We start from the raw sequence: 72,089 nt of genomic DNA, 5'->3' as shown, positions 1-72,089 counted from the left end.
ACCCATTTTGCAAGTTTCTCTGCTCAGTCACCTCTCAGAAATGCAATAGGTCCGCTCTCATCATTTACAGAACAAGGGATTCCTAATAAATCTCTCTTGATTCTAAAAGGTTTTTGATATCTAACTAAAGCATGACCCCATAACCTCCAAGTACAGTTTTCATTGAGATTACTCCAATGAATGCAGATCTCACATCTGTTTCAGTATTCACTTAGAGCAGTGGTTCTCAACCTGGGATTTGGGACCTCTTTGAGGGTCAAATGACCGTTTCACAGGGGTTGCTTAAGACCATGGGGGAAAAAAGAAATTTCCTATACTGTTAGGAACTAAAGCTTCTATTCTGGCACCTTGGAACATATTTTTACAATCCAACCAATCAGGCATTTATAGCAGGGGTGTCTCTCTAACCTTCCTGCCAATCTGCTTAAAGCTCTGTTGGGAAAATTGGCACTAGACTTATGGTTGGGGGACACCACAACATGAGGAGCTGTATTAAGGGGTCGCGGCATTAGAAAGGTTGAGAACCACTGATTTAGAGCAATGGTTCTCAACCTGGGGGTTAGGACTGCTTTGGGGGTCGAACGACTGTTTCACAGGGGTTGCCTAAGACCAGTGTTCCCTCTAATTTTTTCCCAGGGTGAGCGGAAAAGTATGGTGTCTGAGCAGCAGTCCCTTTGGGACTGGGCGGCATATAAGTATAAATAAATAAATAAATAAATAAATAAATAAATAAATGAATGAATGAATGAATGAATGAATGAATGAATGAATGAATGAAAGAAAGAAAGAAAGAAAGAAAGAAAGAAAGAAAGTGTGGGAATGCGCTATCACACATGAGCGAGTTCTTGTATCCATAATTCTATCCTTTCTATGTCTCCCTCCCTCTTTCCTCCCTCCCTCTTTCCTTTCTATCCCTCCCTCCCTCCCTCTTTCCTCCCTCCCTCTTTCCTTTCTATCTCTCCCTCCCTCTTTCCTTTCTATCTTTCTCTCCCCCTGCCTTTCTCCAAGCCCTTCCTTTTCCCTCTCCCTATCCTACTGGCTACTACCCCCCTCTCCCTCCTTTCTATCTCTCCCCCCCTCTTTCCTCCCTCCCTCTTTCCTTTCTATCTCTCCCTCCCTCTTTCCTCCCTCCCTTTCCTTTCTATCTCTCCCTCCCTTTCCTCCCTCCCTCTTTCCTTTCTATCTCTCCCTCCCTCTTTCCTTTGTATCTCTCCCTCCCTCTTTCTTCCATCCCTCTTTCCTTTGTATCTCTCCCTCCCTTTCCTCCCTCCCTCCTTTCTATCTTTCTCTCCCCCTGCCTTTCTCCAAGCCCTTCCTTTTCCCTCTCCCTATCTAACTACCCCCTCTCCCTCCTTTCTTTCTATCTCTCCCTCCCCCTTTCTCTCTCTCTCCCTTCCTTCATCTTTCTTTCCCTCTCTCTGTCCATCCCTCTTCCTTTCTCTCTCCCTCCTTCCCTCCCTCTATGTCTTTCCCGCTCCCTCCTTCCCCCCTCTCTTTCTCTCTCTCTTGCTTTCTTTCCCTCTCTTTCTCTCTTTCTCTCTTTCTTTCTTTCTCTCTCATTCTCTCTCCCCTCCTTTTTCTCTCTCTCTCTTTCTCTCTCATTCACCACGCCGGCAACAGAGACAAAGAGAGAGAGAGACGGAGAGAGAGCGGAGGGCACCGTTCTCTTCGCCTCCGCCCAGCTCTGCAGCTAAGAGGCAGCAACCATCAACCCCCTCGCCCTCCCAGGCGTCCCCAGCACCCGGGACTGTGTGGCTTTGCGCCATGAAGAAGAAACGGCTCCGGCAGCAGGGAAAAGTCGGCCGGGCTTCGGGAACGCCTGCCCTGCCTCTACTGCAGCCCCCTTGCTGGAAGTCTGGGACAAAAGTGCTCCCAGCGAAGGGGCTGCGAGAGGGGCGGGGTGGGGCTGCGAGAGAGGACTTTCTCCATCCGTTTTGGGAATGCCCGCCCTGCCCCTCTCGCAGTCCCCTGGTGGGGAGCGCTTTCATCCCGAGGAGCTGAAGCTGCAGCCTCAGCTGCAGCCGCTGCGAAAGAAGTCACGCCCCAAGGCAGGGGGCGGAGGAGGAGGAGAGGGGGCGGATCGGGCGGGCAGGGGGCAGGGCCAAGAGGCCAGGAGCGGAGGGGGCTGGAGGCACCATGGAGAGGCAGGGGCGGCCACTGCTCCCTTCTACTGCCCGCGCCTCCCTGCCCGCCCCCCCCCACGGGCTGGCAGGGGGATGGGGAGTGCGCGACCGAGGAAAAGGGTGCGCGTGGGGGTATTTTGGAACGTGCGAGTGCTCACGCACACAGCTTACGGGGAACGGTGCCTAAGACAATGAGAAAAGACAAATTTCTCAGGGTGTTAGGAACTAAAGCTTCTATTCTGATGCCTTGGAACATAATTTTACAATCCAACCAATCAGGCTTAAAGCTCTGTCGTGAGAATTGGCGCTAGACTTGTGGTTGGGGGTCACCACAACATGAGGAACTGTATTACGGGGTTGCGGCATTAGAAAGGTTGAGAACCACTGACTTAGAGAAACCTTTTCCTTGAATGGTGGATCTGAAACTAGCCTAGGAAATCACCATTGTAGAATTTAATTTCTTCATATGAATGGCCCCGACTGAAGACCAGCAGAATAAACTGGTAGTAGGTTAGGAAGATCTGTCCTGATGCTTGCATTAAAACTCTGCGAAGAGACTAATTTTTATAGGAAAAAATGGCTTCTGGACATGCAGGGGACCAAAGATAGGAGGGAAAAAAATGTGTTTGGAAATACAAATGAAGTTAATCATCTTGAGGAATTTTGTCCTCCCAGCTTTTCTCCTTGATTTTAGGGAACTATCAGCCAGGCTGCACTGTGCATATAATACTCTGTATACAAGGATGGGCTACTGCCTGCATGGGGTGGAACACAGTGTGGTAGCGAAAATGGAGCTCCACCCCAGAGCACCCAATTTGCACTGAAAGATGTTGAAAGAAAATGCATAAGCCATGCCCATAGTGTGCTAGTAAATATTTTGGTAGCCTTTCACTGTCTGTAAGCCATATAGAGATTGGCATCGGACCAGAATACCTTCGGGACCATCTTCTGCCACACAAATCCCAGCAACCGATAAGGTCCCACAGAGTTGGCCTTCTCTGGGTCCCGTCGACTAAACAATGTCGTCTGGGGGGCCCCAGGGGAAGCGCCTTCTCTGTGGTGGCCCCGGCCCTCTGGAATCAACTCCCCCCGGAGATTAGAACCGCCCCCACCCTCCTTGCCTTTCGTAAGTTACTAAAGACCCACTTATGTCGCCAGGCATGGGGGAACTGAGATACCCCCCAGGCTTATACAGTTTACGCATGGTATGATTGTGTTGTATGGTTCCAATGTTGGTTTTAGAATGTTTTTAATATTAAATTTGCTACACTGTTACTATTTTGTTGTGAGCCGCCCCGAGTTTGCGGAGAGGGGTGGCATACAAATCTAATAAATAGTGATGGGTGAACCCAACAGTGTTCGGGTTCGGCAAGTTCGGCCGAATTTTACGCAAAATTCAGCCGAACCCTAACTGAACCCGAACTCGAACCTGAATGGGGAATCCCTCCCATGAAGAGATTCCGGGGGCGGAGTTTTGACATCACCGGAAGGTTGCTAAGGACGCCAAGGTGATCACTTCCTAGCAACCTGCCAGTGACATCAAAGCTCCGAGCACCGAACACAACCCCGAACTTTGCCCGAACTTTGGAAAAATTTCATGTACAGACCCGAATTGTGCGGGTTCAGTTCGCCCATCACTACTAATAAATTAAAATTAAATTAAATTAAATGACTCCTGAAGTTAATGTCTAAGATGCAGCTTTTCAACAACCAAATGAGGTGTGATCATTTAACCTCCACATGTCTTACACGCCAGACTGTGTCCAGCATAGCCAAATTTTTTAAAATCCCAATTAAATAGATTGACATTCTAGGGAGGTAGGGGAACGCAGGACAGGCTCTTTAGGGGAATCCCATTAGCTGTATAAACATTTATGACGCTGGTTTGTACATTACGTACAATAAACTAGTCTTTTGTTCAGATATTTTTGATGCATACATAATATTTAATCATAAACCTCATTAGCACAGCTTCTTTATCCTGGCAAGGGAACAGATGGTTTATATCACAATAAAACCTCAGTCTTGCTACCAGCTCACTGGTGAAACATAGGGAAGCTAGATCAAGGCAACAGGGCAGGAAAATGGTGTTTTCCACAGGGGGGGAAACTACAGCAGTTGTCTAGGAAATAAGTAACTAATATCTTGGTATCAACATTAAATAATAAAATATGCCTATAATTAGTGTAAAACAGGAATTTTACTTAATTTTGAAATCAACCTTATAATAGCTGCATAAAACAGCCAAAAAAACTCTCCACAGCCAGAGCTGAACCACTAAGCATAATCTTTGAAAAATCCTTCAGGAACAGTTCCCTACCAAACCTATGGTCACTAGCTGTTATGTCCTAAAAGAAATAATCAGTAAATTCGCTGATTGGTTAAAACACGGCTTGAATTAAAAGAACCGCCAAAAATAAACTGCTGTCTGAGAATGTTCCCGCCTAATAGAAATGTATAATTAGGGCAACGGATTAGCCGTTGCCCTTGTTGGGAGTTGGTTATTGTAGAGAGCGTTTCCGTATGACTATGAGACCTGTTGGATTGAATCACTATAGTGTTGGATTTAACACTAGCCATCTTCAAAAAAGGAGATCCCAGTCTAGTAGAAAACTACAGACCAATCTCTCTATGCTGCGTCACATGCAAAGTCATGGAATCAATCATAATTCATTGCCCTCTACCTAGAAGCTAACAACCTACTCTCTAACAAACAAAAGTGCCAAATGGGAATCTAGTAGTTAATGCCCACTGGGGAGGGGAGGGAGAGAATTCTTATTTTTTTGAAGATCTGGAAAAAATCAGGGAACAGCTTTAACCTACAGGAATTTCCACTGCAATTGTTGAATGCGTCTCCATCCATTTCATAAGATTTCGATTGTTCTATACACCTGGAAAGAAGCTTGCTTGATCTTAATAGCTAAAGAAATTTTACTTGTAAAATTTTTTAATCAGCTGAAAGTGCCCTCCAGAACCCCATCAAGTTGCCATCTCAGCATCTGAGTCTCTGCATTATTTTTTAAAAAAGTTTAGCAACTTTTGCACTTAGTTAGATTGGTGCACTAAGCCTTTATATGACATGTGTTGCTTGATTTGAAAAGCAGCCAGCCTAAAATTCTGATAAATGTGTGTATGGCAAGGTTGGTATCTTAGGCTAAGACTTAATGGTGGTTTGTTAGGTTTGGGCTCATCATGCTATTTTATTTCTGTTGTGTTTGTTTAAAAGAAAATATAGAAAATTACTGATTGGGTAAGACGCGGCTAAGTTTAGATTGCCGCCAAAAAACAAACGGTTGTCAGGAAAAGTCCACGCATAAAAAAAGGTATAAATAGGGCAACGGATTAGCCGTTGCCCTTGTTGGGAGTTGTTCATGTTAGGAGCTGTTACTTGTTTTACTCTGTAAATAAATACTGTTTGAATGAAGATAAGTCTCCGGTGCAGTGATTTAACAGTGGCGACGAGGAGGTCGAACTGCCGCTTAAGCAACCATGAGCTCGATCATGGCTCCACCACCGCCCTTCTTCAATCAAGACACAGAATCCTGGACATCTTACATGTCCAAATTCTGAATTTTCTTACAAGCCAGTAACCTGCAAGACGCTGAAGACGACAGGAAACGAGCTATATTTTTAAGCTATTGCGGACCAACAATTTATAGCTTAGCCTCCACTCTGGTCGACCCAGATACCTTGGAAACCGTTGCTTGGTCCACGCTACAAACCAAGCTTGCCGCACATTTCCAGCCAACAACTCCAGTTCGAGTCTACCGCCACCAATTTGCCCAAATGCGCCAATCTGAAGGCGAATCGACCAACGACTTTGCCACTCGCCTGCGCTCCGTCTTGGCACAATGCAAGTTCAAGGATCCAGAAGAACAATTGGTTGACCGCTTAATTTTCGGAATGAACAACATTACCCTTCAAAAGAAATACCTCGTTGACGAGAACGCCTCCCTACAGGACGTCCTGAAATCTGCCAAGGCTTCCGAAATTTTTAACAATTTCCATCTATTGCCTGTTGACCAACTTACTAGAGCTAAAACAGATCGTGGCTTGGCACCTTTCTCTGAAGGAGAAGCAAATCCCATAAATAAAACCCAGCCAATTCTAGCTGCTTCCTGTGCCTTGTTTTGCCACATACACTTTGCAGCACACTTCAAATCTCTTCCTCAATTGTTTTCACAAAACAGGAGCAAACAAAGCAATGAACAGAGGATCATTTGTACACCTGTTTCCTGTTGAACTTCCAACACCGTCTCTGGTAAGGTCAGGTCTACCAACGGAGCAAAATGATTTGCCTCAAGGGGCAGTTGCTAAGAAGCAGTAGAGACACTAGCCGCTGCCTTAGAAACAATAGAGAAGGCTTCAACGGCTTATCCTGCCAAATTTTGCACATGGGAAGAGTAACAGGGCCTTCCTGGTTTGGATAGCAAAATGTGCTTCGATTCTCCTTAAACCTTTTACTCTCAGGACCCCTTCTCTCTTTTAAAAATTACAGAGGACTGTAATTTGGGATGGGTTGTGTTTATTGACAATTATTGTAATAAAATGATAATTGATGCATTTCATAGAACATTTATTTATTGAACCATGTAAAAATAAGAAACTTATTGCCTATTTACATAAACACTTCTCAGTGAAAAACCATTTTTGACAAATATAAATAATAATAAATAAAGAATGAGGAAAGTGGTATGGATGGAAGTGGATTGCTAGAATCAGGAAATTAAATAACGCAAATCGAGGCTGTCAAGAACGTAAGAAGCAAGCCATTAACAAAGTGACAATACGCAAATATTTTGTTGTGAAAGCAGCCTCAAAAATCCAAATAATATTTGATTTTAAGGCTATGCCTGCTGGAGGAAAGACATAAGGCCAAAAAAGAGACATGCCCTTATTTTGTTGACCTCTGGTAACCCTATTCAGGACTCCAGCATTTTTCTTAAGCGAAAGGGAGCAAACTATTACCTCTGAGGGTTTCATTTATATAATGGAAAGCTCTCATGGGATTATGTGAAGAGCAACAGGGGTAAATAATCTCACTTAGAAATGGCATTTTATATAGAATGAACAACAAAAGTAATGGAATGATTATAAGGATGATAGCTGTGTCGGTAACAGGAATGAGAGGACTATGCCTCTTGAAACTGGACTGTGCCCTCGTAGTGATGGCTCACATAACACTGCCAGGCGAGAGCAGCACCTGGAGACTAAAGCTACTTCTCTTTTTTAAGTTCCTGTTGTGAGGTTTCATCACGTAAAGCATCAAAGGTGCAGTGGGAAATCAAGATGGCAACATAGGTAACCGTGCCATCCTGAATCTTAATTCGTAACTTTCGAAAAATCAAGTAGCCTCTTATTTTGGAGGTTCACCCACATCTTTTAGCCAGAGACCAAGCAGCATGAGTCAAAGTGATGGTACCGGTCCTCAGTTTCAGTGTTCATGTGTAAACTGTGCATGAATAAGGGCAACTACCAGTATATGCTTAAGAAATAGGGTTGAAGAGCTGCCTTGCTTCAAAGAAAAAATGGATGATTCAGAACACGTGTGGACAGCCACACAATCCATACAAATCCAATAAATAGATAGATAGATAGATAGATAGATAGATAGATAGATAGATAGATAGATAGATAGATAGATAGATAGATAAATAAATTCTTGTTACAAGTCCTTGTACAAGAAACTGAATCTTTTCCAACATTTGCAGGGAGTTGGACTAGAAGACCTCCAAGGTCCCTTTTGTTCTGAATTAATCTGCATGGTTGGTTTCACTGAATTCCAATAAATGTTTGGTTTAAAGGGGAGGCTTGCAGTAGATGTATGGGCTCTGATTACCTCTTGCCCTTAAAATCCAGGGCTCTAGGCAGCTCTGATATGAAGTAGTTTTATTATTTTATAGTTATTTAATCAACATCTAGCAAAATCTATGGTAGTTGAAGGAAGCCACTGAAGGTGAAAGGCTTACTGAATTCCATATGGCTGGCTGCCAAAGTAACCCAAGGCATTATATGCGGTTCAGGGCTGCCCTCTAGTGTTTATGGAAATATTAGGGTCTCAGTCATCTTAGGTCTCAAGCACACTATAGTAGTCGAAGTACAGTTGTGGGAAAGCACTTCCCTAACAATTTAATTCCCCTCTGTTTCATTGAACTACAAGTAGTCCTCAACCTATGACCACAACTGAGCCCAGAATCCCTGTTATTCAGTGAGATATTTGTTAAGTGGGTTTTGCCCTATTTTATGTCTTTTCTTGCCACTTTTGTTTTTTTTAAATAAATGTTATTAATTTTTAATAATAACAAATACACACTACATAACAATACACACTACAGTGATGTGTGTCCCCAACACCCAACATCATTCATTCAGACCCCTCCACCAAAACGAGGATGTACTTTTTAATGTTATTTTAAACCAAGAACATTACCATATTTACAAATGACAGTGATTCCAGTTTATTCTTTATAATAATAATAATTTAATAATAATTTATTAGATTTGTATGTAGTGTGTATATTTGTATACACACTACATAACAATACACACTACAGTGATGTGTGTCCCCAACACCCAACATCATTCATTCGGACCCCTCCACCAAAACGAGGATGTACTTTTTAATGTTATTTTAAACCAAGAACATTACCATATTTACAAATGACAGTGATTCCAGATTATTCTTTATAATAATAATAATTTAATAATAATTTATTAGATTTGTATGCAGCCCCTCTCCAAAGACTTTATACCTTGGTCTCGAATTCTACTAACCATAAAACCTCTAAACCTGTCTCATCGTCCTACCAGTTCTTTCATTTTATTTTCATTAATCATATTCATCTTTGTATCCATCGTTTTAAACTGAATGTGTTCCACTGCGTACTGGTACCAATTTTGTATTGTCCATTTTGTTGCATCCTTTCAACCTAAAACTATTACCGCTTGGGCACTTTCTATAGCTGCTTCTTCAATTTCTCTGAATTCTCCCATATCACTCCTTATTACCAATACTGCCATCTCCTTTGTAATCACCCATTTTATGTTTAACATCCTATTAATTTCCTCTTGCACCTCTTTCCAGAATTTCTGCACTCCCAAACACTCCCAAAACATGTGCATGAACACCCCTCTCTCCTGGCATCCATGTCAACAGGCACCCTTAACATTCTGATAAATATACGCAAGTTCTGCAGGTTTTTCTTACCACTTTTGTTAAGTGAATATTAGGGTCTATGTCACAAAGGTGTTGGATCAAGGTGGTGCCGTGGATATTGCCTACCTGGACTTCAGCAAAGCCTTTGATACGGTTCCACATAAAGAGCTGATAGATAAATTAGTGAAGATTGGACTTAATCCCTGGATAGTTCAATGGATTTGCAGCTGGCTGAAGGGTAGACACCAGAGTTATTGTTAATGGTGAGTATTCTGAGCAGAGTCAGGTTACAAGCGGTGTGCCACAAGGGTCTGTTCTGGGTCCTATTCTTTTTAATATGTTTGTGAGTGACATAGGGGAAGGTTTGGTAGGGAAGGTTTGCCTATTTGCCGATGACTCTAAAGTGTGCAATAGGGTTGATATTCCTGGAGGCGTCTGTAATATGGTAAATGATTTAGCTTTACTAGATAAATGGTCAAAGCAATGGAAATTGCAGTTTAATGTTTCCAAATGTAAAATAATGCACTTGGAGAAAAGGAATCCTCAATCTGAGTATTGTATTGGCAGTTCTGTGTTAGCAAAAACTTCAGAAGAAAAGGATTTAGGGGTAGTGATTTCTGACAGTCTCAAAATGGGTGAACAGTGCAGTCAGGCGGTAGGGAAAGCAAGTAGGATGCTTGGCTACATAGCTAGAGGTATAACAAGCAGGAAAAGGGAGATTGTGATCCCACTATATAGAGTGCTGGTGAGACCACATTTGGAATACTGTATTCAGTTCTGGAGACCTCACCTACAAAAAGATATTGACAAAATTGAACGGGTCGAAAGATGGGCTACAAGAATGGTGGAAGGTCTTAAGCATAAAACGTATCAGGAAAGACTTAATGAACTCAATCTGTATAGTCTGGAGGACAGAAGGAAAAGAGTGGACATGATCTAAACATTTAAATATGTTAAAGGGTTAAATAAGGTCCATGAGGGAAGTGTTTTTAATAGGAAAGTGAACACAAGAACAAGGGGACACAATCTGAGGTTAGTTGGGGGAAAGATCAGAAGCAACGTGAGAAAATATTATTTTACTGAAAGAGTAGTAGATCCTTGGAACAAACTTCCAGCAGACATGGTAGATAAATCCACAGTAACTGAATTTAAACATGCCTGGAATAAACATATATCCCTCCTAAGATAAAATACTGAAAATAGTATAAGGGCAGACTAGATGGACCATGAGGTCTTTTTCTGCCGTCTGTCTTCTATGTTTCTATGTTTCTATGAATCACTGCAGTTACTGATAAGTCAGTCACTCGGTTGTTAAATGAACCTGGCTTCCCTATTGACTTTACATGTGAGAAGGTCGCAAAAGGGGATCGCATGATCTTGGGAACACAGCAACGGTCATAAATATGAACCACTTGCCAAGCATCTGAATTTTGATCACGTGACCTTGGGAATGTTTGCAATGATCATGTGAAAAACACTCACAAGTCACTTTTTTCAGTGCCGGTCACTAAATGAACTGTTGTACAAGGAGGACTATCTGTACTATTCTAGACAGTTTCCTTCTGCTGCTATCCTATAGTTTGGGCTCTGGGATATGCCAAATGCCTATCCAGTGCTCTGAATTTCAAGCTCCTTATGTGGTCATCTGATTTAGTAGTTTTAATAGCCTTATCATGCATCAGTCTGAATAATCACCATTCAGTATAATCTACACCTATGGACATCATCACACCTTGTCATAATTTCCACAATTAAATTCTGCATGAAGATGAACTTTAATACCTCTCTTCAGCTAAATGAAGGAGGCTTCCACCTGGCTACCGCTTAACTAGGAGACCACCAGGGAATCATTAGGCTTCTGTGGAAAGTTCCAAAAGGAAAAAAGACAAAACATTTCCATCTGGTTGCCAAGAAAACTGTCAAGATACTTTAAAGTAATCAGAAATCAAACTTGGGTAGAACAAGGTTTTACGCTTAGCTGATTTTTGTTTGCCTTGTTCTAAATTTAAAAACCCAGGTTTTTAGAAACATAGAAGATTGACGGCAGAAAAAGATCTTATGGTCCACCTAGTCTGCCCTTATACTATTTCCTGTATTTTATCTTAGGATGGATATATGTTTATTCCAGGCATATTTAAATTCAGTTACTGTGGATTTACCAACCACGTCTGCTGGAAGTTTGTTCCAAGGATCTACTACTCTTTCAGTCAAATAATATTTTCTCACATTGCTTCAGATCTTTCCCCCAACTTTTCTTTCTTTATTCTTTTTTCCAACTCTACAATATCCTTTCTGAAATTATATTCAGTAACCGATGTGATAGAAAGCATTGTAATAATATAACAATTTGTGTAATATCATCAGGACAAGTGTCAGTTTTGTGAATGGCAAATTGAAGTAACAAAATGTGTATCACATCTTTGGAATGCAGCTGCACTCCTTAGACACCGCTGTGCAAAGTCACAATACAAATACGAAAGAAAAGGTGTGTCATGAGGTCACAACCCATGTTTGATCGTTTTAGCATCGTCATGGCTGGATGCAGAGGCCTACATTCATAGCTGCTGCATATTGAATCAAGATGGATACGGAATGTTCCAAATTCTCTATCATGATAGGTAACGATCTATTCTAAGATCCCACCTCTGGACCCTTCAGGCTGAAAGTGGTTGCTGCGGTGACTGAAGGCACCACCCCTGCTTCACGTGAGCCCTTGGAGTTTTTACTCTTTTCCTCTATTTAATTCCTGTCATTTCAATTGTTTCCATATTTACGTCTCTATCTGATTGCACCAAAATAATATTTATTAAAAAATAAAATAAAATAAAATAAAATAAATAAATAAATAAATAAATAAAAAATAAAATAAATAAAATAAAATAATTAAAATAAATAAAATAATTAATATAAAATATAGCACACCTGTACACATACATACATACACACATACAGTACATACATACAATTGATACAAGATGTCTATCACAGTGGATATAATATGTTCTAATGTCTCTTTCCTGGTTAGTTAATAAACATTCAGATCTCCATGGGTGCATACGGTATGTACAATTGGGAATTATTTGGTCCTAATGCAAATTGACTCTCGCTTTATAGCCCGTTTGAAGGCAAAAAGCCATACATAGAGAGAGAGCTTGCTCTCTATTTTAAAGAATAACTTTTCTGTTGTTCTTATTCCTAAGGAAGTCATGGATGAAATGAAAGAATATACAGTACAGGCAATGAAAATTATAATGTGATTATTAATGCTTGTAATTTACTCACTAAATACATATGTATCCACCACACAGAGACAATATTTGATCATTGTGATGAACTCCATATATCTGGCTATAAAGTAACAAAAGTTTATTTGTCAAACTCTGACGTCTGGAGTTTGCCATAATGGGGTGGGATGGGCGGCACTGGTAAAGGGGGAGAGTCAGAACCGTAGTGATGGACACAATGGAGCACTGGTGATGGGGGGTGTCAGGAAGGCTGCAGTGGCAACAGAGGCAACAGTGGAACTCAGCTGCAAAGTGGGGAGGCATGGCGATGTGAGGAAAACCACCAGCAGGGATCGGAAGCTCCAGGAAATGACCAGCTGTTCCGGCCCAACAATCAGCTGTTCCAGGTCAAGGAATAGCTGGGTGGAGCCCGCCAGCCAGGCTACCGCATGATTGATGACAGGGCGAGGCCAGCCAGGGAGGAGGAGGTATGGCTCACCTCAATAAAGCGGGCTGAAAGATGGAAGCTCCCAGTCCTGACTTCGTACTCTTACAGACTGCTATTTTGCTGCTGCTAGAACTCAATGTGTGCCAGACTCTGGCTGAATAAAGCCAGTTAAACCTACAAGCATGCGGTGTTTTCATCCTGATTGAGGTCTGGAGTTTGGACCACTGAGAGGAAGTCAGTGCTGGGAGCTTCCGTAAAGGAGGGGGATGAATGGAAGACTGCTTTCAACTGTCCCCTGGGCAGTTTCCAATTCCGGGTGACGTCTTTCTGCCTGCAGGGGACTCTAGCTGTATCAATGAGTGTTACACAACCACCTGTATCAAGGGGTGGCTGTGTATCTTGACAACCTCCTCATTTACACTCAGACTATGGATGAGCACACCCAGCTGGTTTGGAAGGTATTGAAGAAGCTGTTGGCCTCCAACCTATACTTAAATTGTCAAAGTGTGATTTCCACCAAACCTGGTTGGATTATCTGGGAGTACCACATATCCAGCACTGGTGTGGAGATGGATCCAACCAAAGTCCAGGCATTTCTGGGCAGGCAGGCACCAACGATGCGCAAACAGTTGCAGTGTTTCCTGGATTTTGTGAATTTTTATAGACAATTCATCCCATCATTCACTAAGATGGCCCTGCCTTTAACAGACCTCCTGAAGACAAAGCACATAGAGACAAAACCCTGACCAGGTCAATTGCTTTAATGGACGGTGGAATGCCAGTGGGCATTTGAAATCCTGAAGGTCTTGTTCACCAAGCAGCCGGTACTGAAACATCTGGACCTCGAATAGGCCTTTGTAGTCCAAGTGGACGGCAGTGTTGTAGCAGCAGCTGTTGTTCTTCTCCAGTTAGGTGCATTACAACTGTGTGAGTATACCTCCTGTAAACTCACGGAGGTGGACTATCTGGGAAAAGGAGGCATGGTGCCATCTCCTGGACAGTAGTAAAGTGCCATTTGAGGTATGGACAGACGATAAAAACCTCTAGGTACTCCAAACCGCACAGCAGTTGTCACCCACACAGGTGCATTGGGTGCAGTACTCCCAACATTTTTGGTTTAGGTATTTTTGTTATGTCTAGGATGCCGCAGTACCAGTTGCAGGGAGGAAGTGGTACAATCCACTATTGCCCCCTCACCCTAACAAGCTGCATGGCTTTCCACCCAGCGACCAGTTGTAAGTGCAGAGGAATTGATCCTTCACTTACAAACTGAACTCATAACAGGCCCTTGGTTCCTGGAGCACCAGAGCATGCTTACCCACCAGGACAGGGTGGCATGGGAAGGCAATAAATTCTATGTACCCAGCTCCCCGAAGCCAAAAGTGTTACAGAGGTGCCACAATGCAAAACAGGCTGGACATTTCGGATTCCTAAAAACTCTACATTTAACCAAAAGCCAATTAACCAAAATGCCACAACATAGAAAACTACATAAAAACCTTCCTGCGTGACCACAAAACCTTGTACAGTATAGGGAAACCCCATGGCCTCACCCAGGCCGACCTCACCCAGGGGAGCAGTGAAAATAGCCCTGCAAAAACCTGCAGAAACCCAGAAGGGGCAAGCAGATAAAAGAACAAGTTCCACAAAAGCTGTTCCAGGTGGAGGAGAAGGTGTATTTGTCAATCAAGCATTTAAAACTAAAGGTCCCCTGTCGAAAACTGGGGCTGAAGTTCCTGGACCCATTCCCCATCGTACAGGTTATTAATCCTGTAAGTGGAGCTCAAATTACTCCAGTTGCTGGGTAAAGTGCACCCAATATTTCACAGCAGTTTGCTGAAGCCGGCAAGGGAAGCCCGCACTCAGCCACTACCTGAACCAGTGGAGGGAGGGAGGAGACCCATTACAAGATAGACAAGGTGTTAGATTCCCCACTACATTGGGGTTGGTTGCAGTATCTGGTTCAGTAGAAGGGGTATCCCCTCACAGTGGCCTCGTGGATGGTGAGTAGGACTAGGCAGGCAGACAGGCTGGTTACCAAGTTTTATTTATTATTTATTTATAAGATTTGTATGCCGCCCCTCTCCGTAGACTCGGGGCGGCTAACAACAATAATAAGACAATATAAACAAATCTAATATTGGAGTTAATTTAAAAACCCCAATTTAAGAAATCAATCATACATACAGACATACCATGCATAAATTTTATAAGCCATGGGGGAAGGGAAAGTCTCAATTCCCCCATGCCTGACAACAGACGTGGGTTTTAAGGAGCTTACGAAAGGCAAGGAGGGTGGGAGCAACTCTGATATCTGGGGGGAGTTGGTTCCAAAGGGTCGGGGCCGCCACAGAGAAGGCTCTTCCCCTGGGTCCCGCCAAATGACATTGTTTAGTTGACGGGATCCGGAGAAGGCCAACTCTGTGAGACCTAACTGGTCACTGGGATTCGTGTGGCAGAAGGCAGTCCCGGAGATATTCTGGTCCGATGCCATGAAGGGCTTTGTAGGTCATAACCAACACTTTGAATTGTGAAGTTCCATAAGAAGCATCCCCACAAACCGGGTGGGGAAGGTGCACATAAGTGCACTGATGTGCCTATCGTCCCCTGTCCAATTGTCTTTCCTTATCTCATATATCATATATATTCTCTCTCTCTCTCTCTCTCTCTCTCTCTCTCTCTATATATATATATATATATATATATATATATATATATATATATTATATATCATATATATTCTCTCCTTATCTCTTATATCATATATATTCTCTCCCGCCCCTCTACTTCTCTTCTTACTTTCTATTGTTATATATATTACTTAATGTCTATTCTCTTCCATATGTATTGTATATTGGACAAAGAATAAAATAAATAAATAAATAAATAAATAAATAAATAAATAAATAAATAAATAATGTCATAACTCACTGATTGTCAGCATTCTAAATAGCATCTGAGAAATAAACCAAGTCCCAGTCCAATTCTCTCAATCAGAGCTTGATTTATTAACAGAACCATGTTAGCTACGCCATTGCCATTCCGATTCTGATCCTTCCCAGAATCCCACCTAGGTTAAAGTTCATCTTACACCCCTCACACCCACACGTTCATCACGAGAGCCAGTCTGTGTGCCGGGGCTTATCAACTTCCTCTCCTCTTCAGTTGAGGCAGAACAAACGGTGGCCTTGGCTTGGAGAAAGGAATCTTTGGTTGTGTCTAGTAACTTTCCCCTCTGACTACTCACTACCCCTCCCATCCCCCCTTGCATTGTGTCAGGCTGAACTGTCTAACTCCACATGAAGATTTCGGCCTGACACTGATTCTGCTTGCTGTCTTCCAGGTGCAGTCTTGGTGCAGGGAGCCATCTGTTAAACCCTGATGTCTGGGGTTTGCCATAACAGGGCTGGGCAGGCAGCGCTGGTGAAGGGAGGGTTCAGAACTGTAGTGAGAGACACAATGGAGCACCAGTGATGGGGGTGTCAGGAAGGCTGCAGCAGCCACAGAGGCAGTGACAGGGCTCAGCTGCAAAGGAGGGAGGCATAGCGAGGTGAGGGAAACCGCCAGCAGGGATCGGAAGTTCCAGGCGACAGCCAGCTGTTCCAACCTGACAATCAGCTGTTCTGGGTCAAGGAACAACCGTGCAGAAACCACCAATCAGGCTACCACATGACAGGTGACGAGGTGAGGCCAGCCAGGGAGGCAGAAACTCTCAGTGCTGATTTTGCATACTTTACAGACTGCTATTTTGCTGCTGCTAGAACTCAACGTGCGTCAGAGTCCAGCTGAATAAAGCTTGTTATTCAACTGGACAAGTAGGCTCACTTGTTAAACCTACAAGCATGTGGCGTCTTCATCCTGGTTTAGGTCCGGAGCTTGGGCCACTGAGAGACCCACCCTAATGCTGGGGTTCCCAACCCCTGACCTGTGGACCACCACTGGCTGCAGCATGCCAGAACCAGATCACACAATCAAGGAGCGAACCGACAGTGAAGAAAACCAGAAGAACTCACCCCTGATCCCCATGGTCGCATGATCAAAATGTGAACTCTTGGCAACTGTTATGTAAAAGTTGTGCGGTTTGTGAGAGCCATCTCAGTAGGTTCAAGGTTGACTCAGCTTTTCGTCCTTCCGAGGTGGGTAAAATGAGGACCCAGATTGTTGGGGACAATATGCTGACTCTCTGTAAACTGCTTAGAGTGGCCGGTAAAATTCCGTAAATCGGTATACCTGTATGTCTAAATGCTATTGCTTTTTGATTGTTAGGTGAACACAGCTCCCACCATAAACTTTGCTTGTTGGAAGTTATCTGGGAAGGTTACATGGCCCAGGGACAGTGCAACTATCAAAGATACATGCCAGTTGCCAAGTGCCTGAATTTTGATCCCACGACCCTGGGGACAGACACTGCGATGGTTGTGTGGAAAATAATCATAAGCCATTTTATATGCCATTGTAACTGTAAATTGACGGCTACCCATAATATAAACTACTGTGTTTTGATGCGTATTATCTTGGTTGCTGTCCAAAAGTAATCAGTAAGTTGGACAAAATTGAGAAAGGGACACAGATAAATATTCCTCATGGGTAAAAGTCTGTCCAGTCAAAATCACCCTGGCATTCCCAAAGGGGAGGAAGCAACTTTGCTTTCTTTTGTAGGAAAGGAAAATATATACATGTATCACACACACACACACACATGCCACGTTTTTGCTGAATTTGAAAATTAAGGGAGACTAGGATAGATCTATTTCTGCCTTGTTTTGGCCTCATCAGCTAGCCATATCCTCACTGGGATTTGAACTTGCAGCCTTTGCCTTGTAAGGCAGAGAATTGACCTCTAAGGCTACAGTATCTAATCCCTTCAGTTTTGTATCAGGGAAGGGTTATATGTTTTTTCTGTCAAAATTTATCCTTCAAATATACACATACATACATGCATACATGCATACATACATACATACATATAGTGGTACCTCTACCTAAGAACGCCTCTACTTAAGAACTTTTCTAGATAATAACAGAGTGTTCAAGATTTTTTTGCCTCTTCTTAAGAACCATTTTCTACTTAAGAAACCAAGCCCGGAAAAATTTCCAAGAAAATTTGAGAGTGGCACAAAGGCCCAGCCAGTTTCCTGCCATTCTCCCTTTAATCCCAGCCATCTCCAGCTTTTCTGGGCTGCCAGAGGAGCCTTTCCTTGGTGCTTAAGGAGTCCAGAGCGAATGAAACATTTTCCTTTCTCTGGGCGTTTGGAGAGAGAATAAACCACTTTGTTGTGGTTACTCCCTCACTCTGCCTCCCATACATGAGGTTGCCTCCTGGAGCGTCTGGGCACAGAAAGGCAAAAGGGGTGCTTCGCCCTGACCGGATCAACTCAGCTTCAGCCAAACCAAGGAGTCACCACAGTGAAGGAAAGGCGCTGGCTACAAAGCGAGCGAACGAGAGGAGAGGGGAGCCATTCAGCATGGGAAGGAAGAGGAAGCAGGCAGCAGCAGCCGCCTTTCGGTCAAAAGAGCAGGAGGTTCCTCCCTCTTGCCCGCCTGGGTTTCTCTCTCTGATACAGTAAATGGGGGCAGCCTGGTGCCGGGTGTATGAGAGACAGGTGCTTCTCCTCACCACCTCAGAATCCCTCTTTTTTTTTTAAGCCTTAAAGTTTTGGATCTTTTTTTCCCCCTCCCCTCACCTTCTTCCTTCGGCAGCAACTGTCCTCCTCCTCTTCTTCCTCCTCCTCCTCCCATCTAATTTCCGAGCTTTTCTTTCCTAATGAGCTTGCACGCATTATTTGCTTTTACATTGATTCCTATACTTTTCTACTTAAGAACCTGGTCACGGAACAAATTATGTATGTATGTATGTATGTATGTATGTATGTATATACATACATATACAGATATATATTTGTTTTCGTAGATTTTCACGGGTATATGTACATAGATTGTTGTGAGTTCGGGTTTTTCCCCATGTAATATTTTGAGTGTCTTTGTGACGTTTCGGTGAAATTGCATTCGCCATCATCAGGCTGGAGTTATGGGCTTCGTGCTACTTTGAATATACAGTACATAGATATATTGCTCAAAAAAATAAAGGGAACACTCAAATAACACAACCTAGATCTGAATGAATGAAATACTGTATTCTCATTCTTTGTTTTGTACAAAGTTGAATGTGCTGACAACAAAATGAAATTGATTGTCAATCAGTGTTGCTTCCTAAGTGGATAGTTTGATTTCACAGAAGTTTGATTTACTTGGAGTTATATTGTGTTGTTTAAGTGTTCCCTTTATTTTTTGAGCAGTGTATGTATGTATGTACGGTATGTATGTATGTATGCCCCAGGTTGGGGAAAAAATGGGGAGAGAACAGGCGAGAAACCAAAGAGGTGAATTGGCTAAATTAAGTTCCACGTCACCGCTAGACAGTAAAGATTTGTTTTGAAGGAAATTTTCTTATCCTGTTCCCGCGCGCTCAGATCTCACCCAGCGCTCTGGGGTTATGAACCGCAAAGCCAATCCAACCCTTTTTGTTTATCGCCTGCTCCCTCCCCATTTTTCCTTTTTTTCTTTTTGCCTCCGCCCTTCTGAGAAGAGAAGGGGAGGTGGTGCCGCCTTCGCTATAATCACGTGACGGGCGCATCCGGGCCTTTTTGCCTTCTCTCGCTCATCCCAACATGGCGGCCTCAGGTGAGCGGTGCTCCGCGGGACGCGGGCCTTCGCTTTAAGACAGGCCGGCAGCGTCCGGCTCGATCTCATTCCAACGCCGGGTTGCAGGGGAGAGGCGCGCCGCGAAGCGTCCGCGGGCCCTCGGCCTCTCTTTTAGGCCTGCTGGGCGCCGGCGGGGGTGGGGGGAGTGGGGTGGGGGTGGGGGTGAGTGGAAGGCTAAAAAGCCCGAATCGGCGCGCGCCATGGGGTTCCCAAACACGACAAGCGGCCCTTCGGCTTCGGGCACGCGGGCGGCGGAAGCGGCACTCGCGCGACCGAATTAAGTGACCAGCAATCTACACGTGGGGCGGGGGCGGTAGGGGAAGAGAAGGGAAAGGCGGCGCGGGGGGGGGGGGAAGAAAAGCGAGCAGATGGAACCTTCGGCCGCCTTCCCAGTGCGCAGTCGCAAGCGGCGGGCCCCGGTTGAAGTGGGGAGGGGATAGAAGGGCCTGGGCGGCACCCACGTGGGTGCCGCTCCTGATGGCTCCCCTCAGAAGAGTCGGACTCGCGGGTGTCCTTTATCGGCGCGCGCGAGAGAGGGATACGAGCTGCCCGTTGTCCCTTCCCTCCTTTAAAAAAAAATTAAACCACGCTTTCTGTCAGAGCTCCTCTTCTCCTTGCCCCCCCCCAAATCTTTTATCTTCCTTCTGAGGAAAAGACTGTTAATAGTTTAAAAAAAAACACCTCAGGAAATCTTCCTGTGGGGAAATATGTGTGGTGTCTCCTGAGGGGTCACGAGCCCATGAGGTGGCATTGGGAGCCCTCGGCCATTTGCTTACCCTTGCCGTGAAGAACCTCGCTCGCAATGACGTCAGGAGATCCGGCCTGCCTTGGAGGCTGCTCTTACTTAGAAAAGGGTTGCTGAAACGAAGGTTGAAAACAACAACAAACACTGCGAAAGGGTCCGAGAGGGGTTTAATGTTAGATCGTTGTTGTCATCCTCTCTTAAGAAATGGGAGGAGTCACGGCCCCTTTTTTTTCTCCCTCAGAAATGCGGGATTGGGGGGGAAGGGCACTCCTTAGTCCATGGATGGATTCTGTACCGGGCAGTAAAATCTGCACGAGGTGACTTTTCCCTTACCTGCCCTTCCGTACCTTGTCACTTAAACAATTGCATTTAGATTTAGCAATAACATTTATACTTATATACCACTTCATAGTGCTTTTACAGCCCTCTCTAAGTGGTTTACAGAATCAGCATATTGCCCCCAACAATCTGGGTCCTCTTTTACCCACCTCGGAAGGATGGAAGGCTGAGTCAACCTTGAGCCGGTTGTGAGATTTGAACTGCTGAACTACAGTTAGCAGTTAGCTGAAGTGGCCTGCAGTGCTGCACCCTAACCACTGCACCACCCTGGCTCCTCAAACTGTACAATGGGTAAGTCCTGAACTTAACAACCGTAATGGAGCCCAGGATTTATATTCCTTAAATGAGAGGTTTATGAGAAGAAATGTCATCAAATGGTTACTCCCCGTTTTATGACTCTTCTTGCCATGTTCCTTAAGTGGATTGTTAAAACAAGTAACATAGTTATTAAGTGAATCTGATTTGCCCATTTTCTTGGCATGCCAAAAGGTCACAGGAAGGTGATTGCGTGACCTTGGGGGGGGGGAGACACAGCAACGGTTGTTAAGTGTGAAACAGTTGCCCAAGAGTCTGAATTTTGATCACATGATCCCGGGACGCTGCAACTTTCTTAAATACAAACCAGTTGCCAAGCATCTAAATGTAGATCACATGACCGTGAGGTTGCTGCAGCGATCAAAAATGTGAAAAGTGGTCATCAGATACTTTACAACGCCACGTGGACTACCTGCATTTCTAAAAAATGATGTTTTTATTCATGGTCTTCCTAGAATAGTTCTATGTGCTGACTGTTACCTTTGTAATATTTGCCATAATGCATTCGTGTCCATTATAGAGAGCTTTATACACATACCACCACTACAATTTGGGGTGGAAGTGTGGCATATTGATATATGTGGTAAAATGAACTTTTTATAAGCCCAGCCTATAGAATAGGCTTTTAAAACAGGTTTTTGTTATTCAGTCGCCAAGTCAGACTCTTCATGATCCCATGGACCAGAGCATTCCAGGCTCCCCTGCCTTCCACTGTGACCCTGCTACTGTCCTAAGTTAAAACAGCAATTTTCTTTTTATAAATTAGAAAGCCAGTCAATCTTAAAGCAGATTGGCGCAGGGCTTCCACATTTATGTTCTCCTATTTTTGTGGGTGGGTGTTTACTATTGGGAAACATTCATGAATGACGGAGGTATACTTGGGCTTGTAATGTACTAATCATAATCCTTGAATAGAATTTTGTTTTTCAGTTTTGAGGCTTTTAATATGTGCAGTTTTTCTTAATGTAGAATGTTATTATGTGCAAAGAAACTACTATAGATCATAGAGTGACCTCTCTTTACTGTTAAAGCCTTAGTTAATTTCTAATTGCATATATACTTCCTATTTCTAATTATTTTCCCTTATCTGCCATTACTGTCTCAAATACACTATTTTCCCAAAAGGCATTTTTTGGGAGGGGAAAAAAAAGATAGATCTGGGCAGGGGTCGACAAAGTTGTTCAGAATCTAGGAGCCAGCCAAAAAATTTAGGAGCCAGAATTTTTTTTAAGCAAACTTGGTTTTTTGCCGAGTCTCCACCTGACATCGCTTTCACCCCCTCCCCCCCGGCGCAGGCCTGGCTCCGCCGAGCCGGCTCTGCTGTACTCCCGTCGGGATCCGAAAAATATACTGTATACCAGTGATTTTCAACCTTTTTTGAGCCGCGGCACATTTTTTACATTTACAAAATCCTGGGGCACACCACCAACCAAAATGACACAAATCTAATAAATAAATAAATAATAAATAAATACATACATACATACATACATACATACATACATACATACATACATACATACATAAATAACCCCCTCATATATACAATCCCATGTAACATCCCCTTATAAATACAGTCAATCATCAATCATCCCTCCTGAAATTTATACCACTGTCTCATTTCTGGGTACTTCTCCTGTCTTTCCCCCTTTTCTCTCTCGTGTTTCTCATTTCTCTCTCTTCCTCCCTTTTTCCCTCATTCCTTCTCCCTCTCACTTCTCCTCTTTTTCCATCCCTGTCTCTCTCCCCCCCTTATGTGTGTGTATGTATACACACTCCAACCATTTCCAAAACCAGTTGAGGGCTGGGGTTTTTTTCTCTTTTATCCTTTTCAAAAACAGGTGTGGGCTGGGGGGGGTTTCTTATTATTTGGGTGCTTTTTACCATATGCTTCAAGAATCACCTCTCTCTCTCTTTTGTTTCACTCTCTCCTCTCATTCTCTGCCTCAATCATTTTCTCATTTCTCCTTTTTTCTCCCCTTTTTGTTCTCATTTCTCTCACTCTCCTTTCCTCTCCCTATCTGTCTTGCTTTCTCTCTCTCTTGCTATCTTTTTCTCTCTCTTGTTCTCTTATTTTCTCTCTCTCTCTTGTTCTTTCTCTCTCTCATGCTTTCTCTCTCTTGTTCTTTCTCTCTCTGTTGCTCTCTCTCTCTTATTTTCTCTCTCTCTCTCTCTTTCCTTTCTCTCATTCCCTCTTTCTCTCTATCCTTTCTATCTCTCACTCTTTCCTTCTCTCCCTCCCTTTCTCTCTCTTTCCATTCCCTCTTTCTCTCTATCCTTTCTATCTCTCACTCTTTCCTTCTCCCCCTCTCTTTCTCTCTCTTTCCTTTCTCTCATTCCCTTTCTCTCTATCCTTTCTATCTCTCACTTTTTCTTTCTCTCCCTCCCTTTCTCTCTCTTTCCTTTCTCTCATTCCATCTTTGTCTCCTGGGGCTGACTGCGCCTGCCCTGCACCCCCCACCACGGAGGGAAAGCATTTGGCATCGGCACCGCCAAACCCCCCCCCCCCCCCACGAGCAGCAAAGCATCGGAGTCAAAAGGCAAAAAGCGCGCCCCGTCGCTTAGGCTTTTGCTGCTCCTGGAAGGGGGGGGGATCGGCGCCCACCCCTCCAGAAGCAGCAAAAGCCTAAGCGGCGGGGCGCGCCGTTTGCCTTTCCGCGGAAGAGGAGAGGCAGCGGATCGGGCGGGCGGGGGCACCGCCAACCCCCCCCCCCCCCACGAGCAGCAAAGCATCGGAGTCAAAAGGCAAAAAGCGCGCCCCGTCGCTTAGGCTTTTGCTGCTCCTGGAAGGGGGGGGGATCGGCGCCCACCCCTCCAGAAGCAGCAAAAGCCTAAGCGGCGGGGCACGCCCTTTGCCTTTCCGCGGAAGAGGAGAGGCAGCGGATCGGGCGGGCGGGGGCACCGCCAACCCCCCCCCCCCCACGAGCAGCAAAGCATCGGAGTCAAAAGGCAGCTTCCGCGCGTTTCTTTCAGCGGAAGAGGAGGAGAGGGAGCGGATCGGGCGGGCGGGGGCTGCGCCTTCTACTGCCGGCGCCTCCCCGCCCCCGCCCCCCCCCCCCAGGCAGGCAGGGGAATGGGGACTGCGCGCCCATGGAAAAGGGCACGCAGGGGGGGTATTTTGGGGTGCGCGGGTAGCGGCGGCGGCGGGCAATAGCCGGGGGGCGGCTTCTGCAAGTGGGAGCTCCAGGGCTGAAGCCTCAGCCCTGGAGCTCCCACTTGCAGGAGCCACCTCGTGAAAAACACTGCTGTATACATACAGTACAGCAGGCAACATTTTCTAGGCGCCAGACAACATTTTCTAGGCGCCACTGGCGACCAGGCGCCTGGGTTTGTCGATCCTTGGATCTGGGACAGATTTAATAGGATTACCAGATAGCAGGATCGTTCTTACAGGAGATTGATTGACGAAACATATTAGAAGAATATGTGTACATCAAAAATGTTATGCCGATTAGTACCGACAGAAAGTTTCTTTACAAAGCAGCTTTTTGGGGTTCCAATAATTTCATCTTCATCTTTATTTTATGTAGGAAGTTCTATTTGTTTTAGGGTGTGCTCTCAGTTTAAGGAATATGGCAAAAAAGATTTAGATGTGATATCCCCCAAAGATGACAAATTGAAGCATGATAATTAAAAACATTTACTTGGGGATCTTAATCCCCTTTCCCAACTGGATGCATAGAATGCACTTTTTTTAAAAAAAAAGTGCATATAATTACAACATATAATTGCAATAGAAATTGGTTACCAGCAGTATACTATAGATATATTTGTAGAAGTATTCTAAAGTATACCTTGATTGCACTACTCACTATGCTAGAAATCCAGTAGATAAAAACTACTGTGTAAATACAGTACTATGGGTTTTTTTTCCTTTTCCATTCAATGATGTCCTTAGAGGCTGCCTGGAGAAGTCCCTGCAGTTTTCTTGGCAAGTGGCTTGCCATTTCCTCCTTCTTAGAACTGAAGAGAAAATGACTAGTCCAAGTTCAGTCACTCAGCTGTTTTTTGTGCTGTCTTTCAGTTTCTAGCTGTTGCCTTAACCACTGAAACCAAACTAGCTCTATAGTAATCTAAACCTTTTAGGAATAGCACCATGCAAAAGGCTAAGATTCATTTAAACTATGTTACGCAATTCCCTGAATATGACTGATCCTTTGTGTTAAACAGAAGTCCTGTTGCAAGGTTGCCCACACTGACCAACACCCAGTTGTTAGCACATGAAACTGATCAACAGTTGAAACTTGGGGTTTTCCCAGAACTTAGGCATATTGCCCCAGGCCCCAGTGCCTGTATGTGCCTTCAAGTCAGTTTTGATTCAAAATACTTGCCTTTGAATGTCTGTTGATCAGTTTTACCTTTTGGTGTTTGCCTGCAGAAATTGTTGCAATGTTCTTGGCAAAATTTCAAATGGTTTGCCCTTGCCTACTTCCCAAGGCTGAGAATGACAGGCCCATAGTCACCTCACTTTTCATGCTTAAAGCTGGACTAGAAACATACTTTCCCTACTTTGTAGCTTAATGTTTTAAACTCTATACAGTGGTACCTCTACGTACGAACTTAATTCATTCTGTGACCTGGTTCTTAAGTAGAAAAGTTTGTAAGAAGCAATTTTCCACCTAAGAATCAATGTAAAAGCAAATAATGTGTGCGATTGGGGAAACCACAGGGAGGGTGGAGGCCCTGTTTCCTCCCAGGAGATTCCTAGACAGGCCCCCACAGAGGCTTCTCCCTGCCTTTTCCAGTTACAGTTTCAGAGGCTTGGGCTTGTAAAAAATGGTTCTTGAGAAGAGACAAAAAAATCTTGAACACCCAGTTCTTATCTAGAAAAGTTCATAAGTTCTTAGGTAGAGGTACCACTGTACCAACATGGTTCACAATATTTCCCCCGAAGCTGTCTGGAAATTCATTATCAGATGCATAAATATCGGGACAATTTGCTTCATGATGGAATTCTGAAAATTCTATTCTTTAAGGTTTATTCATGACTTTAAAAACTTTATCTTTTTATATCAGACCTATTTTGTTTTTTAATTTAGTGCTAACAGTAGTTTTATCCCCTCCAGGTGGATACTCTTTCCCCAAAGAGGCACCTAGAATCTTTTCTTCATTTACTTTCTAGTATATATAGTTTAGGACAATAATGTCTGTGAATTAATGAGTCTATAAAAGTGGAAATATAGGTGACAAGACAAGAAAACCCAGATGTTTCTCCCTTATTTTCCAGTATTGTTGTGTCCCACATTTTTGATTTTCAGACAGATGAAAATTAATAATAGCATAATGTAAATTATGTTAATGTAAATTTATATTAATAATATAAATGTACATTTGATCTGGTAACTGATGATCTGACTGTGACAAAGTTAGATTTGATTTATATATCAGGATGCTTCTTGGCAATTTACTTAACATAAAATATTTGGAATTTTGTTCTTTATTCCGTTTTTTGTTAAAGAATACTTATGTAGCCAAATAATTACTAAGCAAAGAGAAATCTATGCAATTAATAGCAATATTTTTGACATGTGCTGTTAGTTAGCAGTTGCACTAGATTTTTCTTTCTGAAAAGCAGCAAGAGAATTTTGAAACAATTGGCTTAAATTTTCTTATTTCATTGATTCTGGCACATCTTCACTGCTGAAAGATTTTGTTATTTTATATTTTTCATTTGATCTGTTCCAGGGCAATCTAGAGAATATATTTGTAGGAAGATGTACAAAAACATGTAATAATCTTTAGATATAGGGAGGGACATTATATATCTTAAATATTCACATTTCAAACAAAATGTGAAACATTCCCAAGCAAAGAGACAGTATTTGTGGCATAACTTTTTCTCATTGTGCTAGAACCATTAGAATTCATTCCCTTCTTAGCATGTCAGTTAACAAAATATGGTTCTATTTTATATTTCATTACTGAAACATTTCTGCCCAAATGCTTCTCATCTTTGCCAGGAAAAATGAAGTGGCACTCTGTTATTTTCCAAATTTTGGTGATATACCAAATAAGATCGGAAGAGTTTGGCTGCCATAGTTTTTTAAATACATCTGCTATGAGTATAAGAAAAAAGATTGGATAAAGGTTAGATTTATCCAAGGTCTTTAGGGGTTTTTCTCCCTTTGTTTGCAAAGTTTTGAAACACTGGTTTTGCACAACAGTGAATCTCTTTATGATGCAAAAATAGTGGGGGGGCCTCTACCTTTGTTGAAAGGAAGAAGGAAAACAGATTAAAAGTTGTACATGTATGTATATTGTTACAAAATCAAACTGTACCACATAAAATATATATTTCAATTTCAATATATTTGGTGATGATTCCAGCAAACATTTTATTTGCATTTTAAAATGGAAAAATAATCTTTTGCTCCTTTCCAAGATTTGATGCATGTTTTTTATATTGCATAAAGATCTCTGAGTAAGTGCATTATAACTTTAGATTTGTTTTAGCCAAAGTTACTAATCAAGAAACTGTTCAAAGCATTGTAATGAGTTTTATAGCTCTTTAAAACTTGGATTTTTATTATGAATGTTTTTCCCCTGACTGAAATTATGGTTTAGATTAAAAAATAAGCATTTTTGGCTTCAGGTAATAGCGGCACAGAGCTGTTTCTTTATAAAACAAGTGTATAGTATTCAAGTGTGTAGTGGCAGTTATATGTGTTGAAATAGCTAACTTGTATTAAGTTGAAGGTATAGTATATCGGGATGTCATTAGGATGTCAATTAGGATGAGGATAATTTCTAAAAGGTTAATTTGCAATGGGATGTTTTCCATTTTAAGGTTTAATATAAATGCTTCATTGATTATGGACTAAAATTGGCTTTTGACAAATGCTTCATATTGTTTATGTAGAAAACTTGAATGGAGTAGAAGCTTTTCAGGAACCATGGATTTTTAGCATTGTGGGGTATAAAAGTGAAAGTCAAGAAAAAAATTGACAAGGCTACTATGATGCTAAATGGAGATTTATGCTATTGGGTATATCATGTTGACATGGTAGATGGAAATTATTTGTATATCTTTGTTTTGGTTTCCACTTTTTTAAAGCACTGAAAGCAAACTGCTGAATGAACACAACCCAAGGATAGTGTGATTATAGAATTAAGCCTTGTTTTTATATCTTTATCCCAAGAATGATATGAAATGAACAACAGTGGAATTCAGAACCGTGTTTTCATTGGGTACTACGAACATACATTTTAGCCACACATTCGTGGAGGTCATCTATAACTGTAGATAGGATGGGCCTGTAAAACAGGAGTAATTAGGGGACCTTAAACTATAGTGTCCATCCTTCTCCTAAAGTAATGCAGAATAAAAGCACCCTGCTTTCCAATAAGCTTGAAAATGATTTTCACAATAATGTTTTACTTCTGTGCTTCTTCCTACAGCTCACTATAGTTCCAAAACTTGCCAAAGCCGATTTTGAGGTTATGTGAGAGGCTGAAAATGGACTTCCCTTCCAGTTGTATTAGCGGAAAAAATTATAATTCCATTTAATAAAGTTGAAAGAATATATTGAGATAAAAAAACTAACTTACATAGTATTAAGCTATTGTTTCTTTAAAGAAGACATTTTTAGTTTGGCTCATGTAACATTCTAAGTCCAAACCAAAGAAACCTTATTGTTTAGTAACAGTAAATCAGCTTTTCATATATTTTATTAAAGCTAAAATCCTGCTTTATAAATTACGGCGTTCATATATACACTAGGGTGAAATGGAAAAAAAACCCAATATTATTCAGTGTTGTTCAAGAAATTGTTTTGATCTCAAAAGACATCTATATGAAAATTTTACATTTTTAATTGGAATCTGAAAGCGAATGTATTTACTATGACTAGTTTTGGTATTTCCAGAGTCTTAATCTGGTTGTTGATACCAGTGATTAAACCTGGAGACTTGCATTTACAGCATGTATTATTTACCAGTGTGTCTCCTGTATGATTGTAAAATCTTTAAGGCAATCTTGGTTTATCATGATTTTATAGATTCATCCATATAATTTTCTTGGTAACATGGAAGCAGTTTATTATTGCTTTCTTCTCAGAAATGGTTTATCCTTGAATCTAGCCTGTAGTTCGGTGATTCTGTTAATTTTATTCTATAAAATATAGAATCTAATTGTCCTCAAAGATTCCAGCCCTCTCTGGATATGCAGTGCTTGTTTGTGGAGCTTCTTATATCTAGAAAGTATATATAATTATACAAATAAGGCAACATTTCATGGACTTAAAGGCACATCTTTTGCTAGCCTTGCCATGAAGTCATAATGTGATGACGTAATTGAAATTATCACAATGTGGAGGCATGATGGAGGCAAAAAAAAATGTCTCTCTAAGTTGTCTGTAGGGTTTACACTCTTAATAAGAGAGTGGAGGTGGCAAATAGTTTAAAACCATGCCGTTTATCTTTGGTCAGGGACTGACCAATTACTATGCAGGTTGCAGAAGAAAGTAAGTAATGTGAACCAAGAGCAGCAGCTGAATCATTAAATATTGTAAAGCATTGCCAATCCATTTTATATATTGGCTTAATGCCTTACCCTTCGTGCAGAAATTTTTAGGGTGCAATTGTAGAGAAGATAAAACCCTACCAGAATCTGCAGGCATCCTGAAATATTAGTAAAGGTGTTGTACAATGAACTCTTATTAGCATTGGATTGTTATTCTTTTAATGTTGCTTCCTTTTTAGTTTTTCTTGGTAATTGCAGAGACAATATCTGCATTGTTTATCTGCAATAACAGTAGCCTATGTATCCACATTGCCCTTTAAAAATAATGCAAATATAAAGGAAATCTTAGCACACTGTAGAATGTCTTTCTGATATGAGCTTTTGGAGAAGGGCATCCATCCATATCTTGAGCTGGTATTATATTTGTTTGCTGCAGAACAAGTTTGAAGCAGCAACTAGTTTATTGCTAGGAATTGAAAAGCAAGAGTGGTTTTACAATAGTAGCATTATTTAGCATGTATTGAAATGGGAATAGCGATTTCCCCCCAATACTTTATACTGGATGTGTCAAACGTGATCACATCACGGGCCGTATAGGGATTGTGTTTGCCCTTGCAGAGCTGGGGTGGGTGTGGCCTGCACAGGTTTTATCCACACGGCGGACAGCATGTTTAATCCCCCTGCTCTATACCACTCTCTTTTTATATTTGCTTTTCTCATCATTATATCCCCTTAATTTTTTAACTCTTCATTGGGGGATTTATTTTTTAGCTCACCCTGATTTGTATAACTTTTTACCGCTTTTAATTCTGTTTTCATTTAGTTATAATTACTGCTTCAGGATTTTTCAATAAGCAGCATATCCATGTTTTCAATGTATTCAATATTCTGGAGTATGATTAGTTACCATTTGAACAAATAGTGACATTTGAATCTTTAAATTAAATTAGTTCTTAAATTAAGAGAACTTTATGGTTGACTACTGAATTCTATTAATCAATCTGCAGACAGTTATTATAGACCCAGATCCTTCCCTTATCTGAATTTTGAGACCTCTCATCTTTTAAAAAGTATATTAATATGGGAATTTTACAAATTGAGAATTTTCAATCTTGAGGACAAACTTGGTTAGAATATCCTGGTTTTCTGCACATATTATGATAAACTATACTATAGTTGGAGTTTGCTTTAGTAGACTTGACTAACTATAAGGTTGTTTGAGGTTAATACGGAGAGTAATAGAGCTATGTTTATTTGACATTTCAATAATAAGTTGCCGATCCTGTTGTGAGGATACATGAGTACTGATCAACTTTGCAAAAACTGGAATTTATTAATATAGAAACCATCCATTGCTGTAGATTTGTTTGTTTTTAATATTTTTAAGAAGTACAGGCCAGATTCAGATTTTTTTTGGTCTTATTTCTTGGAAATCAACAGTCAGTTCAAATGTCTTATGAACACAGTGTGCTGAACAAAGACTGCAATATGTACAGAAATTGCACATCCCTAAGAATATATGTACACCGTTTCCCCCAAAATAAGTCATCCTCTGATAATAAACCCAATTGGCTTTTTGAGTGCATAGCATAGTAGTCTTATTTCAGAGTCTTATTTTTAGGGAAACACAGTAGCTATTCTTGTTTGGTGAATTGTGTTATAACTGTAGAAAGCTCTGTTGTTAAAAGGCTGTAGTTTATAAATTATAAGTAGTCTTTTGCAAATACATTTTATCGACAAGCAAGTTTCTTTTTTAAATAAAAATTGTATTAAGAACTTTAATTAGAATAGTAAAAAACAAATAAACTAAAAAAGAAAGAAGATAATAGGAAAAAAGGAAAAAAGATGTGAGCAAAAATAATTATTTTAACCTTGATTAAAGAAGTTAACTGCAATCCTTCTTTTTACTTCTGACACTTAATTTTTAATCTACTCTCTTTCTCTTTCATTCTTTTTTATACAATTGCACAATCCTCTTTTATTGAACAAGCCTCTTTTATAGATACAATAAGAAGGCATTTTTCATGACTTCTCTTGGTTTATGATTTCTATTTCCTTTTTAATTTTAAATCATAAGCCCATTATTTTGTGTAAGTCCAGTAAAGTATCCCTTTCCAAATCATTATCTTGGTATTTAGTTTGTAGTTCAGCTTTTGATACATTTTCTGTCTTGTCAGATAAAATTTATTCCATGCCTGTTGTTGCTTCAGTAACATCTTTCAGTCTTAGTGTATCCATAGAATCAGGCATGATTACTGACAGTGTTGATATTAGAGTTACTAATTTCTACTCCATTCTTCAAAGATCTCTAATATTTCTGACATTTTACTATTTTGTATTGTATTGTAAATCCCAGTACTGGTGTCATTTTTTCTTATTTTAAGATCTTTATTCCCCTCTAATGTCCAATTTCTAAAACTGTTAGTTACCTTTGTTATGACTTACAATAATCAATATAGCCAAAAATAATCAGATTAGAAACTTGACAAAGAAGCTGTTTATTTTTATAATTAATTTCAAAAATCTTAAAGTAAATGCCAATATTCCAGATTTATTTGGATCCTCATTCCTTTTATAACTTCCTTAGGTCAAAATCTTAGTTGCCAGTAGTTTTCAAGTTCTTTAAAAAATTTAAATTTGTTAAGGGTTGTTTTGGTTCAGAATTGAAAATAAACTCACACAATGAGTTTTGAAGGCTTCTAATAACTTCAGGAAGGTTACTAAGCAATTTCTGAAAATGATTAGAGGTGAACTGTTTTTGAACTTAAGTGTCCTTTACAAAGTCTCCCTGTAGTTGCAAACATCTTCCAGCATTCAAACATAGGCAAAATCTCTGTCTTGAAGTCTCCTTGCAAGGAGCAGCTTCCCCAAGCACACATGGGTGATCTCTCACCCTCTCCTTTTCTCTGACAGTTCCTTCCTTTTTGCCATGATTGTTGGCTCTGCATCTTCATTTCACCATAATCTCCTTTGGATGTGAACATTTTTTTTAACTTGCCTAAAGAAAAGGGGTGGGGGGACTTCCATTGTTGCGTAGATAAGAATATAACTTTGGACAGGCTCCTCACAGCTACCACTTATATGGAGTTGAAAAGGCAGAGAAGGGAAAAGGAAAGTATGTTCGCTTGAAGGCTGATATTCTAGGCAAAGCTTATTGGAAGCATAGATAAGGCATAGTAGCTATCAACTATTCAAAACTTTTTTAAAAATCCATTTTCCAAAACTGCATTTAGGATTTATCCTTCTTGTTTTAAAAATGAAACTACCTTTACCTAACTCTATTGTGCAGGAATGTCAATCTCAAGGCCCAGGAGCTGGATCCAACCCCTGGGATACTTAGATCTGGCCTGCAGTACTGCCCTGGAAAACAGTAGACCGACCTGTGGTGCACACAGCCCTCCCAAGCTCTGTTTTCACTGGCACAGTAGCTGAAAACAGAGCTTAGGAGCCATTTTCACTGGCAGAGCTCTCGGGCCACCACATGCGCCCTCCCCCCACACAAGTGACATCAAGCTGACCACACCCACCCCAGTCACCTGAGGTCAAACACAACTCTGATGGGGGCCTCAATGAAATCAAGTTGGATACCCCTGCTATGGTGATATATTTACAACCCTTTTACTTCAGTTTCAAAATAGCATCTTAATGGAATATGTTTTTTATTACGATAGAAGTGATCAGCTTTGGAGTATCCTCCTCAATACGTCTTACAGAAAAGCAGTTCAGTTTCAGATATTTTGAGGAAAGCATATTTAGATTGTGACCTTGCCTCTGTTTTTTTACAGCTAAGAAGAAGAACAAGAAGGGGAAGACCCTGACTCTGACGGATTTTCTGGCAGAGGATGGTAGTGGTGGTGGTGGTGGTGGTGGTGGCGGCGGTGGTGGTGGTGCTCCCACCTATATTCCAAAACCAGTCAGCTGGGCAGATGAAACAGACGACCTGGAAGGAGATGGTAAGGAGGAAATTAACTCTCCCAACCCTGTATTCAAAACTTTTTTTTCCTATAGTAATGTTTTACTTCAATAGGCAAGGGTCACTAAGAAATATCCAGTTAATATTTTTGGCAAGGTGGTTGGTTTATTCCCCTTAAATTTCTTGCGGGATTTTTATCAGCTATGTGAATAAGCAGCTATTAATGGAATAGAAAACATTTCAAATGGGGGAAGGAATTATCTTGAGTTCAAAACAGCTGGTTCGAAATGTTTTGACTCTTCTGGTAGTATTTTGAGCTTGAAATACTCAGACACATTTTGTTTTCAAGTCAAAATAGCATGTTTCAAAGTGAAACAACTGCTTTGAACTTGAAATTTGCAGTTTCAGATTGGAAACCACTCATACCCCTCTAGTAACTAAATAAAGTGAAATAGATACCAGGAGTTTCTACATTTGCAGAAATTGTTAATCTTAGTAGCCCAAGCCTATATTCAAGAACAGATGTCAGATAACTACAGTAGGCTGAGCTTTAAGGGTGGCTGGAACATTTCTGGAGACAGCATTACTGTGGAGGCAAGTTTGCACCATCCTAATATTTCAAACTAACCTGGTAAACCTGGCATTTATCTGTGCCCTTTTTTGCTAGCTTTGATTTACTGTGTAAACATATGAAATGGGAACATTTTCTGAGAAGGATTCTCCCTGAGAAATAACTCAAACTGTAATTTGCTGAATAGAAAGAGAAGGAATTTGCCTTTGTATAGGGGCATTTTAATACATTTTTGCTGGGTAGGAAAAATGGATTTTTTTGAAAAAATAACCCTACATTTGAATTTCAAAAATAGTGGAGTCATTGGTGCTCTCTGAGCTTGGTTATTTGCTTGCAGACCCATCTTAAGTAATATCTTTAATACTAGCAGGTGTGGGGTTTATTCCCTGTTTATATACAGTAGCTTGCCCTGCCATTCTCTGTAAGGATGCTGCTTTTTCCCTTTGATGGTTCCTTGATTAGGGCATTATTTTCTTCTTGTTTGTCTGTTGTTAACCCCTTCTTATCTGGGTGTTGGTTGCTGGAGTGGATGTACTGTTAATCTTGTTAGTTTTTCATTGTCTCTTGAATGGTGTGCAAATGTGTTTATCTCTATAGACACATAGAAAACCAGAAAGAAAACCACACCCTCACCAAACTTGGCAGGGCAAGTTACGGTATCTGCAAGGAAACAGCCAAGCTCAGAGAACACCAAGGACTCCAAAGTTCAACCCTGAGCGACATAAGTTCTCTTTTCCTGCTTTCAAGAATAGTTTTTTTCCCTACTTTATAATTATCCCCGTAATAGCAATTGTCTTAGATTACTTCTGGTTTCATATATTGTCTTATGGTGTTTTTGATAAAAGAAATTTGGAGGAGATGTATTTGCAATGTACTGTGATTTGCACATAACACTGTTGAAAATAAACAGAAATAATCGCTCTTTACCAGGTATTCTCTCCATCGCTAGAAACATAATAATTGATGTGCAACTGCAAACTACTATAGTATTTACTTGTAAAACCATTGGGTTTGTTAATGTGCAAAAATGTTCTTTTAGTTTCCACCACCTGGCATAGCAATGATGATGATGTGTACCGAGCCCCTCCAATTGACCGTTCCATCCTGCCTACTGCACCTCGGGCAGCTCGGGAGCCCAATATTGACAGAAGCCGTCTCCCAAAATCACCCCCCTACACTGCCTTTCTGGGAAATTTGCCCTATGATGTAACAGAAGAATCCATTAAGGATTTCTTCAGAGGACTTAATGTGAGTATATGAGATAACTTGAGTTTCCCTGCAGGTCACATGTTTATTTCTTCTTAGTGCTATGTGGAATAAGGTGGGAAAATGTTTAATTTAATTGAGATACTAGACCAGGGGTCCCCAAACTTGGCAACTTTAAGATGTGTGGACTATGCTGGCTGGAGAATTTTAGCAGTTGAGGTACACAAGTCTTAAAGTTGCCAGATTTGAAGACCGTTGTACTCTTTGAGTGGAGATTACACCTTGCATAACAGCCCTGTGTACTCAAGTGTTGTCTAAGTATCTGTACTCTGGGGAGTTTGCTTTTTGTAGAAACACTAAAAAGGCCTACCATGATTATTTGTGCTATCACAAAACTAGTGAAGCTCTTCAATTTTTTGCAATCATATCTCAGTGTGTAAAGCTTCCAAGAACCTAGGGGGGGAATCTGAACTTTTTAAATGAGTTTGTTCTTTTTAAGACTAAAACTCAGAAGTCCTAAACAATCTCAGCTGTTTTGAGATTGTATTCAAGTCACTATTCTGACTCTGCTGGAGTCTGAGATTAGGCAGTTTATTGGAGTTTACTAAGAATGAGATGAGTATCTAATCAAATTTTGGGTAGCAAAATCCACCCATCTAAATTTGGTTTGAAGAGCATTGAGCTGAAAAGAGGCACTCGACAGCTTTTTCTGTGAGCAGCTGCACTGGGCTTACAGTAGCAGTTATTTTCATAGAACTAGCAGTTCTCTTGTGGCATATCATTTGGGGATTGCTGTTCTAATCACTCTGCACTGATTACAGATCACAACAGTAATACCTCTTGTTTGGAAATGCTGGCCATGGCAGGCTGATGAAGCTGCCTTTAAAGTGTTACATTTCTTTTCAATACTAAGGATCTTCTGTAACTACCATGTTTTCCCAAAAATAAGCCCTCCCCAAAAATGAGCCCTTCCCCTGAAAATAAGTCCTTCCCCCCAAAATACTATTTCCTCCACTTAAGATTAGTGAGACAGAGCTGGAAATCAGCTAAGGATCCCTGCCTTGCTCCATTTGCCCCCAAATAATAAGACTTCCCTGAAAATAAGTCTCAGCACTTATTTCGGGGTTTAAAAAATATAAGATAGGGTCTTATTTTCGGGGAAACACGGTATCTTAAAATAAATTTATAGGAAGAATTGTGTGATTAAAAAAGCTATGAAATCTCTTCTGGCCTCTAACATTGCAAATACTAGGCAATCTTTCAAATCACTATAAACTGAAATATTTGTCATGTCCAGAATTTGTCCAAATTCTGATAATTGCAAAGGGGGGGGGGTCTATAATATTCAGATAATATTCAGTTCTATCTTTAATAAGTTAAGCTAGACAAAATCTATCATTTGCATCCATTACTGACTCTCTTTCAAGTGATTCACTCTGCCTGTTACTAATAATGATTTTTATTTTTTAATTGGTTGCAATTTTGTAATAATATTAATTTATCAAATTTGTATGCCGATCATTCTCAACAACGTTAGGCAGCTCACAGCAATTATAAAGAAATAACAGTAAAATCCATAAAAAATAAAGATGACAAGAGAGAGCATTGAAGTAAGAAGGTCCCATTCTCCCTCGTCCTCACTCTCTAATGGACCTTCTAAATAAGAGCAAAGCGGGGACAATAAATTATTTTTAACTGCCTTTTTTTTGCAATTGTGACTTGAATTGTAATTCTATTATTACCTTAGTTTTATACAAAGTGACTACTGAAAATCTCTTCCTTTCACATTCCACATTTAGCTGCAGATAAGTGCTGTTCGTTTGCCCCGAGAGCCTAGTAACCCCGAGAGGTTGAAAGGATTTGGATATGCTGAGTTTGAAGACTTAGACTCCTTGCTCCGTGCCTTGAGCTTCAATGAAGAGGTGAGTTGAAACTTGTCAAATGCAAGCCAAGTCCATTACTGCTAAGAACAGTTGATAATTAAATCACTTCATTTAAGTAGTGGGTAGAATTTTAAAGAAAATACTTCATTTTGAAGACATAATCCAGTCTAGATTGACAAGGGAAGAACTCAGTCAAAAAGATACTCATTAATACAAGGTCTAGATGTCCCTCTCAAGTAAATGGAATAGATGAAAACATCTGTCTGTCTGTCTAGTAGCAATTGAAAACATTTTGATGGCCCCAAGTCAATTAATCATAAAAAGGCACTTAAATCCCCTTTGGTCTTCATTTCTAGGTTCCATGTAGAATAGTATAATTAGTCATGCATGATATGCTTACATGTTTATTTTTATTCTGTTATACTGTCTCATCTAATGAGTTTATATTAGTGCTTTATAGTTTGGGGTTGCTCTTTATTTTTTAGTTGTTTGAGGCAGGATATATATCTGCTTATATTATTTAGTAGTATGAAGCATCTTTTTCTGAACCCAAGAATAGTCAGCTACCTCAATACTCTGTTTACTCTGTTATATGCAGTTTCTTCCATTGTCCTTCTCTTTCCAGCAACATAAAGGCTACTACTAGTCAGGGAGTGGGGTGCAGTATAATGAAACAGTGATGGCAAATATTCTTACTCAGTAGACGGTTCTTTATACATAATACTTGTAAGCCTCGTTGTTTGATAATGAGCTGTTTAGCCTCCAAATACATATGTTAGCATGGAACTGAAGAAAGAATCAATAAGGTTAGATACATTTTAAGGGAATATTTTAAGGCCATAAGATTATTAGGTTTTCTCTGTCCAGGATATCACATAGAGATTTGACATAACATGTCCTTTCTGTCTTGACTATTTAAATTCTATATAATCTAATCTACCTTTTTAAAAAGGAGACCATCAAATCCACTTTTAGTTTAAAGTAACTTGCTAATTTAATATTTTGGGAACTCCAGATTCCAAGAGAGAATATGTGCTAGTTTTAATTTGATGTTTGATATTTCCTATTTCTGTAGTGATACTGAATATAGCTGCATCAATGAAAGTTCATAATTATAGTAGAGAACATGAGACAAATTTCAGTAATCATGCATGTTTATTGCAGAAAAATAATGAAATGTCATGTGACACTTTGAATATTGTGGATTAAAATAATAAAATAAATGTATTTGCTATTAGGGTGCTACATAAATGTGTTTCTTTTAATCAAATGATTACAGTGGTACCTCTACTTAAGAACGCCTCTACTTAAGAACGTTTCTAGATAAGAACCAGGTGTTCAAGATTTTTTTGCCTCTTCTTAAGAACCATTTTCTACTTAAAAACCTGAGGCCGGAAAAAATTCCCAGGAAATTTGAGAGCAGCACGAAGGCCTGGCCAATTTCCTGCCATTCCCCCTTTAATCACGGCCATCTCAGGCTTTTCTGGGCTGCCAGAGGAGCCTTTCGGTGGTGTTTAAGGAGGCTTTGGCAGTCCAGAGCGAACAAAGCATTTTCCTTTCTCTGGGTGCTTGGAGAGGGAATAAACCACTTTGCTGTGGTGACTCCCTTGCGCTGCCTCCCACACACCCGGCGCAAGGTTGTCTCCTGGAGCGTCTGAGTTCAGAAAGACAAAAAGAGGCGCTTTGCCCCAGCCAAATCAACTCGGCTTCAGCCAAACCGAGGAGTCACCACAGTAAAGGAAAGGCGCCGGCTACAAAGTGAGCGAGCGAGAGAGGGGAGCCCTTCAGCATGGGAAGGAAGAGGAAGCAGGTAGCAGCAGCAGCAGTCGCCTTTTGGTCAAAGAAGCTGGAGGTTCCCCCCTCTCGCTCTCCTGGGTTTCTCTCTCTAGCACAGTATATAGGAGGTAGCCTCTCACTGGGTGTATGGGAGGGGCATGCTCCTCCTTGCCACCTCAGAGTCCCTCTTTTTTTTTTTTAAGCCTTAAAGTTTTGGGGTTTTTTGGTTCACCTCACCTTCTTCCTTTGGCAGCAACTGTCCTCCTCTTCCTCCTCCTCCTCCCCCCACCCAAATTCCGAGCTTTTATTTCTTTCCTAATGTGTTTGTATGCATTATTTGCTTTTACATTTATTCCTATGGGGGGAAAAATGCTTCTACTTAAGACCTGGTCACAGAACAAATTAAGTTCTTAAGTAGAGGCACCACTGTATTTGATTTGAATCAAGTGAATATTAACAGCATTAATAGATGGTATTTACCGGAGTCTCTGCTAGCATAATTTCATCATCATTTAGAGCTACTGTTCCTCACAATGCATACAATTACAACATAGCATGATATGTGAATCCAAGGCATTATTAATTTGCAATCCATGTTGCATACGATATATGAACCAAATGGTTGACTAAACCATAGCTAAAACCAAGTGGCTTAGGGAGATGTATGAGCCCAGCCACTAAGTAATTCCATCTGTGCAAAGTAAATCTGATTTCATCTTTAGAATGTAATAATTACTATTTTGTTATATGTCTAGAGCCTAGGGAGCAGGAGAATACGAGTGGATGTTGCTGATCAAGCTCAGGATAAAGGTAACCATTGCCATTCCGAGAGGGTTGAGGTATTATACTATATGACTTATATGTATCCAGACATATTTAGTTGATAAAGAAATGTATTATAGAAATTTGACAGATTTTGTTTATCTCTTCCTATAGTAAGTCAGTTTTTCTGCCCCCCCCCCTTGATTCCAAAGCTCCACCCCTCCTTTGTCTCTCTGGATTCCCATGTCGCACAAACTGACTCTGGGCACTATACGAGAGTTGCCCAGAAAGTAGTGCACCACATTTTTTTTCTTCAACAATTATTTATTGAACACAATGAAACTTACACGCAAGAAAGAATGATGTTTCTTCTACACTTTCTATTTTTCCAGCGAGACACAATGGCCCGTATGCCCTGTCGGTACCACTCCTTGTTCTGGTCACAAAGCCATTTCTGCACTGTGCAAATCATCTCTTAGTCATCCTGTGCTCAGCAACTAACTGTACTTCTATCAAATGCAGATTCTCCATAAACTACACAAATGTTTGTCAATGTTCCCAACAGCTTCTTTCTCTGCAGTGAGAAATTCAATGACAACACGCTTCTTGTACCTCACTTACAGACGCCATTTCTAAACACTGCTGTAGCTATGCTATCTATCTGAAGAAACACAAAATTTATACACGCGCTCCTGACAATTCAAATAATGTACAGTGGTCCCTCGATCATCGCGAGGGTTCCGTTCCAGGACCCCTCGCGATGATCGATTTGTCGCGAAGTAGCGGTGCGGAAGTAAAAACACCATCTGCGCATGCGCAGATGGTATTTTTATTTCCACCGCAGCAGCGAGGAGCCGAAGATTGGGTTTCCCCGCCGCCTCGCTGCTGCTGCTTGTCCGCGCGCGTGCCGCCCGCCCCCCCCCCCCCCCGCGCTGTTGCTGGGGCCGCTTCTCAGCTGAGAAGCGGCCCTGGGGTTTCCCCGCGCGCGCGCGCGCGCCGCCCCGCCCCCCCGCGCTGTTGCTGGGGCCGCTTCTCAGCTGAGAAGCAGCCCTGGGGTTTCCCCCCGCGCGCGCGCGCGCCGCCCGCCCCCCCACGCTGTTGCTGGGGCCGCTTCTCAGCTGAGAAGCAGCCCTGGGGTTTCCCCGCGCGCGCGCGCGCGCGCCGCCCGCCCCCCCGCGCTGTTGCTGGGGCCGCTTCTCAGCTGAGAAGCAGCCCTGGGGTTTCCCCGCGCGCGCGCGCGCGCCGCCCGCCCCCCCACACTGTTGCTGGGGCCGCTTCTCAGCTGAGAAGCAGCCCTGGGGTTTCCCCGCGCGCCCGCGCGCCGCCCGCCCCCCCCCGCGCTGTTGCTGGGGCCGCTTCTCAGCTGAGAAGCGGCCCTGGGGTTTCCCCGCGCGCTGCGCGCGCCGCCCGCCCCCCCACGCTGTTGCTGGGGCCACTTCTCAGCTGAGAAGCGGCCCTGGGGTTTCCCCGCGCGTGTGCCGCCCACCCGCCCACGCCGTTGCTCGCACCTTACCGGGGCAAGAGGGGGAAGACCCAGGGAAGCCTCTGCCCGGCGGGGAAACTCCACCATCTATGCATGCGTGGAAGGGCACGCATGCGCAGATGGTGGAGTTTACTTCCGGGTTGAAAACTCGCGATATAGCGTTTAGCGAAGATCGAGATCGCGAAACTCGAGGGACCACTGTATATCTAAAGCTTCATATTCATACCATTAGGCTGAGAAAAAAAATGTGATGCATTACTTTCTGGGCGACCCTTGTAGAATAAAACTGACAAGTTACAGGTTTTGCTTGGAAATACCCATGTCCAAGAATGCAGTGAATATTAGAAATACCAGTCAAGTCCTATGTCAGGGATGGGAGAAACTCTTTTTAAGAGCTATCGATTAACCAACTCAGCAGGGGGTTGTTTGGTTTTTTTGCCTATTACTGTTCACATTAAGTTATTTTGTCATGCCATGCTGGACTGTTTATTGTTTTAGTACTGGGATTATTGGATTCTGCTTCCATTGTTTCCCTTTTCATAATGGCTGGATGAAGACCTACATACATTGTCCAAAATAATTTTTGTTGCAATAGTTGTCATGCAGCATAGTTCAGTTTGAATGGCATTTATGCATCTGCTCTGGTTAACAGGGCTTATAATTTCCTTTATGAAATATGAAACTGGATAAATTAGAAATGCATCTTTAAACATTGTGGGTCATTTTGCCTTCTTCCCGCAGATCGGGATGATCGCTCTTTTGGCAGAGATCGTGATCGCAATCGGGATACAGAAAGATTCGAGACTGACTGGAGGGCACGTCCTGCTACAGATAACTTTGATGATGGCCCTCCTCGCAGAGGGGAGGATAGCTTTGGAGACAGTGAGTTCTTGATATCCTCCTAATTTCCTGCAAGAATCTGAAATATTGTTACCCTGAGCTCTTGGCAGATATATTACTAGGCTACAGACTATTGCATGTTTTTTGTAAGAGTGCCCTGCTGGATTGGCTCATCTAGTTCAGTGTCTTTTTACAATGGCCAACCAACTGCACAAAGTTGAGTTAAATCAACATTTCATCATATATCTAAACAAAGAGTCATGGTGGTGCAGTGGTTAAACTGCAATACTTGCAGCTACTTTTGCTGCCTGCTGGCTGCCTGCAATCTGGCAGTTCAAATCTCACCAGGCTCAAAGTTAAATCAGCCTTCCACTCTTCCGTGGGGGAGTAAATGAGAACTCAAATTGTTGGGAGAAATAGGCTGATTCTGTAAACTGCTTAGAAAGGGCTGTAAAACACTGTGAAGCAGTATATAAGTCTAAGTGCTATTGCTATAATCTCACAATTCAGAGCCAGAATAACTTGGTTTTAACAAACTTCAGTAAAGCTATTAATGGCTCGGGTTGCAAATGTCACAAGACTCTGCATGAGTACTTTAGAAAATCAAAATATTAGGTGTTTGTAAGGAAACAAAGTTTGCCAGTTTCCTTCCCAAAGAAGCAAGTAAAGTGATAGGAAATATCCAGGGAGACTATAGGTAGTTCTTATTTAACAACAGCCATGTTTAGCACCATTTGAAGTTACCAACAGCACTGAAAAGCAACTTTACAACTCGTCCCTGCACTTACTAGTGTTGCCAGTAGTAATTGGTCCCAGTCATGTGATCACTATTTGCACTTTCACAGTGGAGAAACCAGCGTAAAACTGCAGGTTGCAACCATGTGATAACTTGCTTAGCAACAGAGTTGCCATTCATTTACAAGGATAGCACTTAGTGCTTAGACTTATACTGTATACCGTTTCGCAGTGCTTTATAATCCTCTCCAAGCGGTTTATAGAGTTGTGAATATTGCCCCCAACAATCTTGAGTCCCTCATTTTACCAGCCTTGAAAAGATGGGAGACTGAGTCTGTCTTGACCTGGTCAGAATCGAATGAATCAAACTCCTGGTAATGTGAGCAGAGTTAGCCTGCAATACTGCATTCTAACCACTGCACCACCATGGCTCTTATATTGTGTATGATGGGAAGCAATTTATTTTCTGATGACTGTTTTATCATGTTCTCCAAGGTAGCGATTTTGCAAGAATACTCATAATGTCTACCTAGATTTCCAGATGCATTCAGTTGCACAACAGGTTGAGGAAATCTGATATGCAACATAATACAGGTCGTCCTTGAGTTACGACAGCAATTGGGACTGACATTTCCATTATAAAGCAATGTCATAAAACATGTGATTGCATCACTTAGCAGTGTCAATCCTGACACTTCTTGTTGCCATAATTAATCATGTCCCAGACAAGGACCCACCCAGATCCAGGCCACTCTTTGCTTTGTCCCTCCTAGCCCCAAGCTTCTCTTCTTCCACAGTAAATGATTGCTCGTCTTTCATCTCCCACCATCCCTGTTTACCCTGCTTTGTGGGAGCAGTAAACAACCCCACAACTATGTAGCTTGGGGGCTTCTTGGCATGCCATAACATGAGTTGTAAGAAGCCCCTGAGCTATAGCATTCACCCAGCCCAGCCCCACAAAGCAAACTAGCAGCTGCCCAGCCCAGCAGTGCAGAAACAGCCAGTCCAGGAAGAGCTAGCTGCTCCAGCCCATCAGTTCAGTGGGAAGCTGCAACCACCCCAGCCCATCAGTTTAGCAAAGCAGCTGCTGGCCACATGATGCTTTCTTCCCAGGTCTCTTGAGGGAACCGCTGCATGAAATCTCAGGGTAAGGTCTCAGGCAACCAGCAGCTGTCTGCTGAACAACGGCTAGGCTGGGCATGCTTGATCAGAACATGCCCAGCAAGAAGGCAGGGAAAGTCAGCTGGGGGAAGCAACAGGACGAGCTGCTGAACTCAGGGGTCGAAAAAGGCAGAGATGGGGGGTGGGGTAGGAGGTGGGGGGAATTGAAGCACTCCTACAGTTGTAAATGCAGGGAGACTGCCAAGTGTCTGGATTTTGATCAGTCTAGTGGTTTAAGGCACCAGGTTAGAAAATTGGAGACTGTGAGTTAAAGTCCTACCTTAGCCATGAAAGCCAGCCAGTCAGCCCAACCCACCTCAGAGGGTTGTTGTGGGAAAATAGAAGGAGGAAGGTTTGGATATGTTCATCACCTTGTGTTATTTGCAAAACTAATACATGCAGATAAAATAAATACCCAAGTGAAAGCAATATAGAAAAACTAAATAAAACAATGTAATGGGCCTGATCAAGACTGCTTTGTATACTACATACAACAATTAAAAGCATGGTGAAGAGATCACCCCTAATTTGAATTATTTTTTCCAGGTTATATAATAAAATTTAATCAATTTATGGTAGCAATCCAAATCCTGTTTTCACCATATAACTTTGGTATATGCCGTATTTTCAAATGCAAGTGCTTTTCTCATGGACAAGATGAAAACATTCTGATGAAAGTGTGTACACTCATATAAAAAATCAACTGCTGAGCTTCCAATCACCAAAAGTTTATGAAAATGGCAAAATTCCCCCTTTTGCATTAATTTTAATTATGCATTTTAATTGTTCTTTTATTATGTCTATATTTTATATTTTGCTCCGCTCCATCCAGTCACCCAAACTCTATCTCAAATTAAGGGAGTACGGGATTGTAAAAAGGGAGTTTTATTTTAATTGCTACAAGTTGCCTTGAATGTATTGTATAAACACAAAGCTGTAATATAAAGTTTAATGCAAGGATTGATGGAACTTGAAATCTGCCGCTTTACCACTCGTTATGTTGGATGCTTTTGTGAAAGTAATTGCTCAGCATTTCTTTTGTGTAAAATTAAACATGTTTTCTTTTCTCTCTTAGGGTTTCGGGACCGTGATCGCTATGATTCAGACCGGTACCGTGATGGTCCCCGAAGAGATTCAGATCGCTACGGAGGCCGAGACCGTTATGATGACCGCAGAGATTATGACAGAGGAGGTACTGTAACTGGCTGGTTTCATTTTGGAGGTTGGCACTTAGGTGTAGGCAACTTGATTTTCATACAACTCTATCTCTGTTGCTTTTGCATTCCTCTATCCTCCTTCATTTCTCTGACACAAAATAACACATATTTATCCTAATTTATCATAGGGAACTTCAAAGGCGTTTCTCTATTGAAAGTGAGCATAATTGGAGTTAATAATTGCATGTGAGATAGAGAAAAGTGTTAAGGAGAAAATATGATTTCTGAAGCAATCATTCATTGTTCTGGAGTTGAAAAGAGCCATACCTAGTTTGAAAATATTTACCTACTGTACATGATGAGTATTGCTTGTTCCCGCACAATAGCATCTTGTTACACTCTCATTTGTTGTTCTGTTGCTTAGAGATAGGTAAGATTTAGAAGTAAATAAGAGATTATTATTTCTGGGTCCTGATTCTCTCCTAGCTTCTGTTGATGGTAGGACCGTTGGTTTGTCTCACAGTTGAGCGATTCAGTATTTGGCGTTAAATACAGCTCTGTAGGTCTATTTAATTGTTGATTGAAGAAGCATTAGATCAAATAAATAACCCCCATTTTGACTTAGCACGATTGTAAGAATCTGGTCAATGCGGGGAAACGTATAGCCCTTCAGCTGTTGTTAGCCAATATCTAGCCTTTTTCCATTGTTTTTCTCTTAGCTTTGCACTGCTTTCCTGAGATGCATCTTGAAATGTGTTGCAAATTGTGTGTAAACTCCTTTTCAAACCTTAATCTAGCATTACTATCCAGTTCTGATTATGCGCGGCTTCATCAGGACTTTAGAAGGATGTGCTTGTAACGGGAATCATTTCCTTGATCTAGGTTTCCTGAGATGACCGTGTTATACTTTTCCTCAAGGCATTTTACAAAGGAATCATTATGCTAATATCGGTGCAGCAAATTCCATGAAGTATCTTGTGAAAACTTTAAATGAATGTTATTTCTTAAGCTTTTTGTCGTCCATTATAACACATGTTGTATTGTGCAAGAAAGAACTGCTGGGATAATTTTGTTCCTGTGCAGGTTACGACTCGAGGTCAGGCAGTGGCAGAAGAGCCTTTGGCAGTGGGTACCGCCGGGACGATGATTTCAGGGGTGGCGGTGACCGCTATGAGGACCGTTACGAGAGGCGGGATGATCGAATGGATAGGTGGAGTAGCAGCAGCAGCAGCTCGCGGGATGACTATTACAGGGATGACAGCCGGCGGGATGAGAGAGGTAAGCCCAACAATTTTTCATAGTATCAAGAAAGGAGAGTTGAGCCTTTGTTGTTGTTGTAATCCAGGGGTGTCGAACTCGTGTTTCATGGTGTCCTCACATAGCATATTGCGACTTTTGGGTGTGGGCATGGTCAGTGTGTGACACATCCAGCCCGTGGGCCATGAATTTGACAACCCTGCTGTAATCAGTTCTGTTGTCCCATACTTTGGTCTCACTTAGCCATAGAGGAACCCATCTGGAAATAATGTCTGTAATGGAGATTCTCAGTCATCCGGGACATGGCTGTCCCAAGGGTGTCTTTTCAAGAGGCAACTGGGCTTTTTCTTCAAGGACGTTTCGCTTTTCATCCAAGAGCTGATGACTCTGATGACAGATTGTGTTAATGACTCTCTAAAAGAATGTATGCAAATTACCAGCTGTCTGCAAGGAATATAAATCCTTACTTTTCCACCGTGTAGTCAGAGCTGAAGAAGCTTCTTGGATAAGAAGCAAAATGTCTTTAAAGAAAAAAAAAAGTCCAGTTGCCTCTTCAAAAAGCACCTTTGGGGTATCTGGAATTAAGTTTCCACCCAAACGGTCCTTTTTTTCTCTTCTATCCATTTTCCCCCTATGTTCTAGTACGTTGACCTCAAAATACAAAAGTTAGTGGGAGAAATGTCAAATAGATGGCTGTTATGTGGGGAGAAATACTCTTTTGCAGAAAGATTGTCTTGATTGTTGGTAGTTCTCAGTTTCAACTAATAGTTTAGGTAAGCAAACCGTATAAAGTTTCAGGAATCTTGTGCTGTTGGATTTTAATTTTTAATAATAACAGATATACACTACATAAAAGACAGTGATGCGTGCTCCCACCACACAATATCATTCAGATCACTCCACCAAAATGAGGGTGTAATTTTGTTGTTGGATTTTCCTCAACCTGAAGCTAGCTCTTCAGAATTGTATGTGTGTGCATACTATAAATTTCTTCAACTTTATCTTACTTTTTCCTCCCCTCTTAGGTTCTACTCAGAGGCCAAAACTGAATTTGAAGCCCCGGAGTGCTCCCAAGGAAGAAGATACAACCGTAGCCCCTGCGAGTCAGTCTAGCCGTGCAGCTTCTATCTTTGGAGGAGCCAAGCCTGTGGACACAGCTGCAAGAGAGCGTGAAGTAGAGGAAAGGCTCCAGAAGGAGCAAGAGAAGTTGCAGCGCCAACTGGAAGACGATAAACCCAGGCTAGACAGGCGGCCCCGGGAACGGTGAGCAGAAAAAGGCTATCTTCTCTGCAGAGAAAGTAGTAGTTTCAGAAAGGAAGCCTCTACAATTCAAATTTAGGATGACAAATCTTGCAAATAGTACTACATAAATAGGCAGTCCTCAATGACCATAATTGAGCCCAAAGAATCTGTTGTTGAGCGAGGCAATTGTTAAGTGAGTTTTATTCCATTTTATGACCTTTCTTGCCACATTGTTTAAGTAAGTCACTGTGGACATTAAATTGCTATAACAATTGCTATAACAGCGAATCTGGCTTCCCCATTGACCTTGCTTCTCAGTAGTTCACAAACATGCCTTTAACTTGCCTTGAAACATGCCTCATATATGCCAGTGGCCGGTCAGATCCCACAGAGTTGACCTTCTCCAGGTCCCATCAGCCAAGCAGTGTCACCTGGTAGGGCCTAGGGCAGCGAGGGTGAAGCTTTGGCACAAGCGGCACAGCTGGCATGCAGAACCATCTCTGCTGGCACACAGCCTTTGCTCTAGCTCGGTGGGTGGGTGGATGGATGGATGGACGGACGGACAGACAGACAGACCCCAGTTTCATAACCGTGTCCTAAAACTGTGCACCCTCACTTAACTGGTAGTTTTATTTCTCTGTATGTACTCTTAGGCACCCCAGCTGGCGTAGTGAAGAAAATCAAGAGCGATCAAGGACAGGAAGCGAATCTTCACAGACTGGCAGCACAACCCCTTCTGTGGGGACTGGCCCAACAGGAAGAAGTAAGTCATCAAGATATTAGCAGGTCCTGAAGTAAACCTTTTTCTTCCTGGGAAACCCTATTACATTGTTCCAACTTTAGCCAGTCCTGCCATGGGTATATCTGAGGCTGAGATTCAGTTGAATGATGCTATGAGTATGTCATCCAGATTTGGAAACTCATGGATTATTTGAACGGGGTAAATCCATCTAAAGATAAGGTTTGCGTGATGTATATTTTTGGGTGCTTCTGCCATAGAAGAATCTCGTAAAGGACTTCTTGTAAGCATCTTGTTTTTGCTTACACTCTTCACCCAAAGCTCAGAATTTGAAACTAAGATATATCTACCATACTATTCATTTCTTCAAAGTTCTAGGGATATGTCTCAAAGGTGCTTTTTCAAGAAGCTACTGGACTTTCTTGTTTTTTTCTTTGGAAACATTTCGCTTCTCCTCCAAGAAGCTTATTCAGCTCTGACTGGATGGTGGGGAATGGGAGGATTTATACTCCTTGCAGACAGCTGGTCATTTGCATGCATTCTTTTAGAGAGTCATTAACACAATCTCTGTCATCAGGATCATCTGAGTAGTACAAATGTGTGTGGAACTGCCTTTGAACCATTAAAGGGACTGTTGTAGACTGGAGATAGATGATGTTGTATCTCTCCTCCCCTGTAGAGAGATGGCTGTTCAATTTTGATATAGATGGCCTCTTCAACCCCTCTTTCAAACCAGATAGAGTGGTCCTTTCTGTCCAAAATATAGACTTCGCTGTCTTCAAAAGAGTGGCATTTGTCTTTTAAATGCAGATGGATTGCTGAATTTAGTCCTGATGGGTTTTTTCTCCCATGTTGTGCCATGTGTTTTATAAAGTGGTTGTTTTGTGCCTTCGGTGTGCAAATCTGCAGAGGACTTATGCATTGTACTGCATATACCATGTTGCTCAGTTTGTGTCTAGATATTTTATCCCTGGGCTGGGCAAGCTTCTGCCTTGGTGTATTTTGTGGTTTGAAATGTGCACTTACGTTGTGTTGGCTGAAGATCCCTCTGAGCTTTTCCAACATTTCTGTAATGTATGGCATGACAACGTTGCTTCATTATTGTTTTGTTCATTGTCAGTTGTGGAGGAGCTCCTATAGAGTCTTTTTTAAAAATTTAATGAAGGCCCACTTATGACAGCCACACATTCTGAGAGTTTCTTTGATGTGTTTTAGTTCTTTTTCTTTCCCATCTCTGCTGGTGGACAGGCCTTCACTCAGTGGTGTGGGGTTCTGATGGCTCCCACTTTGTGTTCCAGTGAGTGGTTAAAATCAAAATGTTAATGTTGACCTGTGATCTGTTTTAAAGACTTGCTAAAAATGCAAATGTTCAGCTGTCTGCAAGGAGTATAAATACTTCTATTCCCTACTATCCAGTCAGAACTGAAGAAGTTTCTTGGATGAGAAGTGAAACATTTTCAAAGAAAAACCAGAAGATCCAGTTGACTCTTGAAAAAGCACCTTTGAGACATTTATCCCCAGAACTTTGAAGAAATGTATACTAGATATAGTTTAGTTTCGAATTCTTTCGAAAGTAAAAAAAAATCACCTAGATCAGGTGGCGAAAGAGCATGGGCCTGCACTATTGCGCATGCACGAGTGCCCATACCCATAATCCAATGCCTGGGGAGGGCGAAAACAGCTTCCCCCGCACCCTGGAGGCCCTCTGAAGGCCAGGAACCCCCTGCTGTCACAACTTCTGGTGGGCCCAGTAGGCTCGTGTTTCACCTTCTCAGGCTCCAAAGGCTTCCCTGGAGCCTGGAGAGGGTAAAAACACCCTTCCCCCAGAGGCTCTTTGGAAGCCAAAAACGCCCTCCCATAACCTCTGTGCAAGCCAAAAATCAGTTGGCCAGCACACATATGCACATTGGAGCTAAGCTAGGGCAACAGAACTTGTGCCAGCAGATGTGGCTCTGCGTGCCACCTGTGGCACCCGTGCCATAGGTTCGCCATCACTGACCTAGATCCTCAGAGTCAGTTGTCAGCAATGTTTCTTCCTTGAGGAAGTCTGCACAAGTCTAGAATATCTGAGAATCCTTCACCACATCAATGGGCTTAAAGGACAGCAAAAGGAAATACCATGTTGAATTAATTTCAAGTTCAAGAGGCAAATTCATGGTGTCAGGATCCAATAAAACAGACAAAATAGTTCCTTGATATGAGGCCCTAGAACTCAGATCTTCTGCAAAATACTTTTATTTCCACAAAGTTACAGCAATTATAAATTCTTTCTAGGCTTGAGATAAGTTAATTTGTGATCCATATCTGATTTCAAATGGAAATTCTCAACATAATCAAGAGAAGCCCTTCATCCACCTTCCCTTTTTTACATGGTAGCTGAATTTCTTAAACCCCAAAGCCACTTCATGCACACTCCATCCAAAAACATTGGGGACAGGGTGGGTGGTTAGAAAGCATGTTGCCAGGACAAGAAATCGAGGTCAAACATAGCTATGAGCCTTAGCAGAAGCTAATAAGAGCATAGAACAGTCAGTGTGACCTACAATCTTCTCTTCCCTGATTCATAATTCCCTTTATTAAGAGTCCCATACAATGTTGTCAGGTTATTTGAACCGTAATCATAATCATTTCAATCAATGGGGAAACAGCTTTGATCTAGCAAGTGGGGACTGGATGGAGTCTTATTCAGAATTTCAAAAAGCAATTTGAATTTATATTCCTAAACATAACACCACACAGGTGTAGTAATTACATAAATTAGCTGATTCCTGAAAGCTGTGGCATCTTTTTTTTGAGCTGCCACTGCACATCTAAAAACAAGTAATGGGACCTCCCTGTAGATTGGAGAGGTGTTAGTGCTGTACTCAACAGCAGGGGTCCCCAACCTTAGCAACTTTTAGATTTGAGGACTTCAACTCCCAGAAGCATTGCTGGCTGAGGAATTCTGGAAGTTGGATTCCACAAGTCTTAAAATTGCCAAGGTTGGAGGCTGCTGCGAAAGAGGATCCAAAACATTTCTTCTAAATAATTTTCCAAGGGTGTATATAGGGGTGGGTTCCTCTTGCCTGCATAACGGTGCTAAGCGTGCACATGCTGACAATTCGGGTGCGCCCTGTGTGCGATTTTGCTTCCGCACATGCGTAGGAAGCAAAAAAAGTGCTGCAATCTTGCGAGGGGATGCCGTGTGTGTGTGATTTTAGCAATTTTTTTACTTTTACGTACATGAGGAAGCAAAAAGAATAACTGAAATCTCAGGAGTGCAAGTGTCCCCACACAAGCTTTTGCTTCTACGCATGTACAGGAAGCAAAAAAGGCAAAAAAAAAATTTTTTTAAAAAAAGATGGCACCACACGATGGCACCAGAGCCATATTGCACAATTGGCAGGGCACTACCAGAACGGCACACTCTAGCGCACCGGTAGGAACCCACCACTGGTGTATATCCTTAATGGATCTTAATGCACAATAAAGCTGTTGTAGAGATCACTGAGGCCATCACAATAGTAAATGAAGGCAAATGAAGACCAGATATATCTGCATCCTGAAAATGTTTAGGAAATTTGGAAAGCCAGAACTTCTAGGAAGAGAACAAGGGTAGCACACTTTCTCCTTTCTCATAATGTTTTTATTGAATTCTATTTCCCCGCTCACAATGAGATTGATATTGTTATCACATCAGACTATTTTTAATAGGATATGGGTAATTAACAACAGGTGATTCTTCCCTAACCTGATTACTATATTCTATTTGTGCCTGGGCCAGATTGAGTCGAGGAATGGGGCTGCATATAAAATACATAATATAGTTAATGCACATAAATAATAATTTCCCTCTGAAATGTTTTTAAAAGTTGTTCAATAAAAATTATTTTTAATAATAATAATCTTCCCTTTTTAATATATTTATCTTGCAGGGGTCACATTTCTTGCTGTCCAGGGCCGCATGTGGGTTATGGGCTAGAGCAGGGGTCCCCAACCATGGCAACTTGAAGACTTGTGGACTTCAACTGGCTGGAGAATTCTGGGAGTTGAAGTCCACAAATCTTAAAGTTGCCAAGGTTGGAGACCCCTGGGCTAGAGGTTGGACATGCCTGATTTAAATTGTGACAGATACTCTTATATACAGCTTTGTTAGATTTAAAGTTTCTGTTTTGTCTAATTATAATCACATTTATAAAGCTGCTCCATTTCTTGACAGAGTGCCATATAGATTGAAAACGCAGGAAATAGTTATCATTTGAAAAGAAAGATGTTGATCCTAGTGTATGTATTCCTCATGCTCCTCCAGTTTGGGGCAAGAGCCTTTCTAGTTCTTTAAGGCCTATTTAAAGTTTAGCAGGGTGAAAGCTATTCAGGTTATTTGTTTGTTTGTTTGTTTGTTTGTTTGTTGATTGATTGATTGATTGATTGATTGGGGGGGATGTTCCAGAAGGCTGGCAGTGCAATAAAGAAGTCATGCTTCCTAAGCATCATCAAATGGAAGTTGTTTAATTGAGAGCATGTTGATTCATTCTCATCTTACAACATGGGCAGAAGCAAATGAGGGAGAAAGGTGGTCCCTCCAATAACCATGGTCCTGAACCATGTAAGGCTTCTGCTTTCAATTGAGTGCTGGCTTTTTGCAGGGGGGAAGGCCTGGTGGAACTTTTTTAACTAGACTACATTCATACCTGTACCTATACAGATATTTCTTCACTTAACAGCCACAATTAGGACCAAAATTTCCATTGATAAGCAAGGCAGTTGTTAAGTGAATCATGTGGTCATTAAGTGAATTTGGCTTTCCCCATTGACTTTGCATGTTGATGGCCAACTGGGAGGGTTGCAGATAGAGATCACATGACCCTGGGATGCTATGCCTATCTTTAAATACATGCATTTGCCAAATACCCGAAACTTGATCACATCAGTGTAAGGATGCTAAAATGGTCATAAATATGAGGATCTGTTGTAACTCACACTAGATCTTGGAAGTTTTTTTTAAAGCATTGAAAATGTTCAGAAACTTATAGTCCAGTTCCTAAACCTTCTCAATTCACAGTGCCAAAAATTCCAGTATTTTTTCCTCACACAGACACACACACACACTGTAACTGACGGATGTCAATTATTTCTATGTTTACCATGAAAATTTGACATGCCGTTGTTCCCCAAGATGTTATAGCACACAATTTGGGACCTGTGAGTTTTTTGTTTTATAAATAAATCCATTGTTAAGCTTTGTGGATAGAATATAAAATCCAAATGGAACTTTTGTCTACAATGATGAACTGCACTCGCAAACGTTTTGGGCAACTTCAGTGGTACCTTTTGGTAAGACAGGCTAATTCTGAAACATTCAACAATACCAATAATATGTTGCTGTGGAAGGAAACTCAGTTTCTGCCTCCTGTTCTACCGTTGTAGCTTCACGAAGGAGGGAGAGTGAAAAGTCACTGGAAAATGAAAACATCAGCAAAGAGGATGAAAGTCTTTCTCCAACCTCCAAGACCCCTAGAGAAGAGAAGCTTCCTTTGAAAGTAATGCCAGCTCCTCCTCCAAAAGAAAATGCCTGGGTGAAACGAAGCAACTCGCACCCAGCGCGTTCACAGAGCTCTGACTCCGATCAGCATTCCCCAACAAGGTAAGTTTAGAGCAGGGATCTCCAACCTTGGTATCTTTAAGACTTGTGGATTTCAACTCCCAGAATTCCTCAGTCAGCAAAGCAAAGGAATTCCTGGCTTAGAGAATGCAGTATGCTATGTTGCTATAGCAACATGGATTTGAAAATGTGGCAAAAGGCTGTGTGATTTGCCAATATGGCTTCATCAAGACTCTTCTATAATATGAATTTCTAGCCCAATTTCAGAAGGGGGGTGTGTGTGGATGGCAGAGCTTGTGGGACTGGGTTCCAGTTTGTTGGACTTCCAGTCCTTTCGGATCCAGCCAGCCTGTCTAATGGACAGAAATGGTAAGGTTTCCATTCCTTGCTGCATAACAGGTACACTCGTGTTCCCGTGTGAATAAATAAAATGCTGCCTTATCATTCAGGAAATAGTTCTCAAATTTAGACATGTTGCCTTGCCTCTCCTCTTGAGCAAAACAGCCTGACCTTCTATAACTTAAAAGAAGAGCTGGTAACGTAATGAATGAGTACAATGTACGAAAGCAATATTTTGCCACTTTGAACAGTTTTAATTATTCAGCTGCACTTGTCATCTTCTCACAAATAGGAAAAGCAAACTTTTATACAAGTCCTTAATCAAAGTAAAAAGCCTTTTTGACATACATTTTCTGCAGTTTTGGTGAATTTTCAAAGAAATAAGAGTGACACAAAAACATCCCCATCTATGAAAAATGCTTTTCTTTTAGCTTTCAATGAATGTGTTCATAGAAAGAAGTGAATGTGCATGCCCCTGCAAAAAATTCAGCTGATAATATTTGAAGAATTTACGTGTTGACTGTATCAAAATTTCCTAGATTTTATTTGTTATTCTAGTCTCTGTTCTGACAAGAGTTTCATTACCATAAGTGTTTTATCTGATTCAAGATGTTTCTCCGCTCCCCTGCCAAATGCTCACTTGCTTTGAAAATTAAGCTGTCATCAGTCTTTCAGTTTGTTTTGATGAAACTCTCCCCATTTCCTGTAATTGGTTTAGTCTGTCTGTAAGCGCTTGACTTAATTTACATACTACCTGTTTTGTGTTAGTCATGAGGAATAGGAAGAAACTTTGGGAGGAACGTTCTGTGCTTGGACTACTAGAAATCATATTGAGTTACTTCTGTCTGCTAAACTAAACCAAGTATTGATTGCATTCTATCCAGCCAGAACCTGGAGACCAGGTGATCACTAGCAGCTTAAGCAGCACCTGAAAACAAACTGGCGCTAATGTGACTCCTGCTGGACGTAGGAAGTATCATGTCACAATGAATATGGAAACTGCTGCATTTTATACAAGTTACAGTTTCTGGGTGGTCTCCACTGACAACCTATATAGATCATATTACTGTAGTTGTGAAGTGATGAGAGAATGAGTGATTATTGCTGGAAATGGCCATAATTGTGTATCAAGCACAAATGGGCAAAGGCATTCCTTGGCATAGCTTTCACCAGCTGCTCCAGCAATAGCTTAACTAGCAGCTCTTTCTGGCAGAGAATAAGCCCATCGGTATCTGAGATTAGTTTTGCCTTAGAAATTAGTTGGTTTCTGAAGCAGTAGGCATTCACGATTGATTTGAGACTGTCTGATGCTCACCATTCAGATCCTTAGTGCTTCTAAGTCAAAATTTCTACCACTTGTCATTAAGCCTGTGATAGGTATATACATTCACGTAGACTGAAACCGTCTGCCGAATTGCTTCTAATTTAAACCATCTGTGGCGGCCCCGACCCTTTGGAACCAACTCCCCCCAGATATCAGAGTTGCCCCCACCCTCCTAGCCTTTTGTAAGCTCCTTAAAACCCACCTCTGTCGTCAGGCATGAGGGAATTGACATGTTCCCTCCCCCTAGGCTTATAAAATTTATGCATGGTACGCTAGTGTGTATGATTGGTTTTAATTTGTGGTGTTTTTTAAAGTAATTTAAATATTGGATTTGTCTTACATTGTATTGCTATTGCTGTGAGCCGCCCCGAGTCTGCGGCATACAAATCTGATTAAACTTAAACTTTAAAAAATATTTGAAGACACTCTACAATTAGTCCTCAACTTAAACCATAGTTGGTTTGGAATTTTGGTTATAAGTTGCTGTGGTTCTAAGACCAGATTTGATTTTATGACCGTTTTTATGATGATGATTAAATGATTCAACTCTGTCATTAAAGTGTAATACATTTTATCCTGTGGCGTTTGGGGGGGGGGGGGTTAGGGAAGATGGCAAAAATTGCAAGCTTTATCATGTGACCACAGAATGCTGGCAATAGCTGTAAATATAAGCTGATTGTTAAGCCCCATATGCAATCATATAACACTGTGGATGGCAGAACAATCGTAACTTCAAGGATGGGTCAGAAATAACTTTTTTTGAGTCCATCGTTATTTTTTGAGTATTTGTTAAGTGATTGGTTGTATGTCAGAGACTACATGTAGTTGCCTTTCTGGTTAAAAATTGGGATAATGTAGTTTTATATTAATTTTAAATATTTACAAGGCCAAGTTATTTTGTAACAAGTACAAGATCTGTTATTACTTTTCAGCAGTATGTGTGGCATGAATGAAGTATAATGATCCTTTGGAGAAAGTATTTCCAGATACCGGTATCTATTTTCACCCGAGAGTCCAAATTTCTTGTCTTAAGTTTTCATTATAGAGTCAGAAAATTGTACAGTATAGTTTTCAGTAGTTTGCCTCTAGATGTAGGTTGAAAGGATATTAATTGTACTGAAGAGAAAAAACTGGCCTGATATATACCATATGTGTACACAAATTAGTTCAATTATTAATCTCTGTGTTGCAGTGGCAGTCAAGCGATGCCATCCGAAGATGGAGTGTCCTCCAAAAGTGCCCCAAGAAAAGGTAAGGCTGGAATGTATGCAACTTCATGGGAGGCCTGCAGGGCGGTGAAGTATTTTGAGCAGAAGTTCTATCTCTCCATAGTATTTCCTTAGAAAACAATGGGAAGCCAAAGAAGTCTTCTCATTTGACGTGTATGAAATAGGATGATGGAAGTTTTTCCTGCTTTGTTTCAGGAGATGAAAACAGACCTGATGGGGGAAATGAGAGTGTTCCAAAGGGACGAAGAGGGACCTCTGGCCATAGTCCTGGAGATGGAGGTAGCAGAGACCATTGGCAAGACCTAGAACGGTATTATTATTTTTTTGGTCATGCACGACTGTTTAACTAAATGGAATATACCAGTGTTTCTCAATCTTGAAAGCTTTAAGATGCATGGACTCCAACTCCCAAAATTCCCTAGCTAACCTTACTGGCTAGGGAATTCCAGGAGTTGAAATCCATATATCTTCAAGCTGCTACAGTTGAGAAACTCTGGAATACATAATTCCAGTTCATATTTCTTACGGAAGAGAGGCAGTGATCATAACTAATGGCACTATTTATCTTGCCCACGTTTAAGAATACACTCAGTTGTTTTATAGCTGGAAAATGGACCTGCTGGAGAAGCATTAGCAGGGCAATTATTACTGCATAGCCCAAATTCTGCCTATCTAATTTTGTACCACGACCACACTGGGAATTTTGTTTGTGAATTATACAATGCTCTATACCCATTATATTCTCTGGCATTGGGGCTTGGAGGTAGAGTTAATGTTCATAGGATAATATTTTTCTCTGAATTTGCTTGCTAAATTAACATGGTAGCATTGTTCGTTTTTAGGAAAGAAAGCAACGAGGAGCATGACTCGAGATCTGCATCTGAGCCAAAGAAATTTGAAGAGAACCCTGTCCCCGTAAATACTGAACCTATTTTTTTAGGGAATTACTGTTAAATAAAAAAAAAAGTATTGGGAAATTTTACTGACAAAATGGGTTGGTATATACTGGGATTCACTTGTCTTTCAGCAGCTATCAGTATCTAAATAGAAATGACATTAAAGAGAAGTTGTACTGTATGCATTGTGGTTTCACTGCTAGGTTGTCCTATCTTCCACTGAGAAATTTTGTGTCTTAATATTAAGTTGAGACTGCCTTTTTTGGCCCAAATCCTTTGAAGTGGAAAACAAGCATCCTGAGACGATAGAAGGAATTAGTTTGATACGTGAAAGACAGCTTTCAAAAGGGAGATTGATTGATTGATTGATTGTGTGTGTGTGTGTGTGTGTGTGTGTGAGAGAGAGAGAGAGAGAGAATGAGTGAATGTGTCTGTGTGCATGAAGCTTTCTTAATGCTATGGAAATTAACTTAAAATGAAAAACAAAAGAATGAGTCCATTTCTGGGATGCAAAATTTGTCTGGGAGACAGAAAGTCCTTTATTCATTTCTTAATGTCTCCAGTTTAAAGGATTCTGAATAGTCTGGCATGGTCACCATTTTGTTTGTTACATATAGCATTTTATCTGCCTAGAATACAGAATACCATTGTATTCTTTATAGATGGTCTGAAATACAATGTACAAAGCATCAAAAACTTAATACTGACAGTCATTGGTGTTCTGATAATCTGCTAATCTTCCTTCCCCCTCTTTTCTTGCAGAAATTTAGCTGTGCTAGCAAGTATGCTGCTTTGTCAGTGGATGGTGATGACGAAGCTGAAGAAGAGTATGCTGACTAAATTCTCCATCCCCCTCCATGTTGTCTCCTAACCGGTTGCCATCCAGGAACTTTTGGAGAGCAAAACCAAACCTTTATTCAGACAAGACAGAAAAATAAAAGCCTACAAGTCAACATCTCCTGGGACAGACCTTTCTTAAACTTTTCTTTTAAAAAAAATAAGAAAAAATGATATAGAATTTCTCTTGCATGCTGCTGCAGCCTTTAAAGTATTGAAATTAACTGGAGAAATCCCTTCAAAAAAAAAGTATAGCAAGAGAAAATAAATGGCAGGTGTCTTTTTAAAAAGGAAAGAAAGAACTAGGCCCAGTGTGTGCTTGAATGTTACTTCACGCTGCTTCTAATCACATTCAGAGCCTCAGGTCCTTTCCATTAAGAGCTAAGGTTAGTGCTTTAGTAGGCTAGTGTGTGACTGAGCGCATTGGGAGCATGGACAGCTAAACCCTGTCTCTTTCCCTCTTGATAGCTTGGGTGGCTTCTATAATATAATCTCAAAGCAATTAATGCACTGTGGAGGGAAAGCAGTATTACCTTAATTAGTTGAAAGAAGGGACAAGTTAGCTTTCAAGTTAGAAGATTACCATCTCTGCCTAACAGGCATCTCCGGAAGTTAGATGCATGCCTTGCCCTTTTGGTATGATGGCTGGCTTCCTCCTCCCCTCCCCAAAAATCCATCTGCCTTTAGAAAATGTTACCGAGGCTGAACACAAGGCCTTTGCTCCCAGGATCCTCTTTCTGGACGTTTTCAGGGCTGTAGCCCACCCACTCCAGAACTTGGCACTACTGACAGATTGCTTCAGTACAGAAAGCCAGCCACTTTTCATTCAGCTCCTATGAACAACCTCCATGTCAGTAGTCAATGTGCAGTGTTGGCACAGAGACCATACAGATATAGACCATGCAGAAAATAACTTTATATGTTTGAAGCTCCATCGTTCTAAATTTCCAGTAACCTTCCTAAAGGTACTGTGCTATATGAAGGAATGCTACAGAGCAATTTAATTTTAGGACATTATAAACTTTACTTGAAGTGTTTCCTGTCCTGTCCACTTTTAATCATTGAAGGGCAATCACTATACTGTCACAAAGTAATGGCACCTTTTCAAATTTGGAGCACGGTTTAAAGAGAGTAAGTAGGGGGCGTCAAAAGATTGCTGGAGCATCATCATTGCATCACGTGAAGGTTCATTTCCCTCCTCTAGCTTAGATGTGGTTAGGCAACTTGGATAGCAAAGTTTTGACTTACCGGTACTTTAATTTTTTCTTCAAAAAAAAAAGGCTATCCAAAGTTAAACTTGGGAATAGGAATTTCTGCCACTTGTTTTTTTTTTAGCATTCTTGTCATTTTTCTGAGCAAATGCATAGGGGAAGAAGGAATTGCAGCACAGGGAACTGAAGCAGCACAATGATTTATAGCTAGTTTACAAATGCATAGATACATAGGAAGGAAGTATTTGCCTAGGACTTGGCTGGATTTTATGAGATGCGCATGCATTCAACGGGAGCTACTTTACATAATTTAGGGAGAACAATGTGATTTTTACTCTTGAAATAATCTCAAGTTATCTTAAATTGAGGATACATGCTATTGTAAAATTGATACAGTTGAGGGGTCTTATTTTCATAACTTTTAAGCTACCGTTAAGTCAGCTTTTAGAAATGGAAAGAGTATTGTCATTTCTCAATGATGGGAGATGGAAAGAGAGATGAAACCTGGCAAAGGCAGTAGATGGGCTTGAAATGCATGATTGCTTTGAGTCTTTTAACAGTGAGGAACTGTATTGGAGAGAAACTGCTAATTTGCAAATCCCAGAAGCATTCTCTTTCTTCCAGCAATCTTGAATATTCTGTCTCTCTACTATCAGGACAGGTTCATGAGTGGATTGAGGTGCGTTTTACACATTCTGAAAAACATGTAAAATTTGTACAAAATATCTTCTATGAAAATGATTTGTAATCTGCATGGACTTCCTGGGAGATGTCTTTTATTATGTAAAATTCCCCTCCCCACCCCTTCTTGGTTTTTTGTTTTGTTTTTCTCCAAATAAAACTAATCTTTAAAATAAGACTTCAGAGCTACAAAGGTCCTTTTGAGAAGATGCTGCTTCTATCACAGTAGATAGATCAGAGAAGGCTGCTCTCAAGATACGTGAACGAGCAGGATTCCTCCAGGGATCCACAAAGGGAATCTCTAAATTAGAGCCTTTTTAAATTACATTAATTAGGATTTCTCTGAGAAGTGGAGAAGCTTTATTTGAATGACAGTTTGCCTGTGATCACCAGCTGCCTGTTGGGGGATTGTACAAAGTGTATTCCAGATTGCACTTTTTGATTCAGATCATGACAGACCTGACCAGGATTATTTCCTTGAAACTTTCTGCAAACTTTCTCCTTTGTTTTCCTCCCAGTAACAAATCTTAAGCTGGCTTCCTGGTCTCGGCCCCACCCCACCATCTTTCCCCTCCCTAAGGGTTATGTGTAGAAGGGAGTCTTACTGGATTAATACATGGGCAAGTGTCTGTTATAGGTATGCTGATTCCCTTTAAACTTGAAATTAATATAACATTCATAGCTTTGGGTTTTAAAAATGCTTTCCGAAGTGTCCAAGAGGTTCCCTGAATATTCTGTTTAAGCTGTAAAAGCAGACCAATATTTCCTCAAGATTTAGGAAGGAAAGGTTAACAAGCAAAAAAGATGTTCATTTAATGGTTACGTTTATGGTGAAAGACTTTAAAGAGTTGTGGGTATCGGAATTGAGTTCATTCGGCTTCTGTAAAGTTTTATATCGCTTATATACTTATCTCAAAATCAAGACATCCCCAAAATTTATTTTCTCTTTATTTTCCTTTCATTTTGGATTGAAGACCAAAATAGATAATAATTGGCAAGGCAGAAACTAGTTGTGAAAAGCTACAATTTTAATATTCCTTGTCCATTTATAGTTAATTCATAAATCATTTTGGAAATGGAAACAGGAGGTACCACAGATTTGGCACATCCACCTCTACCATGGCATGCATCCTTTTTGAGAACTTTGAATTGCAGTAAGTCTTACTTATTAAGTTCTGCTGGTTATATCAAAAGGTGGAATCAAGAGAAAAAGAAGACAAATGTTACCAACATTAAAAACTCAGAATTATTTTATGACTTGCTGGAAGCTTTACTTTAATTGGTGATTCTTAAAATGAGTTTGGATATACTTTGATATAAATAACGACCAAAAATTGAGCCCAAAATTTCTGTTACTTAGCAAGTTAATGTGAGTTTTGCCTCATTTGGAAATCTTTTCTTAAACCTTCAGTTGTTAAGCTAGTAATACAGTTAAGTGAATCTGGTTTCCACATTGACTTTGCTTGCCAGAAGGTCGCAATAGAAGATCACATGACCCTGGAAAACAGCAATTGTCATAAGTATGAATCAGTTGCCAAGTGTCTTAAGTTTTGATCACATGAACATGGGGATATTGCAGTGGTCGTAAGTGTGAAAGTAACTTTTTTTCAGTGCCATTGTAACTTTGAACTGTCACTAAATGAACTGTTGTAAGTCAAGGACTATATGGATATGTGACTCATAAAGAACTATAAATTATGTAATTGTAAAGAACCCTATCCTCTGAGCTAAATTTACTGCTTTGGAAGCCCAGAATACTCTCTGACCTCTTTAATATTTGCAATGGGCAATTCCATACTAAAAAAAAATGCCCTGAATCTAACTTAGCAAAGCTTCAGAGCAACTTAGGTATGCATTCTTGAAAATTTACCCAACTGGAGTTTTGTTTTCCTATCTAATTTATACTACCGTTACTTTTTATTCCACAAGAGAGAGCTGAAGAGCTGACATCTTGCATGTTATTCTTTCCCAAGAAATCATTTTCTATAGCTCCAAAGAATATGGAATTAGAATTTTAGGTGTTGAATTATTCGAGTTCCAAGCCTCTTGCACAATGAGTAGGTGTGAAGACTTCCTTAAATCAAGTTCAAATTCTGGTAATTACTAGCTACAGCTTGGACTTCAAGGCTCTCCCTTCCCAACCAGGTGAAATTTATTTAGCCTTTTCAAATAGATTAGCAAAATGGGCATAGGTATGGGTTGTCCACTTCTGCTCTAGCCAGAATTGTTTGCTTTAACAGTAACAAGTGAGGTGCTGATAGGTCTATATTCTGCACTGTTGGTTGCATTCCATCAAGAATAAATTCTGAAAATTAAACTCGTCTATAAGAATTCTCCTTCCAAAGTTAATTGGTAACCCTTTTACAATACGACACTTAAGATGAAAACTCATTTTTTTAATTGAACTTCCCAGTTGCACCTGATAGGTCACTGGATTAAGCCATGAATATTGGTCTGATCCAGCACTGCAGTTTTTATGTTACGACATTATCATATTTCTCAAATGGTTCTTGTACGTTCTTGGCAAAGCCAGCCTTTGACATCAGGCCAGGAAGGAGAGAATGATAAAGAAGAATAACAGTTCCGTTCTTGACTGGCACTATAAAGCAAAAAATTACAGATCTATGCAAAATTGAAGTTCAACATTGTTATTCAGTGACCGTTGATTTGAAAATTTTGCTGGTAATGAAAACGGAGACTAGTACAGATCTATTTCAAGCTATTTTGCTCTCATCAGCTAGGCATACCCTTACCGGGATTTGAACTTGGGGAGTCTGCCTGTAAGGCAGTAGATTTAACCTTGATTCGACGAAAAAAACACACACACACAATTTATAACATCTTCCATTGCAGAATACAAATGAACTAAGAATATGACTTTCACCACAGAATCTCAGATGGGAGAGTTCCTTGCTTTTCTGTGGCACCTGAGGGTTTACTTTGGCTGAATGCGTAGGAGTATGCAAAAATCAGGTTGAGCTAGTTCCCTGTCAGTGCTGATTTCTTAGATTTTAACATCCTACAGCTAAATCTCTTGCATTTGTGCCTGTATTTATTTGCATACAGAGTATGAAAGGAGCTTCCCTCACACAAATTGATTTCTAGAAATAGGCTCTGCCCTGAGTGAATGGCCTTCAGAACCTTCCAAACTTTGGAGATTTTGGTGGCAATTCTGCCCCTTTATTGTATACATTCTCTTGAGACATGGGATCTGCTAATGTTTTCTTCACTATCACAGAATATTTGTTGACTGGGTTGGGGTTTTCAATTTCCCCCCCAGAATCTGTCAGCTAAAAAAATTCCTGGAACCTCTCATCAAGAGGCAAAATAATGGCTCTGTTCAAATGTTGACTCAGCCTTCCAAGGAGGGTAAACTGAGGACCCGGATTGTGGGGGCAATATGCTGGCTCTGTTAAAAAGTGCTATTGCTAACATGTTGTAAGCTGCCCTGAGTCTAAGGAGAAGGGCGGCATAAAAATTGAATAAATAAAATACTACATGCTTTTGAACTGCTAGGTTGGCAGAAGCTGGGTCAAGTAATGGGAGCTCACTCGGTTATACGGCGTTAGGTATTTGAACCACTGAACTGCCGACCTTTCTGATTGACAAGATCAGTGTCTGAGCCACATCATCCCTATAATGGTTATACCCTCTTTTTTTCTTTTTGTTTTTAAAGGTCTGCTCCATACCCATCAACCGTTCCTGGATCCAACAGTACTAAACAATTTTCCTTGGTGCTCTCTGAACTTGCTTCTTTTCTTGCAGATTTTTCATTACCCTAACTAGGTAACATCACTAGCACTGATGATGTTACCTAGTTAGGATAATGGCAGTTACACAAAGACTTACATACTGCTTCACAGTGCTTTATAGCCTTCTCTAGGCAGTTTATAGTGTCAGCCTATTTTCCCCAACAGTAGAGTAGAATAGGATAGGAATAGAATAGAATTCTTTATTGGCCAAGTATGATTGGACATACAAGGAATTTCTTTGGTGCATATGCTCTCAGTGTACATAAAAGAATCATGAGGTACAACACTTAATGATTGTGATAAGGGTGCAAATAAGCAATATGTGTGTGTGTGTGTGTGTGTGTGTATATGTATGTATATATATATGTATGTATGTATATATATACAGTATATATATATATATATATAAATATAAAGATACATTAAGTGTATAAAATGTTATTTACTTTGGCAAATATCTTAGTCAAGAATAGTCCTAGTCATACACAGTTAAATCAGTCAATACATTTACAAAACTAAGTTTTACTTGTTCAGCTTACAAATACATAAACCATCATTTAACACACAGTTCTTACTAGTCACAGAGAACATAATAGAAATAGAGTGAATCATGCTTCTGGCTTCCTCTTATGGCAATCTATAACACTAGCTCTTAAAGCAATGGTCATTTGCCTTATTTTCAGAGAGTTATTGAGGCTGCCTGGGGGTTTATCTTTGTCTTCAGGTTCACCCAAGTAGTGCACAAGTGTGGAACCTTCTTGCAACTGCTAAAGACTGAGGACACAGATAAACCTCCAAGTGGCCTCAGTGACTCTCTAGAAACAATGCAAATGATCAGCTATCTGCAAGGAGTATAAATCTTCCGTTCCCCACCATCCAGTCAGAGCTGAAGAAGCTTATTGGATGAGAAGTGAAACATCTACAAAGAAAAACAAAAAAGTCCAGTTGCCCCTTGAAAAAGCACCTTTGGGACAACAATGACATGGATGACTGAGAATCTCCATAGACCAGTGAGGGATGCCAAAAAAGCATGGGCATGCGCTATTCAATGCCTTGGGAGGGCGAAAACAGCTTCACCCGCCCCCTGGAGGCCTGTTTCCCAACTTCTGGTGGGCCCAGTAGGCTCGTGTTTTGCCATCCCCAGGCTCCAAACTGCACAGAATCTTAGCTAGAGGTTCTTCCGAATCCCTGTGAAGCCCCAGCAGCCCACCCCGCCTTTGATGATTATGCCATTAAGTTGAATGCAGGTTCCGTTTGGTCTTACAGGTGCCTTTAGAACTTAAATATCCCAAACATGTAAGTGAGTCAAGAACGCAATTCAGCTTTTTCACAAGACTGGATTCAATCTAGTTTTCAATCTTCACTTTCCCTCGATGGGAAAAAAAATGACCTTCAGATGCTGCTTTGATCAATAAAAGCAATGGATTTGTTTGTTTTATCTGAAAGGAGGGCAAGGAGGGTGTCAGAGGAAGGAAGTGAAGTTTGATTATTTTCCATATATTTCTGAAGAAATCAAAACGATGCTTCTTTCCACTTGCACAATGGTGCCTCTGTGACCTGCTTCCCTCTAGTTGGGTTGGTTGTATCATGCTTTAGCCAATTCCGGTTTTCTGCTCTGCCAATGGGGGGCAAAAAGATGGTGATCGCTTGGTTTATAAAGGGAAGAAGAAAACAGTACTTCTTTCATTACGATTTGGGCTCCCTGTGTAAAACTCCTAGTGCGATGTCTGCTTTATCTGTATTGCCACTTTCTCTTGCTTGGTTGATGTTCACGTTCCTAATGCAGTCTAGACTTAATTCCAGGTGTGGGTCAACAGACTAACCATAAAGGATTGGTTTATGCATATTTTGTAAAACGGATTCCCAAGCAGGAGGCAGCAACAGCACGAAAACCATGTTTGGATCCTATAGAGCAGGGGTATCAAACTCAAGGCCCAAGGGCCAGATCCTGTCCTTAGGGCACTTAAATCTGACCCACAAAGCCACCCAGGAATCAGCGAAGGACTGCCTTGTGGTCTCTCTGCCAGTGAAAACTGAGCTCAAGAGGGCTACATGCAGCTCTCCCAAGCTCCGTTTTCACTGGCAGAGGATTGCAGGATGCTGCTGCAACTACAAACAGAGCTTGCGAGGTCCGCCTTTAGCTCTCCTGGGATCCATTTTGTGCCATGCCCATCCTGGGCCCCCTGAGGTCAAACACAAGCCTGATGCAGCCCTCAATGAAATTGAGTTGGACACCCCTGCTATAGAGCAATATCCCTCTCCAGTGATTTGTGGTACAGTGTTCCCTCGATTTTCGCGGGTTTGAACTTCGCGAAACGTCTATACCAGTGTTTCCCAAACTTGGCAACTTGAAGACATTTGGACTTCAACTCCCAGAATTCCCCAGGCAGCATTCGCTGGCTGGGGAATTCTGGGAGTTGAAGTCCAAATGTCTTCAAGTTGCCAAGGTTGGGAAACACTGGTCTATACCACGGTTTTTCAAAAATATTAATTAAAAAATACTTTGCAGTTTTTCCCCCTATACCACGTTTTTTCCCGCCCGATGACATCATATGTCATTGCCAAACTTTCGTCTGCCTTTAAAAAACATTTTTTTAAATAAACTTTAATAAATAAACATGGTGAGTAATAATCTAAATGGTTGCTAAGGGAATGGGAAATTATAATTTAGGGGTTTAAACTGTTAAAGGAAGGCTTGGGATACTGTTCATAGCCAAAAATAGTGTATTTACTTCTGCATCTCTACTTCGCGGAAATTTGACTTTTGCGGGCGGTCTCGGAACGCTTCCCCCGCGAAAATCGAGGGAACACTACATTGTTTCCTAGGTTTTATGAAATGAAATTACTGTATATCAAAGTTGCAATTAACCAAGGGGGGGGGGAAAGTGCACACAACAATTATTGCCATAATATTGTATCAATCTAAACACAGGTAGTCCTCAGTTTATAACCACAATTGAACCCAAAATTGCTGTTGTTAAATGAGACATTTGTTATCTGAATTTTTCCCCATTTTATTATTTTTCCTGCCACAGTGTTTAAGTAAATCACTGCCCTTCTTAAATTAGCAATATGATTGTTAACTGAGCCTGGCTTCCCCATTGGCTTTGCTTGCCAGAATTTGCAAAAGGTGAATCACATGATTCCAGTGTCCTGCAACTGTCCCAAGTATGAACTGGTTGCCAAGTGCCTGAATTTTGATCACGTGACCACAGTGATGTTACAACGGATGTTAAGTGTGAAAAACGGTCATTGCAAAGGTGGATCACATGACACAGCAGCGGTCATTAATATGAACCAGTTGCCAAACTTTTTGAATTTTAATCATATGATCAAAGGGATTCTAGAAAAATCATTGTGAAAAACTGTCTTAAGTCACTTTTTTCAGTGCTGTTGCAACTTTGAAACGGCCACTAAACTAACTGTTGCAAATTGAGAACTATCTGTACTCAAAAGTATTTATTAATAATAATTTACGGAAAAAAATAACACTTGGGAAGCTAGGCTATAAATAAAATCCAAAATATTTTTTTCAGCAATTATCCCTTTATTAAAAATTTGAAAAGCAAAAACAAAAATTTGACAAATAACAGGTATCATTGGTATAAAAGTGTAAATAAAATGTAAATAAATATAAATACTGTATATTTATATTTATGTTATATTTAAATATATTCATTTATATTTATGTAAATAAATGAATACATATAAATCAATCTTTGATATAAAATCAAGTGTAGATGTTTGTTTCCAGTGTGGCATAAATAAATAAATTAATAAGTTAAATAAATTAATTAATAAGTTAGCCCTCAGCACTGGAAATAAAATGTTGAGAGATTCCAAATGTTGAGAGATTTCAAAGGACTATAAGTATGACTAAGCAATTTTAATGCATAGCAAATAATTTAATTATTCTCTTGATTCCATTCACAAATGTGGATGTTAAGATAAAGCTCAACTATATGAATTAATGTTCCATTTGCTTAACTGATCTTCAAAAGCAATGCAATTGCAGCCAAGCCCTTTCTCCTTAGTGAGTGGAGCTAACCTCCAAGAATGGGAAGACATAATAATAATAATAATAATAATAATAATAATAATAATAATAATAATAATTTATTAGATTTGTATGCCGCCCTTCTCCGAAGACTCGGGGCGGCTCACAACATGATAAAAACAGTATTATACAGGCACAAATCTAATATTAAAAAAAAAACACCTAAAAACCCTATCATAATTAAAAACCAAACAGCACATACATACCAAACATAAATTATAATAAGCCTGGGGAAAAGGTGTCTCAAATCCCCCATGCCTGGCGATATAGGTGGGTCTTAAGTAGTTTACGGAAGACAAGGAGGGTGGGAGCAATTCTAATCTCCGGGGGGAGTTGATTCCAAAGGGCCGGGGCCGCCACAGAGAAGGCTCTTCCTCTGGGGCCCGCCAGACGACACTGTTTAGTCGACGGGACCCGGAGAAGGCCAACTCTGTGGGATCTTATCGTCCGCTGGGATTCATGCGGTAGCAGGCGGTTCCAGAGGTATTCTGGTCCAATACCATGTAGGGCTTTAAAGGTCATGACCAACACTTTGAATTGTGACCGGAAACTGATCGGCAGCCAATGCAGGCCACGGAGTGTTGTAGATACATGGGCGAATCTGGGAAGCCCCACGATGGCTTTCGCGGCTGCGTTCTGCACGATCTGGAGTTTCCGAACACTTTTCAAAGGTAGCCCCATGTAGAGAGCGTTGCAGTAATCGAACCTCGAGGTGATAAGGGCATGAGTGACTGTGAGCAATGACTCCCTGTCCAAATAGGGCCGCAACTGGTGCACCAGGCGAACCTGGGCAAACGCCCTCCTTGCCACAGCTGAAAGATGATGTTCCAATGTCAGCTGTGGATCGAGGAGGACGCCCAAGTTGCGCACCCACTCTGAGGGGGTCAATAGTTTCCCCCCCAGGGTAATGGACGGACAGATGGAATTGTCCTTGGGAGGCAATACCTACAGCCACTCCATCTTGTCTGGATTGAGTTTGAGTTTGTTGACACCCATCCAGTCCCCAACAGCCTCCAGGCACCGGCACATCACTTCCACTGCTTCGTTAACTGGACATGGGGTGGAGATGTACAACTGGGTATCATCCACATATTGATGATACCTCACCCCATGCCCTTGGATGATCTCACCCAGAGGTTTCATGTAGATATTAAATAGCAGGGGGGAGAGGACCGACCCCTGAGGCACCCCACAAGGGAGAAACCTAGAGGTCGACCTCTGACCCCCCACTAACACCGACTGCGACCGACCGGAGAGGTAGGAAGAGAACCACTGGAGAACAGTGCCTCCCAACCCCTCCAGTCGGCGCAGAAGGATGGTCGATGGTATCGAAAGCCGCTGAGAGGTCAAGAAGCACCAGGACAGAGGACAAGCCCCTGTCCCGTACCCGCCAGAGATCATCCATCAACGAGACCAAAGCAGTTTCCATGCTGTACCCGGGCATGAAACCCGACTGTTGAGGCCCTAGATAATCGGCTTCTTCCAAGGACCGCTGGAGTTGGAGCGCCACCACCTTCTCAACAACCTTCCCCATAAAGGGAAGGTTGGAGACTGGATGGTAGTTATTAAGCACGGCTGGGTCCAGGGAAGGCTTCTTGAGGAGGGGGCGCACAAGTCCCTCCTTATAAGGAGCCGGAAAGGACCCCCTCCCCAAGGAGGCGGTGACAATCTCCTGGACCCAGCTCCGTGTCACCTCTCGACTGGTCGAAACCAACCAAGAGGGACACGGATCCAGTAAACAGGTGGCAGAACTCACAGCTCCAATGGCCTTGTCCACTTCATCAGGTGTCACCAAGTCAAACTCCTCCCAGACAGATGGACAAAGACGTTTAGCCCCAGTCACCTCGACTGACTCATTGTCAGCCGATACTGCTATGCAATTGGAGTCGAGTTCTGCTCGGATCCGAGCGACTTTATCAGCGAAAAACGAGTTAAATTCCTCAGCACTGCCCTGCAAAGGTTCCCCAACTCCCCCCTGATTTAGAAGGGAGCGGGTCACCCTAAACAGAGCAGCCGGGCGGGATTCCGCTGATGCAATCAAGGCGGCATGGTACGCGCATCTTGCCGCCTTGAGCGCCACTTTGTAAGTCTTAATAAAAGCTCTTACAAGTGTTCGGTCGGATTCCGACTTACTCCCTTCAATCAATGAGGACTGAATCGGACTTTCATATATTTGCCTCCTGCCTTGATTCCCACTCTTTGACTCAGTCCTTGGGCATAGAAGGATGCGTGTCTTGAAGATTAGCCTACTGTTATAAAGCACTTTTTGATGTCATATTAATTTCACCTGAATGTCTTAAGAAATTAATGTTATTTAAGGCAAACCTCCAGAGATTTTCCAGAACAAGACATTCAAATCCTGGTTTCAGAATGTGCATGAATAACTAATATACATTTAATCATCTTGTGAAATAGGATTATTGACAATTCCTCCATAACTTCTAGAACAATCTAGAAGTTACTAATCAGCAAGAGGGCCATAGAGAATAAACTTGGAGATTACTTAGAAATTGTATTCTTGGAATCCCTTGTACCTTTTTCTATCTTTGGCTGATAAGGTTTATCTAGTGGCAGAAGCAAGTGTCCAAATCCTTATGGAGATTCTCAGTCATCCATGTCATGGTTGTCCCAAAGGTGCTTTTTCAAGTGGCAACTGGACTTTGGTTTTTCTTTGAATATGTTTCACTTCTAATTCAAGGAACTTCTTCACCTCTCAGAAATAGAAGCAAAACATCTTCAAAGAAAAACTAGAAAATCCAGTTGCCTCTTGAAAAAAACACCTTTGGGACAAGTATACAAACCCAACGTTTAAAACTTTCTACAGTGCTGATAACATAGATTTGATCTGGGATGTTTGAAATAATTTAAATGGTAATTCCCAAATGTTATTTTAGTTTCCCACATGGCCACCTTGACCTCTGTGTCTGGAATAATATTTCAGATTAAATCTGAATTCCCCAGGCACAAGTCTCTATTCAAATACACAGCTCAGGCATTAACTTGTGAAGTTGGTGACAACCATTGATAACAAAACACATGGCAACTCCAAATCTCAACTAGCAAATGCTCTGTCCTACACATTGGGAAGAAGAATCTGAACTCCAAATACGAACTGAATAATCAAATTATCACAAATAATCCCCACTCGGTTAAAGACCTTGGTATACTGATAACAAAAGATTTAAGTGCCAAAGCCCACTGCAACAATATAGCCAAGAAGGCTTCAAGAGTTGTAAACCTAATCCTACGTAGCTTTTGCTCTGGCAATCTCACACTACTTACCAGAGCTTATGAAACTTTTGCCAGGCCCATCCTCGAATACAGCTCATCTGTTTGGAACCCATATCGCATCTCAGACATTAACACCCTTGAAAATGTCCAAAGATACTTCACCAGAAGAGCCTTTCACTCTTCCACTCGAAATAGAATACCCTATGAGACTAGACTTTCAATCCTGGGCCTAGAAAGTTTAGAACTAAGACGCCTTAAACAAGATCTAAGTATTGCCCACAAGATCATATGCTGCAACGTCCTGCCTGTCGGCGACTACTTCAGCTTCAACCACAACAACACAAGAGCACACAACAGATTTAAACTTAATATTAACCGCTCCAAACTTGACTGTAAAAAATATGACTTCAGTAACTGAGTTGTCGAAGCGTGGAACTCATTACCGGACTCCATAATGTCATCCCCAAACCCCCAACACTTTACCCTTAGGTTATCTACGGTTGACCTATCCAGATTCCTAAGAGGTCAGTAAGGGGCGAGTACAAGTGCACTAGAGTGCCTTCCGTCCCCTGTCCTATTGCTCTCCTATATCTCCTATACCTTTCTTCCATTCCTATATCTCTTCTTCTATTCTTTCATTGATATATTCTATTACTATATCTTCTTTTCTATTATTTCTTAGATATATTTTACTATGAGTACCTCCTCTATAA

At 41.2% G+C, this 72,089-nt stretch overlaps 1 protein-coding gene across 1 annotated transcript; it reads left to right on the top strand.

The window, feature by feature from the left end:
* The first annotated feature begins 19,497 nt into the window (after positions 1-19,497).
* On the top strand, positions 19,498-60,512 carry EIF4B (eukaryotic translation initiation factor 4B). Its single transcript, XM_070740993.1, has 15 exons — positions 19,498-19,632; positions 33,299-33,466; positions 35,037-35,245; positions 37,003-37,125; positions 39,618-39,672; positions 41,849-41,989; positions 44,919-45,035; positions 46,084-46,278; positions 47,283-47,520; positions 48,153-48,262; positions 53,645-53,861; positions 56,675-56,733; positions 56,907-57,021; positions 57,554-57,626; positions 58,370-60,512. Exons 1-15 carry the CDS (start codon positions 19,620-19,622, stop codon positions 58,445-58,447), a joined length of 1,911 nt encoding a protein of 636 aa, XP_070597094.1. The 5' UTR covers positions 19,498-19,619; the 3' UTR covers positions 58,448-60,512.
* Positions 60,513-72,089: the final 11,577 nt, after the last annotated feature.

Source organism: Erythrolamprus reginae, chromosome 2 (genome assembly GCF_031021105.1).
Source record: "Erythrolamprus reginae isolate rEryReg1 chromosome 2, rEryReg1.hap1, whole genome shotgun sequence".
In the NCBI taxonomy this organism is placed as follows: domain Eukaryota; kingdom Metazoa; phylum Chordata; class Lepidosauria; order Squamata; family Dipsadidae; genus Erythrolamprus; species Erythrolamprus reginae.
Note: the sequence above shows the minus strand (reverse complement) of the source record. Positions and strands in the feature narration are given on the sequence as shown.

Bases quoted from the DNA above. Each gene is read 5' to 3' on its own strand.
- EIF4B (XM_070740993.1), top strand. The intron at 33,467-35,036 runs GTAAGGAGGAAA...ATGTTCTTTTAG, and splicing joins AGACGACCTGGAAGGAGATG to TTTCCACCACCTGGCATAGC. The intron at 57,627-58,369 runs GTAAATACTGAA...CTTTTCTTGCAG, and splicing joins TTGAAGAGAACCCTGTCCCC to AAATTTAGCTGTGCTAGCAA.